Here is a 71,218-nt window from a genome sequence, read left to right on the forward strand (position 1 = left end):
TGACACAAAACTGTGGATTATGACGTGCGATCACATAAAATCACTAAAACAGAACGTTTGTGAGTTGAAACTTGAAACAAGTTTTTTTTTATATATGTTTTAACCAGGGCTGCGGAGTCGATGGATTTTCGGCGACTCCGACTCCGACTCCGGCTTTCAAAAACCAGCTCCGACTCCGACTCCGACTCCGGGCAGAATTGTCGACTCCGACCGACTCCAACTCCCGACTCTGACTCCGCAGACCTAGCAGGGCTGGCTGCGGAGTCGACAGATTTTCGGTGACCCCGACTCCGACTCCGGCTCGGGTTTCTAAAATCGACTCCGACTCCGACTCCGACTCCGATCACAACTGTCGACTCCGACCGACTCCGACTCCGACTCCGACTCCGCAGCCCTGGTTTTAACAAAAAAAAATAAGTGAGGATCTATGATCTCACTGAATCTCAAGCAAAAAATGAGACTCGGATCTGTGATCCCCATGGATCTCTCGATAAATTACAGAGCTGGATCTATGGTCCCGACGGATCCGAGATCAGGATCCGTGGGATCAGATCCCAGATCCATTTTCTCGGATCCATGCACATGTCTGGCAGCAAATAGGTATCATAATTCATTGAAGTGAAGTTACCTGACCTTGCCTAGCAAATCTGAGTAAACTCAGCCTAATCCAACCTAACCTAACTTAACCAAACTTACCCTGACCATTTTTTTTAGAATGGAGATGCTATTGCTGAGCATATTTATTAGTATGTATATAAGAAATATTTTTAAATGTAGCCTGATGCTCATCATATATTAGTTAAGTTTTAAGCGAAATAGACAAAGAGAATAATATTTCGACCACGGGTCATCATCAGATTCGAATAGGAAAATCGAGCAGCCAGCCAAAGACAACGAACCAAGATCCAGATAGCAAAAATATGCGGTGTAACGTGCCTAATCAGATGACACCCTAAAAGGAGATACACAATATAAATAACAGCAACGGTACAAATAGACATGCCAAATACGTAACTGCCTTCCGCAATGGGTAACGACGGATACAATGCATACCGCGTTGTATCATGTCGCGTACATAGTTACAAATCATACGATGACGAGTATGATAACGGGTAAAGTAGACGCCACGATGACGTGTTTTTATTCAGCAGCGGTTTTCTATTTCTAATCTCAATGGATTCTGTTATTCTAAGATTTGCTTCGTCCTTACATATGTCCAGAATAGTGATTTCAAATTGCTCATTTTTGGCTTGAATTGTCGCATGCGCCGTCAACATATGATCACCAAGGTCAGTCCCACTCCTTTTGTTTCTAGCATCACCCAAGTGTTCCATAAATCGTGTCCTTATCATGCGTCTAGTTTTTCCAATGTATGTACAATTGCAAAGTTTGCAGGTAATTTGATAGACAACGTTCTTAGTGTGACATTTACCATCCAGTCCTCCGTTACATGTATGGCATACTTTCCGGTCATATCAGGCCCCCAGGAGTTTTCTCTGACAATAACTTTTGATAGAGACAGCTAGAGCGATGAGAACACCTCAGATGTGTTAAGCTCGACGATACGGATCGACTGATATGCAACATGACATTTTCCGGTCAGGCCATGACTTTGACCTGAGGTCACATTTTCAAAATGACCTTACAAGGTTAAATTATAATTCTTTCGACGCGTCTCGACGAGGGGAACACGATGCGCTGGCAAATTAAATGTCGTCTTTTCCCTGAGTCAAAAGTTATTGCAGAAAAATGTTTTTCATAAAACCGCTATTTTTGGAGTTCTTGCCCTCTGGAGGCTAAACCGTTGACCTGAGGTCAAATCTGAGGACATTATGGCGAAATCGCGTTAAAAGAGCTATCGAATGCGCTTTTCCGAGGTCAAATCTGGGGACATTATGGCAAAATAGCATTAAAAGAGCTATCGAATGCGCTTTTCCGCGCCGCTGTAGCTCTATCGGTTCCCAAGTTAGCCGCTGGCAGTTTCCAAAATTGTTGAAATGGACAAAATGTTACCTTTGATGGCCTCTGGCGACCTGGGCCCTGTTTCGCCGGTGACGTAATGGTTTCGCGCGAGCTGACGTAATGTGATGAGGTCACACTACTGACGTTTCGTGTAATCCGTAAGCTGCGTTTGGAACAGAGTTGCTGTCTCGTTGAATGCGTTTGATAACATTTGTCTGATCGCACGGCCGTAAAGATGTTAGCAGCAATATTTGATGACATCACACAGATTGACGGCGTCATGGTTTGTTGATGTTTCCATGGAAACCCAATTTGACACGTGTGATAGCAGCGTGCTGCTATCACCGGTGAAACAGGGCCCCGAGCTTTGACCTGATCTAAAAATGACCGAAGTGTTATTTTTGGCGTTCTTTCGAATGCCGCTTACTGCGTCTCGCTACGTGGCCCAGGAGCCGAGTTAGACGGGGGGGGGGTTCAGAGTTCAGACCCCCCCCCCTCCCGGCCCGGCGTGGAAGTCGCGGAGCACCGGCCCGGCGCGGGTTAATTGACAGAATATGAAAGCTACCCATGCCGTGCTGCAGCTACTTTGCACCATTAATTGTATTGCTTAGGATAAATGCGTTGGGTATACAGTGGAATCCGACAAAATCGATGGCGCCCGGGCTTCGAGCGAATGGCCGGTGCCTTAAGTGAGTTTGCCTGCCGTGTTCTGCGACCGTGGAAGCTGTCCGAAGTCGCTGTTAGCTGCACTGTCGTATAATCTAACAAGCATTCAACGCACCCACCCGCGCACGAATATGTGATACCTACCTGGAAGACACGCAGGTCAAGTTTTTGGCATGCCTGAATAGCGTGAACCTTAGGTGCGAGGACGAAGGGACTACGATGCCTCACCCGGACGAAGTACGCCTGCATTATACACTGGTATATTTAATGTTTAACGACCAAACAAACAAACGAAGGAAGGGAATCGTAAACTAAGTATCAAACGAACAAGCAAACATTCACGAACAAAAACGCCAAACCCTGAAACAGTGTCAGGCGGTTTTAACTCGCTATTATCGTCGTTGTTCTACGCCACACAAACACCATGACGGCATCCGAAGTCAGATCTGGTTTATTTTTCTCCCCATCGACGGCGGCGGGGCGCCGAAAGGTGGCGCCAGCGGCGATCATGGGGGGGGGGGGGCCGCAGCGCCTGAGCTGCGGCCGGAGAGAGCGGCCCTGAAGCAGTTCCGCCGGTGTCTGGCGTTGGACTTGCCAGGCATACAGGACACAAAACATAGATAATACATACATAGGTACAAGACATACTCCTCACTTGAACTTTGCCAACCACTGATCGTATGTTAGATCAGGGTTGGCAACGGGACAGAAAACCTTGTTTCGGCTTGGGCCGCCCTTCCCCCGTCTGTGCCCCGTGTCCGCCGTCAGAGCGCCTTTGCACTGGCCGCAGGTGTTGGTGGGCTGCCGGCGCGTGTAGGGCCTCTTGGCGGCGGTGTCGTGGCCGGTGTCCTCGGCCGGGCGACGGCGGGTCTGCGCCTGTCCGACCGTGTCGGCAGGCAGGACGAAGTGGTGCGGTGGGCGGCGGCAGTCCACCCGCACCACCTGCACCTGCATCAGCCGCGGCGCCGGTGCTGGCAGGGCGACTGCGGCGATCGGACGGGCTGGCGGCAGCTGCACGCCCTGGAGAAGAGCTCTCCGCTCCGTCTCCTTCTGGTGCTCGTTGAACCTGGCGGCGAAACAAAAACAAAAATTGAGGGGTTTACTTTATACTGTTGATTGAAATGTTCGTTGGGGTCCTTGTATTCCAGAGCTCCTCTTTTGACGCTCCGATCTCTCAGGATGTCGACTTGCATCCCACCGCCTCATCCCAACTCGGTTCAGCGCATTTAGGGACAGAGTCTGGATGTATCCCGTCAGCATTGGCGTCCTCAGTAGGAAGACCATGCGGTAGATGCGCGCCGGTTTCCCAGTGCGAACAATTTTAATTTTCTGATACTCAGAAGCATTGTGAAACGTAATTGTTACAACACTGAATGCGTGTATTGTTCTGGCTTTAACACTCGCTGATAAATTTAGCAAAATCAGGTAATGAACGGGTCCGGCGCCCCCCCCCCCCCCCCCCCAGCAGTAAAGCCGCACACGGGCGAATATGATGGTAGTATTTTTATAACATATCTTACACCATTATTGATGAGAGGATGGACACTGGACATTCTATCAAGTCTCTGCATCTGCAGGATCGAGCGAACATATAACTCACCAGGACGTGAGCGTGTGCTGGTTCAGAGCCGCCAGGTTGACTCCAGTCCGCTGGGTGATTGCGGGACATTTGAGGAGAATGTCCCGCAGGCTGGAGTGGTGGGCCAGGATCTGCGCCCAGCGCGACTGGACCGACCCTCCGCTGCGCCTGGGGTTTCGGTACCGCTCGCAGAGCAGGCGGACGACCGTCTCAGCGAGCCGGTTCAAGTCGGGTCGTTGCGCGGGAACCGCTCCTCGCTTGAGTGAGACTCTGTCAAATAGAAATCCATCATTAAGTTCACTTTCACATGTGTTCTACGAAATTCTACGGAGCACACGTTGGACATACCTTCCAAATTGAAGGTCCCTGACAAGCAGTATGCAAGTTGTGTTTCGTGAAAATCAATAATTAAATTATGTGATGACGTGGACGCGTTTCGTATTTCTTTTTCATTACATCAGCATGTCCAGGTTGTGACTAACATGCGTACAAAATCCTACCAGCATGGACAATATCTCACTTTTATTGCCTTTTAATAAATATGACATAATTTAATAGTTCCAATAATATGCGTGCAAACCCCAATTATTCTGCCCGATGGTGTTTCATTTGAGAACAACGCTTACAATGATAGTCCTATTTTAAAATGCGGGATCCTTACCTCCGTGCGCTGTCCACGCCCGGCACGACACCAGACAGCCGACTGGTCTTCGGCTGTTTAAACCGGCCAGTCGTCAGCCGGTGCTGGTACCGCGGGGAGGCCGCCACCTTGGCTCTGTCGCCGGCGGAGAGCTGGTGCCACAGGTGGACGATGGACTCGGCCTCTTCGTCGGCGACATACCCCCGCGAGCAGTCTAGGCCGACGAGCACCTGCGCCAGGCGGTGGCACTCGGCGTACCCCGGCTGGTGGTCGGGGCCGGTCACGTCCTTAAAACATTCATGGAAAACGAGGGTGTCTGACAAGAGCATGTCACCTTCATGAACACATCAGAACATGCATTTTGTGCACTTACAGTTAAAGCAATTTGATTGTGAGATAAGTTACAACATACCTGGCGAGCCGGGTCGCGGTTCCCGAAACTTGAGGTGGTGGCGGAGCCAGCGACGGTGGGTGGCGCGGTGGCTGTGCCCGGGACGCCGGCAGGGACCGAGCCAGGGGCTCCGGCGGTAGTCGGAGGAGCCGACAGCAGCTGAACGCCGTGCTGAGAACAGACGATTTATCCTTTTATAGCAGACTGGTGTGACCGGGCCGGGATGCATTTACACTCGTGTCAGCCGATATAACTAATTTCATAATTAAGAAGAAAAAAAGATCCCGAGTGAAACAGAAAGGTCGAAGCAACTCGAAGCAGCCGCACCTCCGGAAGACCCTCGGCTGCCCAGTCTGGCGTCAGTGGGATGGCGGGCGACTGAGCGGCGGCCACTACTGCACCAGGGCCGGGTGAGCTGCGTCCCTCCAGGTCCGGCTGTGCGTCAGCTGGTGACCAGCTGGCAGCGTCGACGGCAGGAGGAGCCGGTGGAGGCTGGTTACCATGCTGAAAGTAGAACGGGCGAATTTAGCGCTCAGGGTGATTGGCATGATTAATATGTGCTTGCGCCCGGTGTATAGCTAACTGATGGACCATTCATCCGTTTGAGGTGGAACACACGGGACTATGTAAGCGAGCAATTAGCTGTCTGAATTAACGCTGATTTGCATATCGCTACTGGAAGTGTAACTATGGAAACTTTTGAGGTCGCAGGTGATCACTTCCAATCCTGGGGAGCTTAATGGTTTTATTTGATTGGACTCAAAACGGTCTGAAAGAGCTGAAAGTCCCGTCCTTAGATCAAACGAGGCTGACTACCTACCCGTGAGAGGTTGTGAGCTCTAGCGGCGGCGGGCCACGAGGCTGCAGCTGCGGCGGCTGCGGCTGCAGCGGGCCCCGGAGCAGCAGCTGTGGCGGCTGCAGCAGCAGCGGGCCCCCGAGCCGCAGCGGCAGCGGGCCCCGGAGCTGCAGCGGCAGCAGGCCGCGGGGCTGCAGCGGCAGCAGGCCGCGGGGCTGCAGCGGCAGCAGGCCGCGGGGCTGCAGCGGCAGCAGGCCGCGGGGCTGCAGCAGCAGCGGTAGCGGAGCCCGGTCCTGAAGGTGCAGCTGCGGCGGCTGCAGCAGCAGCGGGCCCCCGAGCCGCAGCGGCAGCAGGCCGCGGGGCTGCAGCGGCAGCAGGCCGCGGGGCTGCAGCAGCAGCGGTAGCGGAGCCCGGTCCTGAAGGTGCAGCTGCGGCGGCTGCAGCAGCAGCGGGCCCCGGAGCTGCGGCGGCGGCCGGGCCCGGAGCTCCAGCGACGGCGGCTGCGGCTGCAGCGGCGGCGGAGCCCGGAGCTGCAGCGGCGGCGGGACTCTGAGGTCCGGCGGCGGGATTCTGAGGCCCAGCGTCGGCGGGACTCTGAGGCCCAGCGTCGGCGGGACTCTGAGGCCCAGCGTCGGCGGGACTCTGAGGCCCAGCGTCGGCGGGACTCTGAGGCCCAGCGTCGGCGGGACTCTGAGGCCCAGCGTTGGCGGGACTCTGAGGCCCAGCGTCGGCGGGACTCTGAGGCCCAGCGTCGGCGGGACTCTGAGGCCCAGCGTCGGCGGAGCTGGGGACTCGGGCGGTAGCGGGTCCCTGAGGTCCGGCGGCGGCGAGGCTGGGGACTCCGACGGGAGCGGCCGGGAGAGGCGTCTGAAGCTGAAACACAAGCGATGTAGTCATGAGCTCAGTATGTTTCGCGATCCTAAGTTACCTGTACACCTATGAAATAAGTTATATGCTTGCTTCATTTGGGATGCAGAAAGTAATAGGGTAAATAACATCCATCAAAGGGTGCAGTATATCGCAAAATTGAAGTAGTTGCATTTAGCTTTAATTTTTAATCATATTGTTATGTTTTGGGTAGTGGGTGTGTTGATAGTCGCAGATTCGCGTTAGACAAAGATAAAAAGTGGCGCGAGCATGCCAAAACACTAGCCCTGCAGTTGGTTTTGCGTAAAAATGCGATTTGACGAGGCTCGGGCAGGTCGAAGTTACAGCGAAAAAGTCGCAGTCGACGGTGCAGCCACCTACATGCCAATAACGGGCACTATCATATCGTGATAATTGGGGTAGTTTCAAATGAGAAATGACTTCTATTTTTGTTCAAACTGCTTTAGAAGAAATAAAACAATTCGGAAACATACATTTTTCCCAAATATCGCGTTCCATTTTTTCCTGTTGAGTTGTTAGGAAAGTGGTAAATTTCAAGGTTGACGGCTAAAAAACGAAACAGGAGGAACAGAGCAGGAATCACCAAGACGTGTGCCGCGCCGATGTTGTAGCCTGTAGATAAGGGGTGAGCAACAGAACCAGCATACCTAACGATTTTGATTAGTGATAGAAATTTTTCTCTAAATGAAAGACTATTAGTAACTCAGGCAAGCCTTCTAATATAGGTATCAACAGGGTTGCGGTAAAAGGTACAATCGATGGCACATTACAATTATTCTGAGTTGGGAAACAACACTCTTCAGATACCTACCATCAACAACGTCACTATCTCCTATATGGGAGCTATATCATCTGATTCCAGCGCTCTGAAAACAAACAGGTTATCACCAAAAATATCTGTATTAGCGCCTACCGATATATGCTGAATGACGCTATCAATACCCGACATTTGTAAAAGGTGATTCGCCACACAGATCGCCGGCGTCTGAGGGGTTGAATCAGTGAGCCGGATTGCCAGCGACTCACCGCTGAACTACCGGGCATAACAAAACGGACGATGCGACATGACTCAGAGATCATCACAGACGCAACGATTAATGTAACCGAAGGCCATCTGATCTCGTGCGGAACCCTCGTTCAGATACGTAATATCGCTATCTGCCACCTCGCGGTTCCCTTGTCAAGCCGAACTCATAGGCGACGGAACGGGGAGGGCACCGTGCCCCCTTTGATTTTGGCATTTTAACATTAGCCCTATGGGCGTTGCATAGAAAGAATATGGGACCAAAAGTCGGCAGTGCCCCCCTTAATTGAAGGTATTCCGCCGCTACTGGCCGAACTGATGACACGCAATGGCCAGTCAGTCACAGCTCAGCTTCCTGCGGAACAGGAAGACACATTCAGTGAGAGTCGGTGGTCATTGACTGTGTCAATATTATTGACACGGTGACTAAAGAACGGTTATATTGCGCCAATAATGTTGCCAGTAGCAGCACCACCAATCTTTTGAACTAAAATCACTTGCTATCGGTGAAAAGAAACCTTCTAGCTATTTTTTCAAGCAATACGCGAAATAGAGGGGATTAGAAAACCGAAAACCCAAATATTAGCACTAGATTACATCGATCTAAAATTTTGGCCAACATTTTTTAAGCATACATCAGAGGAGCTGTTGGCGGCTTACCGTCGCGTCTGTGATGATCTCTGAGTCATGTCGCATCGTCCGTTTTGTTATGCCCGGTAGTTCAGCGGTGAGTCGCTGGCAATCCGGCTCACTGATTCAACCCCTCAGACGCCGGCGGTCTGTGTGGCGAATCACCTTTTACAAATGTCGGGTATTGATAGCGTCATTCAGCATATATCGGTAGGCGCTAATACAGATATTTGGTGATAACCTGTTTGTTTTCAGGGCGCTGGAATCAGATGATATAGCTCCCATATAGGAGATAGTGACGTTGTTGATGGTAGGTATCTGAAGAGTGTTGTTTCCCACCTCAGAATAATTGTAATGTGCCATCGATTGTACCTTTTACCGCAACCCTGTCGATACCTATATTAGAAGGCTTGCCTGAGTCTGAGTCTTTCATTTAGAGAAAAATATCTATCACTAATCAAAATCGTTAGGTATGCTGGTTCTGTTGCTCACCCCTTATTTACAGGCTACAGCATCGGCGCGGCACACGTCTTGGTGATTCCTGCTCTGTTCCTCCTGTTTCGTTTTTTAGCCGTCAACCTTGAAAATTACCACTTTCCTAACAACTCAACAGGAAAAAATGGAACGCGATATTTGGGAAAAATGTATGTTTCCGAATTGTTTTATTTCTTCTCAAGCAGTTTGAACAAAAATAGAAGTCATTTCTCATTTGAAACTACCCCAATTATCACGATATGATAGTGCCCGTTATTGGCAATGTAGGTGGCAGCACCGTCGACTGCGACTTTTTCGCTGTAACTTCGACCTGCACGAGCCTCGTCAAATCGCATTTTTACGCAAAACCAACTGCAGGGCTAGTGTTTTGGCATGCTCGCGCCACTTTATATCTTTGTCTAACGCGAATCTGTGAGAAAAACCCCTCTGTCGACACACCCTCCGGCACTCTTTAATTAACTTACTGGCATTTCGAGACCATCGTACGCGTCGGTCACGAAGATGTCCTCGACGTCCTCGAATCCCTCGTCGAGGTCATCGCCAACATCGTCATCCTCGCCGTGCTGCGTGTCGGGGTCACCCACCCTGTACTCGTCGAGCCTACGGCCCGTCTGTCCGTACAGGTAGGCGACCCCGACGAGCTCACCTGAATGTAAACAGAAGCATGTGTGAAACATTATGTTTCACGACTTGTGACAACTTGACACGTCTTGGTACGTAAGTTCGTTTTATGTATATAGGTATTAGGTAGTAAATAATTTTAGCTGATCGGTTGTCGCGGCAGCGGCAACCTTTTCATAAGTTCAAATTCAATGGAGGCTAGCGGACTTAACTGCATTCGATCATTGGCATTAGTTGGCAGTTTTTGTACTGTATAATTTGTGTGACTGTAGCATGCGACTTTTTACCCGTGTATCGAAGAGGCTCGCTTCTGGTGACTAGGTCCCTCTTGAGCACCCTCTGCGACAGGTCGTTGACGGCTGCCCGTATCCGGCCGTCGTAGCACCGGACCTCGCGGGCGCTGTCCTGTCCGATCGCCGCCAGGTGACGATCCGCGTTCCATCTAACCAGACCCTCGATCAGGAAGGCCTGGAAGTGGAGGTCGCTGGCTGTAGTCCCTGGAAAAGAATAGAATTAAGTATTAATGAGATACAGGATAAAGTGCTTAGCTTAACCCTATTCCAGAAGGCTTTCGACCACCCTTCAGGTTTCTATTGTGTCATTGCCAAGCGATGTTAGATAATTAGTTCATATTGTGACGTTTCGTGAATATTCATTGCGCACAATCTGGCAAAAAGGTCGCCGGGTCAGGTCAGGTAACCTTTGTTGTATCGGCTTTGTTGACTCCGCTTCAGAAAATTATGCACGCTAGAGTTCGAGGTTTTCGCGAATGGTTTTACTCTCCCAGGGGTTTAGTGGGGTATCAGTTATGTGCAATATATAACTTACAGGTCATCTTAGGAGCTAGATGTCGTTTCGAACGTTGTCGCGAAGTAGCAGTCCATGATAAGGAAATTAGATATCTGCACATGGCGCAAACCTACTCGCCTGGTCAAGATGCATCGTTTTATGTGACACGATGATATTGGTTTGACCTGACCTCAACCTGAGGTTCAATTTCAAATTGACCGGTGAAGGTCATCACGCATTTGTTTCACATTGCTCCAACGAGAGTTTATGTCTCCATGTTCTTAGTTCAAAAGTTACATCCCAAGAAAGATTCCGTGAAATAGACATCTCTTTTCATTTAGTTAACACTTTTATATATACTTACCGGGGATGAACCTCACGAGATGGCTGTGGAAGCTCTCCGTGGAGGTGGTGCCGCGAGCTGTCCGGAAACAGCTAAGCTGCACGCCGCCCTTCATCAGGGTGCCGGTGACACGGTGCAGGGGCACCCCCGGTACGTCCTGCAGGCAGGCGACGTGCCGCTTTTGCTGCTCCCAGATGGTCCAGATCCGAGACTGGTCGAGCAGCGGCAGGCCCATGCTGTCGACACCCGCCGGGCCGGACAGCAGGCGGAGCAGCTCGTCGATGGCGCGGGTGGTGACCTCCACACCACGGGTCCGGCGGCGGCAGTGGCGCTGGTGCTCCGCCTTGGTCACCGCCCGCTGGACGACCTCATCGCTGAGGTTTGTGATCCCGGTCGCCGCCAGCTCCTGCCGCTTCGCCCGGATGAGGGCCGCCAGGTCTCCTGGGTCAGTCTCGAAAATGGCGGCCGAGAGACGACTCATCAGGAGCCCGTATAGCTGGTGAGCGTCGGTGGTGACGCCCGCCGCCAGTCGCCGCATAAAATGCCAGGCGTCGAGGCGCACGGGCATGCCCTCCCAGCCGGGAAAGGCGTGCAGCGCAGGGGCCGGCGTCGTCTGGGTGGCACCGCAGCAGTCGCGGTCCACATACAGGACCCGCGGCGGCATCACTTTCGCGTCGCGGTAGCGCGCCACCAGGCCTCTGCCCATGTCCAGGAGGCCTGCGCCCTCGGTGGCGGTGAGAACGCAGTTCAGCACCAGGCCGTGCTCGTTGGTGACGTTGGTGGCCCAGCGAGCGGTATTTGCTGCAGCACCGGCGAGCTTCTTGGCCACCTGCGGAACAGGCATTTGTGAGCATATTTAAAAAAGTTTAATACTTGTAAAAGGCGGTGTGCCTCAGAACGACGGTTTATTATTCCCCACTCACACACATATTCGAGCGCTACCAGTGCTGCCAGAGGACTCCCAGACTCTCCCCTACGAGGCCCCGGCCTGTTCCCCAGATGTTCAGGGGAAGGGTTGGCGGTCTCGGCGTCCCAGCCGTTTGCCGACCGCCTAGCCTATAAGCGACACGCTAGACGCCAAGCCAATCCACCCACTACAATACTTTAACCAAACAAGTCGGTGACGTGTCTTACGGCCTTAGAATATAATACGGCAATCGTAGGGGTAGGACCAAATATGAAATAAGTGAATTAATCAAGACATGCGACATGCGTATATGTATTATATCACTTCCTATAAAAAGTTTGCAAACAATATCACTGGTCGATGTAGCTCTTCTTACTTAACCCTCGCCCGCACATGGGGGGGGGGGGGTTGCCACCCCCCCCCCCCCCCCAGGTAGTCTTTCTGCTCTGCACTCAACATTTTTAGCGCTAGAAGGCTGATTTTTCGTATAGCTGCTCCTCTATCCTTTCTTGATGTCCACTGAAAATTTCAAGTTTCTCTGATTTTTGGTTTCGGAGATATGACCTTGTTTTTCAGGTCATGTCATGACCCAAATGGCCAATTCTCAACATCTTGCGATTGCCATGGGCCTTGCGAGCTTTTGACACCCTGATTTCGGCCTTTTTTGCCAGTCTTACCTCCCACCTATCATGGAACATGTTGTTCGGCGATGTACAGGGGTCAAGGTCAGGGTCAAGGTCAACCTAGGTCATCTAAGATAATTGCGTTTTAGGCAAGCTGCATTTACTTTTTTTGAATTTTTTTTTACTGCATTTTTGGTAAAAGCTTCTCAGAGCATGATTTCATGTAATATGGACCCAAAAACAATCGGTGCACACATCAGTATACACACAGACACACACAGTCATACAAACACATATAATTGACCTTGACCTAACTTGACCTGAAATGACCTCAGCCGCAAAATTCTGGTCGTGTAGTGTGACAAAGAGGTTCTAGCTGGCCTGGCACCAGAAAACAGCATAGTCATCGGTATTTGATAAGCAGCGCACTTGATATCCAATGGTGACCCAAAACAGCAACATTTTTTAGTTTGACCTGACCTGGAAGGTCAATGACTGACCTGAGAAGGTAAAACTGGGTATCATTGGATTCGTCTCTTCCCAAAGAATCTTTTTGGTCTTTACCGCTAAGCTCTATCTCCAACAGGAACGAAATGGCGCGGGGGGTGCCAACCACCCCCCCCCCCCATGTGCGTTCTAGGATGGGAAAATGGCATGTGCGGGCGAGGGTTAAGGTTTGGCTATTAAATGCAACTGAGTGTAAGTGATCGTATGCGTACAAGTTTTTCTTGGATTGACTCACATTCGACTCCTTGCGGCCCTATGCAGTTCCATTATAATGCATCATGTGGCTTCACAGGACAAATATAATGGCGTACGCTCATACCTTGCGGGTCGAGTCCATTTTCAGGATCTCTCCGAACACGCTGGTGATTGCCGCTAGATATTCCTGATGTCTGGTGAGGGCATCTTGTAAGTATACCCGCATCAGCCAGCGCGCACTGGGTACCACCGGGTGCGGCGGCGGCGGCGCGAAGGGCAGCTCCCATCCATCAAAGGCCGCCGATCGCATGGCGCAGTCGCCCAAGTACCTCAGTGTGTGGCTGAGGTACTCCTCCCCGACCTGCTCGGCGATTTTCTTCTGGAGCTGGGCCGGGCTGTTGCCCAGTCCCCGCTCCCGAAGCAGCCGGATCACCGCTTTGTCGCACGTCAGTCTGAAACAAATCATGCATTAGTAAATTTATGCACCATTTACGATTGCCTTGCAGCGTTTCGCCTCGTGGGCAGTTCGCTAATCTGCGCATGTATTGAACGTTTGACGCAGCCGGGTAGCGATAGGCCTATAGCCAGCCCTTATCACTTTTCTGACCGGTGTTGTCCTGTCCCCTAGCGGCCAGTTGTGCACCTGTGTTTCGATTGCCACACGGGAGTGTCGCCAGAGTGGCGGCCCAACCGGCATTCGGCGGCCTTTGTGACGCTGAATTGTATGACATTGGCTCAGCGTAAGCTCTAGCAAGGACCGATTCGGAGAACAGCGCCGCTCATTTTCCGACGAAATTAGAACATCTTCAGGGGCACAGTAGTAAGGTTATTAGGTATGCACGTATTAGACATAAGGAACGCATTTTTGTACAAGTATTCATACATCGTAGTTATTCCCTTAGTATCCGTAGCATTTATACCCAGCACCAATGCTTACTTGTAGGTCAGCACAGCTGGGAACTGCCGCTGTCTGGCTAGATCCAGCTGTCTGATGAGGCGGTGGTCCCACGCAGTGTAGACCTTCTGGGGCCGGCACTGGGGACAGGTTAGGCGCTCTGTGGCCATCCAGTAGCCGAGCTCCAGGTCGACGACCTTCCTCAGGCGACTGTGCAGACCGAAGCTGTTAAGCAAAGTGCCGCACTCGGGGCACGACAGCAGCACGCCCCAGAAGCGCCGTGGCAGCCACAGAAATAGTGGTACTCCAAAGTACCGATCGGGGCCGGGCGGTGCCTGGTTGGCCACCAGCGGAGGTGGCGGCGGCCGGCACCAGAGCTCGGTCAGCCCGGCCCGCAGTTCGGCGTGAGTCCGTCCGCCGTGGGTGACGGTGCGGAACAGTCCGCCGATCCATGACTGCTCCCAGGGCGACAGGTAGCTGGCCCAGCCGTAGGGCAGAACGGGAGCGCGGGCGCCTTCATTCCCGCGTGGATGCAGCGGGTTCGATGGTGCCACCTGTGAAAGTTTTTTTTTTTCTTCAAATAATTCATGTGGTATCTATTGGACGGACCGAAATGCGTGCACGCTACCCAATCGACAATGGAATGACTAAGACCGTAGTGCACTGTCCTATCAATCACCCAAACAACATAAAGTTACTGAAGAAGAAAAAACGTTGCGCTTAAGTCATCATCAACTACGCCAGAATCCAACATTTGGTACGCATGTGCCGGCGCTTGCGACGTTTGAGAACATAATTTCTATTTTCAAAACTAAAAATGGTCTGAGTGAATCAAAGGGTCACTGGCGGATCCAAGGATGGGGGGCATTTGGGCCAAATGCCCCCCCCCCGCAGAGCCCGAAATTGACGAATATTTGCGGTTTTTGAAGGATAAAACGAAACCTAAACAACTTTCATTTGGAAAAGTGTGTTTTAAACTGCGCAGCAGTGCGCAAGGAACCGAAATCCGATGAGTTTTTGGAATTTGGATACACTTTTTTGGGGATATGCCCCCCCCCCTTCAAAAAATCAAACAGGCTGACTACATACCCGCGAGAGGTTGTGAGCTGCAGCGGCGGCGGAGCCCGGAGCTGCGGCGGCTGCGGCGGCAGCGGGCCCCGGAGCAGCAGCTGTGGCGGCTGCAGCAGCAGCGGGCCCCCGAGCCGCAGCGGCAGCGGGCCCCGGAGCTGCAGCGGCAGCAGCAGCGGTAGCGGAGCCCGGTCCTGAAGGTGCAGCTGCGGCGGCTGCAGCAGCAGCGGTAGCGGAGCCCGGTCCTGAAGGTGCAGCTGCGGCGGCTGCAGCAGCAGCGGGCCCCGGAGCTGCAGCGGTGGCGGCTGCGGCGGCAGCGGGGCTGGGAGCCCCGGCGGTGGCGGTGGCAGAGGCAGGAGTCGGCCGAGACTGAAACCAGATAACAAATCATGTGTTCAGATAACAACCAGTAAAACGCCTTTTGAGGCGACTAACGGAGCAAGCGAGAGGGTGAGGGGCACGTGTGAAATTTCGAGGGGGTACCTCCAACTGACTTGTGCACGGCGGCACCCTACTAACCGGTCTCTAGCGATGTGCCAAATTAGAGCACAATCGGCCCAGCCGTTCTCGAGATCTGGAAGCGGCACCCTGCACGTGCGCACGTGCAAAGTGGGTCCTAACTGACTTGTGCACGGCACCCTACTAACTGGTCCCTAGCCGTGTACCAAATTTGAGCGCCATCGGTCGGTCCAGCCGTTCTCAAGATCTGGAAACGACCCCTGCACGTGCGCACGTGCAGCAGCACCCCAACTCTGGCACATGGATATGCATTGCCAAGTGGGTGCCTACCTACATGCCAACTTTTAGCGCAATCGGCCGAGTAGTTACCGAGATACCGTAGTTTCGTGCAACTTTGGCCACCAAGGGCAACTTTGGCCCACGCCTGGAAAAGGGGTGACCTCTATCCAGACCATGTTGCTTAACATTGTACATAAACAGATGACTTAATTATTGAGGCTCAACGAAAAAAGTGGGCCAAAGTTGCACGAAGCTACGGTATTGCAACTATTACAAAACGGACACCTCTTCTTTTTGCACGTGGCACCTACATAAGGGATCATCCACATGCATCTAATGGCCATCTCGATTTTCGTGATTGGTTGTCTGGGATCCATGCCCATGTCTGCTTGGAAGAAGGAATGAAGCTACCCTACAAAAATTACCGCAGGTAAATCGGTCAAGTGGTTGCTGAGATATAAGCCTCGCAAAACCGTCCGCACGGCCGGCCGGCCGGCCGCTCATACCCAGAAATTTCCGTTAATCTACGAAAGACTCCGCTCGCTTCGCTCGCTCCGTAATCATGTTTTGGCAGCAAAGAACAAGGAATGCCCACACAATGAGGTACTCTAAGAGCAAACAACACAAGTGAACAGCCAGTTTGGGTAGCAATGACATATTATCTTGAATTGGAGGATCAAAAGCATGCGATAGCATGCCTTTGTATCCGGAAATTCCCATTGGTGGGTCGCTGAAAAAAAGTTCGGCTGAACCTGTTTGTCAGTGAGTGAGTATGTGAGTGAGTTTGTCCAAGCTTTTTTGGACCTGGAGTCAAAATGGGTGGACCGATCGGGACGAAAGTGGGACCGTTTGATTCGTCTCCGGCGAGGTAAACTTTTGGTGCTGGCCTCGATTCGCTCGGTGCTTCGTGGCACATGCTATTCCGCTTCAAAGTTTCGGTGACACGAAATTTTTTGTCAAGGCTTCAGGTCAACCCGAGGTCACGGGCAAAGCCATACTGGCGGGACACATCGGTAACACCTTGAACCAGTTTCCAGGGGGGTCACCGTCTACGAGGGGTGCAGGCTGCACGTGCTGGGGTCGGAAAACCGTTTTGACTTGACTTTTTGAAAACCGGTTTTTGAAGAATAAAACGAAACCTAAACAACTTTTATTTGGAAAAGTGTGTTTTAAACTGCGCAGAAGTGCGCAAGGAACCGAAATCCGATGAGTTTTTGGAATTTGGATACACTTTTTTGGGGATATGCCCCCCCCCCCTTCAAAAAATCAAACAGGCTGACTACATACCCGCGAGAGGTTGTGAGCTGCAGCGGCGGCGGAGCCCGGAGCTGCGGCGGCTGCGGCGGCTGCGGGCCCCGGAGCTGCAGCGGCAGCAGCAGCGGTAGCGGAGCCCGGTCCTGAAGGTGCAGCTGCGGCGGCTGCAGCAGCAGCGGTAGCGGAGCCCGGTCCTGAAGGTGCAGCTGCGGCGGCTGCAGCAGCAGCGGGCCCCGGAGCTGCAGCGGTGGCGGCTGCGGCGGCAGCGGGGCTGGGAGCCCCGGCGGTGGCGGTGGCAGAGGCAGGAGTCGGCCGAGACTGAAACCAGATAACAAATCATGTGTTCAGATAACAACCAGTAAAACGCCTTTTGAGGCGACTAACGGAGCAAGCGAGAGGGTGAGGGGCACGTGTGAAATTTCGAGGGGGTACCTCCAACTGACTTGTGCACGGCGGCACCCTACTAACCGGTCTCTAGCGATGTGCCAAATTAGAGCACAATCGGCCCAGCCGTTCTCGAGATCTGGAAGCGGCACCCTGCACGTGCGCACGTGCAAAATGGGTCCAAACTGACTTGTGCACGGCACCCTACTAACTGGTCCCTAGCCGTGTACCAAATTTGAGCGCCATCGGTCGGTCCAGCCGTTCTCAAGATCTGGAAACGACCCCTGCACGTGCGCACGTGCAGCAGCACCCCAACTCTGGCACATGGATATGCATTGCCAAGTGGGTGCCTACCTACATGCCAACTTTTAGCGCAATCGGCCGAGTAGTTACCGAGATACCGTAGTTTCGTGCAACTTTGGTCACCAAGGGCAACTTTGGCCCACGCCTGGAAAAGGGGTGACCTCTATCCAGACCATGTTGCTTAACATTGTTTCCGTTAATCTACGAAAGACTCTGCTCGCTTCGCTCGCTCCGTAATCATGTTTTGGCAGCAAAGAACAAGAAATGCCCACACAATGAGGTACTCTAAGAGCAAACAACACAAGTGAACAGCCAGTTTGGGTGGCAATGACATATTATGTTTATAATTACCTGGCCTGCAGCATGCCGCTCAAGCTGCAGATTGGGCTGGATGTTGGGGCGCTGCCTCAGCTCCGCCAGACGGCCGGACTCAACATATTGCCGGATCCGCTGGATCCCAGCCCTGTCATGGGGGTCCTAGAGCATGGGTTGGATGCAGCTCAGCGTACTGAATTCAGCCACCATCATGACCATCATGCTCTAAGTATGCAGCCCAAGCAAAGCATTTGCAAAACCAAGGAAATAAAAATGTCATGAAAAGCAGTGAGGTTAACAATAAATGGGATAAAACAAACTTGTGAACATAAGTTAACCAGCCACCACACCATTGCACTGTTGTGTTAGCTCGCAAGCACCAGCACTAAGCCTGGGGACCTGTGCCACAACACAGCACACCTTTAGAAGTAATAGGTACAACTCTCAGCCCAGGACACCACAGATGTACTCAAAATACTATACTGTGCTATTGTCCAAGCCATCCACCACCCAAAAAAAAAAAAACAGCAAAACAGCAAAACAGTGACATGTCCAACACCAAGCAAATAAATTAGTCAGAAATAGTGATTAGAAGCATCAAATAGGACCACCCAGTCACAGCTGACATTCTAGTGAGGATGCAAGAATGGTGCATGATGACCGGGGCTCTGAAAAAGAATGAGACCTAGTTACTCACTGAAAAATGGTGCACTGTTATGGTATGCGTATTGAGCAGGATTCTCTTAAAAAAAATAATTTAATCAAACACATGTGAACATGAGTTCATAAGGGCTTTCTCATACTCTATGGTGTATGTTTGCATCCCTGTACTAAAAAGAAGTCATTTAAAACCACAAGTATATGGGAACTAGGCATCAAGAAGTTCTCCATGAATTGTCTGCTCTTACCCTGTGCAGTCCACAGGTACAGCCTCTTTGCAGCGCAGCCACCCCCCGGAAGGTCAGCGGCTGCTGGCTGCCGCACTGCCGTGGGCATTTTTGGACCTGAAACACAAATACAATCATTTATTATGTTAATGATAATACATACCAATTACCATAGACCTCTGTATACCTCTGACTAAGAAGACTAAGATAAGAGACTAAGAAAATGTCGATTTTTCGGAAAGTTAACAATTGATGGTAGGCGATCTAAGCTCCATATGTCTCCAACTCACCTTGTTATACAGCTCAAGGAAGCTTGGCTTTCTAGGAGTAACTGAAAAGATATAAGCTACTCATCAACTCACCTTATTGTATAGCTCCAGAACATTCTTGGGCTGTCTGGGACCAGGCCTGCTGCCCAAGTCAGGCGTCCAATGCCCCTGGTCCGCAAACCTCCGCAGGCGCTGGAGCCAGATGTCTTTTCCGAAGGCCTTGTGGCTCTTGACCATTTTCACTGTCGGCAGTATTGAAGTGTTTTAGAGGGCCTTCAAATTAAATTAACATGTTTAAGGTTTAGTTTTAAGTTGAAAAACGAGATGGGTATTTCGGAAAATGTTTGCTTGAACTTGCTATACCTACTCTGTTCCATTTCAAGTTTGCAGCCGAAGCGCCCTGCTGAAAGCAGTGCGTGATTTCTGTGTATACAGCTCTTAACATTTTAAGACGCAAATTCTTGAGCGGAGGAGCGATCTGCCGAAGAAACTCCGACTGCAAGCTTGATATGGAACAGACTATAGTAGCTATAAAATCATGCTCAATATGTATGTGAACAGTGCACTGGTTTTCAGCATCAATATTCTATGTTTTTTTCAGTCTTCGGTCATACCTTACCATCATCACAATTCACAATTATGGTACACAGTATCTAATAGAATAGGTAGGTACCAACGTTGATGTGATAGAAATGAAACTGAATTGGGGCCCTTTACCCACTTCCTTCAACTTAAATATAAGTTGAAAGCATATGAACATTTAAATTGAAGGCCTCACAAAACACCCAAACCCCTACTACTACATATACATGCATACATTATCATTACCCATACGGCGAATAAATGTTCGACCTACACTGAAGTGGCGCTATACGGCCCACTCAATATACCCTGATACGGCCTTGGCGCTATACGTGCGCCAGACTCAGGTGCTTTGTTCAGCCAACAGCCTTGCCACAGCCTTGGTTCAGCCTGTTTACATTTTGCGACCTCCCGTCAGGGATCTACCGATACGATAGGAGCTAATAGATTCAGTAGAATACACATCTCCAGCATCTCCAGGACCTCCGTCTAAAGCTCCGTAGAGAAATCCCCAGTTCCACCAGACTCGAAACAAGTAGATCACTGGTTCTGCCCTCTGATTGGTCGAGAGACTGCAACGCACACTCCCCAGCATAGAAAGCTATCACCGACCACAGAGACTTCAACTGATACATCCCCATCACAAGAAGGGAACCATAGCTTTCGCGTGAAATATCTCCCGACGGAATTAACGGAGGGCGACGATATTGACTCAGTGTGCTCTTGGATGGTCTTAGTTGAGAATGAGTGGCTTATATGTAGCCGGAATGCATAGCAAAATCTTTTCTTTCTCCTTCCCTCTTCCCCTTTGGAGTTCCCCCGCCAGCAACACGAATGTTCCCCAGCTTTAGCGCAGTCGGTAGAGCATGGGACTCTTAATCCCAGGGTCGTGGGTTCGAGCCCCACGTTGGGCGATCTTTTCGGTAATTTTGCGGGATAAGTCGATGAAGTCACTCAGGCCCATGTATCCGATATATTGCTTAGATTAAAATTGTATCTACGAGAGACCTTCACGTGCCTACCGTTGTTATCATATTCTACGATACAACATGTACTAATTGTATTGAAGAATTTGCACACCACCTGAACACTCTTGAGACGAGCGATAAACTGCACCGATAAGCTCCACCTGCCCTTTGACCAGCCCGTTAGACACGTCATACTGTTATTCATGGTTTCGATTTTCCGGACGTGTTTTTATTGCTAGATTTTGAAAGCCATATTGAAAACTTGTAAGTCAATCGACCTCGGGGTCAGTTTGTTTTGTGTTCGTGCAGGGAACTGCATAAGTCAGGCCGTAGTCACTAGCATAGTAGCATACCTGTAACGTATTCGTTTTTCGTGACGTCATACTATAGTGTGAATTGTGCCCTTTTTCTGAGGAAATATCTTTAATAACTAGGGGAAGGTGGGGTAAAGCGGGGTAGTTAAGAAATGTCCTAAGTCTGCGCTTAATGTGCCGCATGGATCTCCAAGTAAATGGGCCTAGTAGAAAGGCCCTAACATTCCTGTTGATGACTTTTGTCTATGCCTGGTATAAAGTGACGGAGTTTGACCGTGAATAAGACGAGACACGTTTCTGATTTTAAAAATCATGGGGGTAACGTGAACCACTTGGTCCACTTTGCCCCATTTAGGCAGAAGAATGCAAGCCCGCCTGGACCGCTTTACCCCATTTTCAAATTTCTTGTTTGATCACGCATTGCAGACCACATGCGGCAAATAACGATTTCTGTTCTTTCTAGGTTCGTCAGACTTGAGTTTTTGAAGACTATCATCACTGGCAAGGGCATGGATGGTAGCGATTGTTAAATCTTTTGGTGAGAATATCTACCTTTATCTGAGGCAAAGTCTATGCAGTTACTTAAAGGGAGATAATGAGCTTTCTTTTTTCTTAAATAAAAATTACTCGACATCTATACTATTTCTACTGTAGTTTCTATAAAATATGAAAATTTCCTAGCACATTTTCGTATGTGAAAAAGGTTTTATTTTTGCAAAAAAGAAGCAGTACTTGCAGTACTTGTAACACCCACCGAAATGCGTTGTCCTTCTCTATAAAAAGTCGCAGTATATGGCGCTTTTGTTTCAAACAGCGACGCTTGGGTTTTGTTTATGTTATCGCCTTGTCGTTGCTTGGTTGTAAGGATTCTAATTTGAATTAGAGTTAATTCGGTTTAGAATTAATTAGATTCTAATTCGGGGGTACATAGTGCCTACTCTTCTTTGTTTCCAAGTATTATTTTGCGCCACAAATGAACGGCATGCGCCAGAAACGCAGCCAAATCTTGCGATTGCGACTACGAAATTCATTATTTTGGCGTCAGAGCCTGAAGCGAAAAATACAAGCATATTTATTTCAAAAAGACTTCAGGTTTGTCGAACGGTGTTATGAGAATTTTGATAACAGTACTGCATAAGTTTTTCAGTGATGCCGCAAAAGTGTTGTATCTATCTTCTTTCATTGTGCAGTCGGCGGGACCGATTCAAAATTGAGTCGTTGCTACTAAAATAGCAGCATATGGCGTCAGATGATGAACAGGAAAAATAGTTGCGTAAATTTAGACATAAACCACCCCCAAACCATGAATATCTTTTGAAGGCACTATAGACGACCATTAACTAACTAGATGTGATGAAGATCAAATGTAAGGAATACGCTCATTTTACAAAGTTACATGCAAGTACCAAAAAGTGATGTAAGTACTTATTCAACGGTCATTTTCAGCGCTCCCCGCTAACGTGACTTCAAGTTGAGATATTTGCGGCAAGGTACCGAATTGAGCAAAATGGTTTTAATTTACATTATAACTTGTTGTTTTGTCAGAAAATGGTCCTAACTCAGATTTTGTGGAAAAAGGTCATTATCTCCCTTTAAGTTCGTTTTTTTTTTTAGCTTGACCCTTACGGTAAACATCTTTTTGAACACAGCACGAGAATTACTGCCTGAATTACTGAGAAAAGTTAGCGCACTTTATACTGGAGATGTGAATAATGTTTTTAAAAAATTGGATCCCTCGACGCTCAAAGATCCCTTGATAAATAAGAGAGCTGGTAAATCCCTGATGACATTGGTTCCGAGCCGAGCGCTGAGCGACGACCACCAGCCGCCGCGCCGACAGACCAAGATCTGTGGGATCAGATCCGAGTCCATTTTTTTTTCTAATCCATACCAGAGGCTATGATTGATGACGAATCTTGTTTGCTATCTATTTCCGAGTAGGTACCAGTGCTTCAACTTAATAAGTCGAGCGAGTTGGGAGCTTGATTTGCGGCTTGATCATGGCTGCTTTGCGCCGACATAAGAAGTGCAAGGGAGTTTGGACTGCTTCTGGCTTATAAGGACAGCAACGTTCCATTTATTTATATCATACGTCATGCATTACCTATACAGTATACACCTATTCCACGACGAAATTTAATGTTTATAGCTCCGAGTGTTGTAAGCAGTGATGTAATGGGCGATGCGTCGATTTACAAATAACAGCAGCACGGTTCGCCGGTCGCCCAGCGTCAATGCATAATCGCCCTTGGATGCAACAAATACCTACCTGCAGCACTGGCGGATCCAGGGGGGGGGGGCCACCGGGGCCATGGCCCCCCCAAAAGCCTGAAAGGGGGGGCCAACATATCTTTTGGCCCCCCCCCCAAAACGCTTGGAGAAAAATTAATGTGAGAAGGTTGCGTAGTAGATACCTACTAGAATCAGCAGCGTGATTCAATAGCGTAGAGAAAGTCAGGGGCGCGGGAACTACTTTCAGACTGGGGGAGCACACCATAATAGAGATCAACCTAGGGTCCCCCCAAATCTAGTTTTCTCACCGGTTTTAGGCCACTTATTTTTCATCCCTTGGCTTTTTCAACAAAAAAAAGAAACAGTTGCAAAAAAGGACGGTATTCCGTTTGAAAGTTGTGGGGGCACTGGCGGATTCAAGGGGGCCACCGGGGCCATGGGCCCAAAAAGCCTGAAAGAGGGGGCCAACATATCTTTTGGCCCCCCAAAACGCTCGAAGAAAAATTAATGTGAGAAGGTTGTGTAGTAGATACTTACTAGAATCAGCAGCGTGATTCAATAGCGTAGAGAAACCCAGGGGCGCGGGAACTACTTTTAGACGGGGGGGGGGAGGTCACACCATGATAGAGATCAACCTAGGATCCCCCAAATATAGTTTTCTCGCCGGTTTTAGGCCACTTATTTTTCATCCCTTGGCTTTTTCAACAAAAAAAGAAAACATTTGCAAAAAGGAGCGGTATTCTGTCTGAAAGTTGTGGGGGCACCGCCCGCACGGCCCCAGAGTTGGGGGGGGGGGCAAGCTGCCACCACTGCCCCCTCCCCCCGGTTCCCGCGCCTATGGAGAAACTACCGGGTTTACTAGCTTCCTTCATAAAGTGTGGTCATGTCTTGTCGTCACCCGAGAAGGTCTTATTGCATAAATATCGATTGAGCTGTCAAGTTAACAAACTTGCTGTGGCAGCCTGACCTGACATGACCCGGCAACTTTTCATTCACGGAATATGCGCAATAAATTTTTTAGGAAAACTCACTGAGTTTTCGTTGAAAAAAAAACTTGTTTTGTTTCGTAATTGTACAAGAAGCATATGAGGGACCTTTTTGTCCCTTCCTGCGAAACGGTAAAAGACTTATTTCGGTCACAGCTCAGGCCAATCTCTAAGGGTCAGTCGGGTCACTTATTTCTTAAAAGGGTCCTTACGGCATCCAAGGACCAATTCCGGCTTTTGAGTGCGCCACATCAGCATTTGATGCTACGACAGATGTCGAAATCTGAATATATGTTACAGGCCGTATGAAAATTCGGTCCGTTTGCAAACGGCCTGGCCCAGTCAGGCCATATGAAACTACCTGAAAACACCGGCCGTTTGCAAACTATGACCTGAAATATCAGACCGTTTGAAAACGACCTAGTTAGTTTCGGCCAAGCGGATCCAGGGGGGCCACGGGGTCATGCCCCCAAGCCTGAAAGGGGAACAACATATATTTTTTGTCCCCAAAAACACTTAAGAAAAATGAATGTGAGAAGGGCGTAGTAGGTAGAGAGAAAATACCGTATCATTAAAAATATGTGAGCTTGATAAAAGTGTTGGTCTTGTCTTCACCCAAGAAGTTCTTATTGCACACTTTAACCATGGATGAAAGAACCTTCATCCCCTGGTTCTCCTTCATCCATGCTTTAACTCTCGATCGACGTGTGAAGTTATCGTGTAAGGTATCATGAAGCCGATCGCGACGAAACTTTAGTACCCTCATGGTGACAAAGTCTGAAAATTTCATGACCCTGACCCAAGTGAACTTTGACTTGTGGCCTATTTCTCGAGACTGTTTGGCCATGTTGGAGGCCATGTTTGGCCGGAATAGCGATTCGGCGTATGTCGGCTCACATTATCCGCGCTTTTATAGTCTTTTAGTGGTAAAACGCTCAAACATGTGATATGATGTTGCTCCCACGCATTAGGGCGGATACCAATGTCACCTTACGGTCAAGTCAGGTCATTGACCTTTGATGACCTCGGTGCACTTTTCCGAGTTTAACATGTTTCTAGGATAGTTTCGTTTAGCTGATTTTGAATTTAGCATTTTGCAGCCATTTGAACATTTACGAAGTAGTTTTGATGCCTTCGTATCATGTTACGTAGCTGCCAGTGGTAGTGGACACCTGCTATACGGACGCCCATAAGTACTCCTACTGGTTGATCTGACCTGACCTGCCCCGACGTGGTCTAAACGCATGAAGACATTATCTATGATCCAAACTAACATGAAATTTGTGATCAGCACAAAAAAACGTATTACAGCCTTACTTTAGGAGGTTCTGACAGGTCCTGATTTTCCCGTCTTTTGGGTCTGTGACCTGACCTGGGCGGTGTTTCACGGCACGCTGCCAGCCGCTGCCAGCGCTGATGGCACTTTTGGTTTCAATGGAGACATCAACAAGCCTATACCCACAACACTACCGAAGGCTGACCTTAGCTCGCGGAATGCGCTGTCAGCGGCTGTCAGCACGACCGTGAAACACCGCCCTGGAAGGTCAACCAATGACCAAGGACCTTAAAATCGGGTATCATCGGCTTCGTCTCGTCACTCACGGGCAACACGCCTGTTTTTTTTCCGCGAGCTCTAGCTTAATCAGGGGCCGAACGGCAGGGGGTCCAACCGACACCTCCCAGCCCGCGAAGGCTGCGCCACGCACCGACCCGGAGCGGGCTAATTGGTCGACAAAAGCAATTTGAAGTGTTTTCAAAGTAATATTTAGGCTCGGGTTGGGTGGGCTACCATTTCTATTTTTTTATTTTTAGTTTAAAAAAAATATCGTTTCAGGGCTGTGACGAAAAAATAAGTGGCCTAAATCCGATGAGAAAACAGGATTTGGGGGTACCCTAGGTTTGGTTACTTGCAGGAGTTGGCCCCCCCCCCCAAAACGCAAGTCTGGATCCGCCAGTGACCTGCAGAAGTCAGGAGACGTTTTGCCCGCGCAGCTGCGGTATGCCGTGCGCGCGCCCCGAGGCACCCTCTGCGCGGAGCGGGCCTGCATCGATCGCGGTCCCTCGGCCGTCGCTCCGCCGTGCCGCCTGGCAGGCTCCCAGGAGGCGCTCCCGTCTGCCAGCCCTCCGTCCCGCGCCGCCGCCGCGCCGGGCGGTGCCCTTCAGATGACCTCTATTACGCGGCGCGCGCGGTCGGCGGCGTCGCCGAGCGTACGGTGCTGCCCTCTGGCCCGCCGAGTGAGGCCACACCCACCGGTCGGTGGAGTGATGACTCCGCCCCTGTTCCCGCGCGGCGGACACCAACAAATGAACAACGGCAGATGAGATTCATTGATTGGTCATCGAGTGAGATCATAGGAGATGGCTGGGGGACGGACAAAGGGCGACCACTTTCCTTGTTTCATGCTCTGAGCAACGTGGCTCAGTTGCAGGGTCAGAGACCTGTCTTGGGCACCGAGGCGTTGGCGAGTGGTGCTTGTTTTAAAAAGACGGTGTATTATATGGCAAAAATGCACAAAGTGCCTTGAGACGCTGTTAAGAAAAGTGCCGTTCTTTTGCTGCAGCCCTATATGAGGTTGGTTGTCACTTGTCACTGTACCGTATGTTATAACTTATAGGACTAGCAAATAGCAGTTTACTTTCTGTGGTGAAATGCATGTAAGATTCTACGCACCCATATTTAACGGTGACGCAGATCATTTGGAAAGTGATTTGTATTTTGTCATGCATCTTTCATAAGTAAGCCTGCAGTGTTTGCCGTGTTACGCGTTTCATTTCGTGCTATAATAGCAGAGATTATTGTATGTCCCACTCCCCACATACACACACAAAAACGGAAGTTGTGTTTCTGTACTCTCTACGACGATAGCATGTCCGGTATTGGCACTTATCTATCAGCCAATCTCCGATAATCTCAACAATTCTGCACATACCACTGCTTATGTGTAGCATTGTTAAGTGTCCAGATCATATTTGCAAAAAGTGTAAAATAGCCATTTTCACGACGGCCATCCGGTACAAATTTGGTGCACATCTGGTGCAGATTAGCTGCAGATTTGGTCAAATTAGGTTCAGTGTGTCTCCTAGTAGCTATCAGCTAGGGTTGCACTAATTGCTTATATGCCTGCTTTGTCACATTATCAGAGAGTATCATCTATTAAAACACTGAAATGAATTCATAAAATAAAAATATTTGCTATAAAAGAGATTAGATGCAGATTTGGTCAAATTAGGTGCACTCGCCGGATAGCCCGTCGTGAAAACGGCTAATATTAAATACATATTTTGCTTTGTTATTTATTATATCAAAGTGTTTTAGACACTAACGAAGGCACCCTGAGGCCGAAACGTCTTTCTATTTAGAATATTTGCTTTTGTATTGACATCAGTTATGAATAAACATAACGATGTGTGATATGCCACACCGTTGAACTGTATAGTTGAGCCGAGGTCTTTCAAATACAGGGAATAAAAAGTAGACAAAAATATTGACAAAAGAAGGGTGGTGTAGGACGTTGCATGAGCATGTAAGCTTTTTAATTTTCGAAACCCTCTCGGATTTTTCTTCTTTATGCGTTGCCTTACAATTTATTGCTGGCTTTTCCATAAGTTAACCCTCGCCCGTGTTGGTGTTTTGCCAGCGTCTAACGTACAGGGAAGTGTCGTCTGAAGATACCCAATTTTAATTTCCTGGGTCATTGGTTGACCTTCCAGGTCAGGTCAATCACCCAAAAGTCGGGGAAATCGGGACCTGTTAGAACCTCGTAAAGTGAGGTTGCAATGTTTTTCGGGTGCTGATCACAAATTTCATGCTAGTTTTGATCACAGATGATGTCTTCATGGCATTAAGGCCAGGTCGGGTCAGGTCAGGTCAGGTCAGGTCAACCAGTAGGCGTCCTGCCGGCTATCCGATAGGCATCAACCACCTCTGACAGCTTCGTAACATGTTACGAAAACACCAAAACTTCTTCGTAACTGTTCAAATGAGTGGTACCTACATTCGAAATCAGCAAAAAAAAAAAGACTGAAATAAAACATGTAACACTCGGAAAGGTAAACTAAGGTCATCAAAGGTCTATGACCCCGACCTGACCTTTGCATGACCCTGACTCCCACATGAACACCCTCACCCACTTGATACATGAAACCAACATCACTTCACCTGTTTGAACGTTTACAACCACAAAAAGACTGGAAAAGCTCGGATAACTAGGTAAGGCGACATACGCCAAAGTGCGATTCAGACCAAACATGGTCTCGAGCAACAGGTTGCAGATTAAAGGTCATTTGGGTTAGCGCCATGAATTTCTCAGAGTGGTTGCAAAGTTGATCTTAACTGGAGGGTGCTGAAAGTTTCACTGTGATCGGCCGCTTTTGCGGTACTTATTCGCAAGAACGAGGGTGTCCGTTCGCCCCCCCCCCCCATAAGTGTGAAGGTTTTGGGCTGCTTATTTTTTACACATGAGGAATTATACGATAAGCCTTCGAAGGTCCCAAGTACCAGCTCCTTAAATTCGACACTGCTTCGTCAACACAATATATTCCACACTGTTATATTCCACTTCTCATTATATATTCCACACTGTTGAGGGCGTAGTTTTGATAACTTGAACGAATGGTACAGATAAAAGAGCCTTTAGTACGCATCGATTGAAGAGATAAAGATATGTAACGCCACACGAAACAAACTGTAATAAACGCAGTCCAGCTCGACTAAACTGGCTCGATTCAATACAGTCAGCATTCAATACTCGATTCAATTAGTCAGCAATGTAGTCAGCAATTAACGACTTCGTAATCTACATATATCAGTCATCAGCCGTTGCCATTGTCAAACTGGGTGCACCAAGACATATGTCTTGTGACTTCATTTTTTGGCGACAGCACAGCAATGCCTATAGATCAGAAGGCGAGCGCAGACTCGATCTCTGGCGTCAGTTTGTTTGTTGCTCCTGCCGTGACGACCTCATGACTGATCTGCGCGGCGGTGTATTTGGGATCGCTGGTCTCTGTTGACCCCCACCGGTTCCCACTGGTCTCGCACTGATCCCAACTGGTCCCCACTGGTCTTACACTGACCTCCATTGTAGAGTTGCAAAATTTCCCTACCGCACTACCGGCATGCCGGTAATTTTTCACTACCGCAGGTTTTTTCGTGGTATCTGGCATGTCTTGCCGGTAGCATGCCGGTATTTTTGATTTTGCACTCAAAAAAAAAATTATCAGAATATGATTAAAACTTTGGACACTAAGAGGCTATTTAATTGTAATAACAGCAATCTTAGCCACTGCAAAATACATTTTGTGGTAGAAGTTTCATTGCTAAGGGTAGGGATAACACATGAACCTCAGCATTTCACAGGTTTGGCTCTTATTAGAATTGTCAAGAATCTACTGTGGTCTATCAAAGGAAGACAAAGAATACTCCATTCATGTTGCAAAAGCACAACCAATTAGTAAGTCTAATGGTAGGTAATAGGCATAATACAAAAACTAAAATAAATAAATGTTCATGGCAACATTCCCTAGGCAAAAGGCAGAATCAAAACAACACAAAACACATTGTTTGGAAACTGGCCTTGAGTCCTGAGATGTGGTCTGAGATACTCTACAAAGAATTTGACACTGAAAATCCAGCTATGAAGGCAGGTGTTAGGTAGCCCTGAGCCTAACTTTGGTCCCAAAAATGAAATGAAAATGAATGAGTGAACTGGCATTTTGTCTTATCTTTACAAGAAAACACAACATGCAGACGAAATGAATACAAAGTGGCGCAATGTGGCGCAAAGGCAACCAAGGATTGACTTTTAAGATCCTCTGTCCCCTAAAGAAAGGATGTAAGCTGATGACGTATTATTTATTCATATGCCCTTTTGGTTGAATCACTCAAGATAAATCAATTTTCTTGTAGTGAATAACACTCACAGTGTTGATTTCATTGGTATTCAATATCGTGTTGGATGATTTTGAACAATAAAATCATTCACGAGGCAGAAGTTTGCAGTCCTGAAACTTTTTTTTTGCAGTGTTTTAATCAGCTGGTTAAAAACTGTGTTATGGCGCATCTGTTCCGAAATCCTAAGCCTTGTGTTTGTTCCCGCGTTTGAGATGGGGGAGGATTATTATATCGTTTTTATACCTATTATTTGGTGATTTCTCAGGACAAGTGAGTTATTAACACATATTTTTACATGATTCGTATCTTACTCACGAGCCAGCAAGCCATGGCGGGTAGGATGGCCTTGGCGGAAAGGAAAAAGCTGATGTTGATCTCGCTTCCTCAGTTAGGAACCTGGCCGAATCTGTAGTTTTTTATATTGTGATTTGTGACTATCTATAGTTCATTATTTGGTTGGTACCTGCAACATTTTAGGAGAATGTGGAAAATAAGAACGCTTGTGGTAAATGTGAATTGTGATTGCTGCTCACTGTGCAGTCTTCAGAAACACATTTCAGTAATTCAAGTTCTTTTTGTCCTTGCTTTTTTGATGAATGTGTTAATGCTTTTTGTAGGCAATACCTTTTTGATTACAGGTGATATTTTAACAGCTGTAGACTGGAATTGAGTTTCAAAATTGTGGTGTTTGTGCAGGGCCAACTCAGCCAACATCAGGCTGCTGGTAGTTTTGGTTGGACAATGGGTGGCTGCTGGGTGGGGCGGTTACTGAAATTGCCAAAATGTGGGCTGTGGCATCTCATGCAGGAGTAAGCCAGAATCAAGAATGCAGGTTTTTTGGTATGCCGGTAATTTGGCGGTTTTTTGCTTGGGGCGTGGTAGCATGCCGGTATCCCAGATTTTTTTTTTGTGGGGCGGGGCGGTGCCGGTAGCAGCCCATTGGGAAAACTTTGCAACTCTACTCCATTGGGTCCTACTGGTCTGCACTGACTTCCACAGGTCCCCCCGCTGGTCTCCTCTGCTCTCCATTGACCCCCAATAGTCTCCACTGGTCTCCACTGACTTCCACAAGTCCCAACTAACTATATAGTTCGGGCTATAGCCCCCGTTGGTCTCCATTGACCCTCACTGGTCTCTATTGACCCCCACTGGTCTTTGGTGGGTCCCGCTGGCCCCCTGCTGTGCCCCGCTGCAGCCTAGACGACCGGGGTTCCATTTCCTGACGGGCCGATACGGGCCGTATCGTCGGGCCGCCGGCAGCTGCAGCGCGCGCCCCGTCAGTCTCCATTTCCTGTTGTTTATGCGTCGCCGCAGCGCCGTCGGCCGTTCGCCAACCCCTCCAGGATAATTGCTGACCGCCGCTTCGGGGCGGCGCCGCCAACGCCGCAGCGCCGCTGATTGAAGCGGGCGGCGGCGGCGGCGGCGGCGGCGGCGGCGCAGCGGCGGTTTTTGTGGCGCGGCGCGGCAGCCAGCGTCGGTTGAGCGCTGAGCGACGACCGCCAGCCGCCGCGCCGACATGGTCGCCTTTCGCGGCAGAAGCCGGCGGCCGGTCGCCCTTAGCGACGTTGCGACACAGCGGTGAAAGCCGCCGCCGCCGCTGCCGCCGCGAGTGACTGACCGCCGCACCACGCCGCGCCGCGCGCTGGGGAGGGGGAGGGGTGGCCGGCGGCCCGGCGACTGGCGGCGGGACGGGGATGGGGGATGGGGCCGAGGAGGGATACATGGCCGCCATTCTGAACACATGGCCGATCGTCAGTCATGTCCGACGCCAACCAAACAAAAAGCCAGCCAAAAAGAGATGGATGTGAAGGAATGGAGGGACGACTCCAGCGATTTGCTTTCAAAGAGTGATAAATGAACTAAATTGGATAATGTAGAAAATTCCAGAAATACAAAAGCGCGGCTGGGTTTCCCCCTGCATTTCAAGAGATCGAGCTTGGTGTTGTGTCCCCAGGTTACGCATTATATTGCTTCATGTCCAATTATATGAAAACCTTGTGCTTATTTGCACAAAAGCATTGTTTCTTTTCAGACCTTAGGATATGTTTGTTACCTTCTGCCTATCTCAAGCAGCTTTTGCCAAATTGTCAGGGAATTCATATTTGTTTTTCAATAGAAAAACGCAATCCTAACGAAAAGTGTTTCAACTATTGACAACAAACCTACGGTTACCTATACCGAAATGAATTGAATTTGGAGGAACAATCATGATCAGTGTTGTTAGTGTTATCATACGATTTCAAGTGCTCGATCACTTTTCTTTGCAATCACATCAGAAAAAAAGACACAAGCCCAACATTTACTCAAACTTCGTCAGTGTCTGTATTGGCGTCGTGCGGCCTGTTCAGTTTCGCGAATATATGTCATTTCGCGACGGTTTTTATGTCGCCTGTCCCGCGGGCGGCGTCCCCAGCTGTGTCACCATGCGGGGTGGGCTCCCATTAGCTGTAGCCTATAGGGGGAGGGGTAAGGAAGAGGAGGAGCAGGAGCCTTCGTGTAAGTGGGCGCATCAGCCTGTTGGAAGGATGACGAAATAAAAAAGAGACCTTGAGTATGCACTTGTAATACCTGTGTGTTGTCGTGCTGCAAGAGTGCATGATTGACTTCTTGAACACATTTGATTCGTGATTGGATGATGCCTCATTACTTGTGATTTTAACCATCGCCGGCCAAGGCTATTTGGCGTCCTTCGGCGGCGCAAGGGGTACGACAGTTGGTTCGACCCCCCTCGCGTTTGACTGGGCGCCTAGTTGAGCTAGAGCCTCGCGGAAAAACCATCGTGTAGGTCGTCACGAGACGAAGCCAGCGGTATCCAGTTTTAAGGTCATAGGTCAAATGGTGACTTCTGAGGTCAGGTCAATGACCTGACCTCAGAAAATCGGGAAAGTCGGGAAAATCGGGACCTATTAGAATTTCGTAAAATGTTGCTGCTGTTTTTTTTTCGAGTTGCTGATCACGAATATCATGTAAATTTTGATCACAGATGTTGTCTTCATGCATTTAGGCCAGGTCGGGTCAGTTCAGGTCAGGTCAACCAGTATGGGTCCTGCCGGGTAATCGTAGTGGGTTCAACCGCCTCTGACAGCTTCGTTGCATGTTAACCCTATTAGTTAGTGGCGGGGGGGGGGGGGGTTGTTTTCATCCACCCCTCAGGTTTTTCGGGAATATCTCCGAAACCGCTGAAGCTACGATGCTGAAATTTTCTGACTTTTCCTAAAACTAAATTGGGCACATTCCCTGAAAATTTCAAGTTCATAACTTTACCAGGGGCGGCTCCAGAGCACTTGGAATTGGGGGGTCCTATTCGTGGAGCGAGTCATTTGGGCGAAGATCACGATGCTGATGTATTATAACTGTATGCACCAGTTTTACGAACCGTGAATGAAAGGTATCATGTGATAACATATACAAAGTTATTGTGCATCCTCTTTTGACACGTTTTTGCTGTAATAGGCGGATCCAGGCTTCCAAAAAGGGGGGTTATGTTTTATCTCCCAACATAGGTGCCCTGACACCGCCTATGCATGACCATTGACCAATACAATTGTAGTCGTTCTCTCATAAGAAAATTGTAACATAACAAGACCATTACCACCCTTTTTAGAAACAGTACCAACAAAAACCTTATTTACTATACTTTTTGTGTACCCCCAATCTCAATGATCTGTATCCGCCTATGATTTTTGAAAATGCATATTTTTAGGATCCATGTGAATTCCTGGTTCATTCTCTATCGATCGGCAAAAGTTGCGTTAAGATTGGTTCAGAAACCTGGCCGTGATAAACAGTCTAAAATGTATCTGCAATTTGCCCGTTTTTACCCCCCTCTACCCCCCTATTGACATTTTTTAATTTTTTATTTTTTAGAAATGTAGATCACGTTGAGCGAAATCGAATGCCGTTTGAATTTTGAAAATCGGCCCGTTAGATCTCGAGATATCAAGGGGGGTCGTAAACAGCCCCCCCTGCCACTAATAGGGGTAGCCAGGAGCCTGCCACTAATAGGGTTAAGAAGGCACCAAAACTACTTCATAAATGTTCAAATGGTTGCCAAATTCGAATTCAGCTCCAAAAACTAGCCAAGAAACATGTAAAACTCGAAAAAGTGAGCCGAGGTCATCAAAGGTCAATGACCTGATCTGACCTTCAGGTGACCTTGACACCCACCCTAATGCATGGGACCGACATCACATCTTATGTTTGAACGCTTGAAACCACGAAAAGACTGCAAACGCGCAGCTAAAGCGAGCCAATATACATACTCCGAAATCGCGATTCCAGCCAAACATGCTCTCAAAAAGTAGGTCACAGGTCAAATGTCACTTGGGTAAGGGTCATAAAATTTTCAGAGTAGGTGTCAAATCGATCAACGCGACTGTACTGAGAGTTTCGTCGCGATTCATCGCTTTTTACGCGAGTTATTTGCGAAAAACCTTAGGGGGTGCATACTAGAGTTGCAAAATTTCCCTACCGCACTACCGGCATGCCGGTAATTTTTCACTAACGCAGGTTTTTTCGTGGTATCTGGCATGTCTTGCCGGTAGCATGCCGGTATTTTTGATTTTGCACAAAAAATTATCAGCATATGATTCAAACTTTGGACACTAAGAGGCTATTGAATTGTAATAAGTTGGACAATGGGTGGCTGTTGGGTGGGGCGGTTACTGAAATTGCCAAAATGTGGCATCTCATGTAGGGGTAAGCCAGAACCAATAATGCAGGTTTTTTAATATGCCGGTAATTTGGCGGTTTTTTTTGCTTGAGGCGTGGTAGCATGCCGGTATCCCAGAAAATGTTTGTGGGGCGGGGCGGTGCCGGTAGCAGCCCATTGGGAAAACTTTGCAACTCTAGTGCATACCCTCCTCCCACCTGTGCCGGCAAAGGCTAAGGAATGGAGTTGGGCTTTAATTGAATTTGGACCGGCAATTTAATGAGCTAGGTCAACCGGTGTGTTCAGAACTCATGCCACGCTGAAACAGACCGATTAATTTCCGTCGATTGTTTTAATTGATGCTAGCTAACAGCGTAAGCTAGCTATAAAATTTAGATGACATGCGACGGATGGTCCGCTAGTGTTTTTACCTATATGTATAATTGTAGGTGTACGCATTCCCGTTGTCATACCCTGACACGCTAACAAAATGTAGTTGGAAATAAATGGCAAAGACGAATAGTGAACTTTTTGTCCTTTTATAGATTTATTAACCCGCGCCCGGCTGCACTATGGTTGGAAACGGCCTCACGGATGGCCATGGGCAATTTCGGAATATATGTATATTTGGGGTGTCATTCTGTTGGAAATTGATGAAATGTTTTGAATTGGGCAGAAAAAAATACTTAGTTGCGCATTTAGTCTTCATTATCGTGCGTGGAATCGGGAGTTTCTGATAGTGGCCTTATTGGTGCGCCGTCAAAGGTTTAAACAACCGCGCTGGCGATTGCATGTGGAGTACCTCAATGACGTTGTAAAACTGGATTATTATATATCAAAATAATCCTTGTTATGTTGGCTATCGAGTGGAGTGACTCTTTTTCCCATGTGTGTTCAAAATCAGGAACGGCATTGCATTCTGTTTGCAGTGTCACCACAGCAACATTTGCAAAATTACGTTTATGTTTCATTGGACATACAAAAAGTTCTCCATCGACCTCCATTGAGCTTTTTGGCAGAATAAGTCTCTGTTCAATTCTGTGTGAGGGGAACCTAAAAGCAAACTGCGCACTTGTGCGCAAAATCGTCCATGAAGCTTCATCTCCCGAGGCGTACCTACCCGTCGCTTCGTTAGTAGCAGGTCTGCTCGTCAGTCGTGCAATGGCTTATCCTAATAAATGATGGTAAGAAGCAGGGTTGCGAAGTCAAGGTGGCGCCAAATCCGACTCCTACTCCGACTCCGACTCCTGTCTCGTTGCCATGACTCCGGGCGACTCCGTCTCCGACTCCGGACCCCTGCCAGTGTTTCGGAGTCGTGATGGAGCTGTTCCGATTTCGACCGACTCCGACTTCCACTGCGGGCTCCTGACCGACTCCGACTCCGACTCCGACTCCTGGCTCGTTGCCACGACTCTGGGCGACCCTGACTCCGACTTTGACTCTGACTCCGACTCTGACTCCGACTCTGACTTCGACTCCGCCCCCTCGTAAGAAGTAACTGCTCGCCCCTGCACCTGGAGTATGGATATCGTGCAAACGTGTATGGATATCCTGGAGTATGGATATGGATATCCACTGACAGAACAGACATACAGACATGCTGTAAACGCCATTACACTGCCAATACCATGGTAAATCCAATGGCTATCTATGATTTTTGATCATCGTTCTAGATTTTCCAAAATCTTGAACTGAATCTTGGCAATTTCTCGTGACTACTTCACGACCATGATGCATGCATTTCTGAAATTGATCTTTTTTCAACTAACCACGTACTCGTATGATAAAATGAATGTCACCATCGTGTTCTACGCCCAAAAGTATCCATAAAACATGTGTCGTGGGCTACGAATAGGTACCAGTTTTAATTTTCGGGGTTATGTGCTTACCTGATTGACCTGACTTTGACCCTGGCCTATGTTTGACTGACCCCTACATGGATCTGACACTCTTTTAGCACTTATATGAAGGGTTGTGCACAGTTGTGACAGAGTTTATGGCGAGAGGCACCGATTGCGAGGTTCTAAAGTCCATGCTACTGAAAGCCTGATTTCAAGTGTCTGACCTGACCTTGACCCGACCGGTGACCTCGAAATTCAACTTTCAAGTATTCATCTGAATTGTCTCTTCGCGTTCTTTCGTTTGCCGCCTCGTGCGTTTCGCTGCGCCTATTGGTTCTCGAGTTATCGGCTGGGGGCGTTGAACGCCCTCCCCCCGGCAAACGGCGGGTGGGGAAATACCCCAGCAACTGCCGGGTTAATCAGACGCATTTTTTGTCATTTTGATCGTCATTTTATTTCTTACCTTTTTGTCCAATCTAAAAAAAAAAATCATTTATACTTTTTCTCCAAACTTTTGACCCTTTATGACAAATAGTAGGACACTGTGCGTCACTACGTTGATATTTCTCGCCCTAAAGCATAACAACAATATCCATTCAGTATAGCAGTATTCAAAACATGTTCAAAATGCCTCGCTATATCGATGACATTACGAAAGACCTAGGCGACTTATAACATGCTTGCAATAATGACGTCACATATGCGTGACGTGACGGGACCTTGTCGTTTCTGAGTTGCTGTATGATGCACAAAAGACACTGGTATACCTATGCAAAGTTTCATCGTAATCGGTCCACGCATTAAAAAGTTATAGGGCAAAACATTTTTCGCGTTGACCCCCGGCCATCCGTAAGGCCGTTTCCAACCATAGTGGGCTGGGGGTCCTGGATTTCCACGCCCTGCTGGGGGGTGTTTGAACACGCCAGAGCCCTTGTAACTCGGCTCCTGGGCCACGTAGCGATACGCGGAAGGCAACGTTCGAAAGAGCGTAAAAAATAATGACGAAATCACTTCGGTCAATTTTTGGGTCAGGTCAAAGTTGACGTCACCAGAGGTCATTGAAGGCAAAATTTCGCCGATTTCCAGGTCAAATGTCAAAAAATTCCAAGAAGCCAACGCATAACTCGGGAACCAATAGAGCTACAGCGCTGCGGAAAAGTGCATTCGATAGCCCTATTAACGCCCTTTCTGAGTAATTCCCTCAGATTTGACCTAACGTCAACGGTTTTGCTTGCAGGGCGCAAAAACTGCAAAAATAGCCGATTTTTTTTCGGAAAGTTTTTCTGTAATAACTTTTGACCCAAGCCTTGTACGAGCTTACTTTCACCGGCATCGTGTTCCTCTCGTCAAGACGCATCGAATGAACTATAACTTGACCTTGAAAGGTCAACTTGAAAATTTGACCTCAGGTCAAGGTCATGTCCTGACCGGAAAGGATCATGTTGCATATCAGTCGATCCGTATCGTCGAGCTGAACACATATAAGGCGTTTTCATCGCTCTAGCATGCCTCTATCAAAAGTTGTTTGCGAAAAACTGTTAGATACCATTCGTGACCTAAGATGACCTCAGGGCACAAACAAGGGTCACGGACACCATTTTCATGTTCAGTGTGTCTAAACCACTTGTAATTCGGTGTTTGGGAGTGTTTATAATGTCTTTCGTCCAAAAGAGGCGCATTTCAATTTTCTCCCATTGACTTATAATGGGGAGGTCGCAAAATTGACCTGACCTTAGGTCATCGAAATCAAAATTCTGAGATATACATTTTGTACATGCTATTGCTCTTAGCAATCGCTGAAAGTTTCAAAGCGATCAGTCACTCGGTGTAGCTATATGACAGACATTGAAACTTTTTATGAGGTGAGGTCACTTCAAGTGACCTGGTGACCTGACCTTGAATCAGGCGCGGATACAAGGGGGGGGGCCATGGGGGCCATGGCCCCCCCTTGGCCGATTTTTTTCAAAAATAAAATAAAAAGTTAAAAAGTTAAAAAGCTGAAAAGGGGGCCTCCTGAAAATAAAGTGGCCGAAATCCGATGAGTTTTTTTTTAACCTACCCACTTAGTTATTTCTTAGAAGACTAGCTGAGAAGACTTCTTTGTTAGAAGATTGGTAAAGCTTTTCATAACTTGGAGGTCTCATATACTCACAGAGATGACCACTTTTACAGGGCCTCCTAACCTGCACAGAGGGCCTCCAAGCCTGCACAGATGTTGAGATGTTGCCTGAACAGCTAGATAAGCTCAATAGACGCAGTTTTTTATTTGGGGGGGGGGGGGCCAACAAGTGGGAAGATGGGGCCTCCAACAGGTGGGATTATGGGGGGGGGGCTCCTGGTTTCTAATGGCCCCTCCCTTGGAGATTTTCTGGATCCGCCCCTGCCTTGAATGTTCTTGGTCTGAAATTTTCACATGTGTAGAATTGATGTATGATAAGGTGTACCAAAAAGATATTCGCGAAAAACCACAAGGGGGTGTTCAAACACCCCCCCCCCCCCAGCAGGGCGCGGGTTAAGTGAGAAGTTTTGTCTTTGTGAAACTTGAAACTTGCAAGTTATGAAGTTGTTCCATGATCCATCTAACATCTGGGTTGCATTTTGTCTCTAGGTATTGACAATTGACATTTAAATGTTCCAAGCCTTCTCGAAAGACAAGAGGCCGGCTATCGACAATCTGAATAGAATGCGTAAAAAATAAAACAACAGCCGAATATCAGAGAGATGTTTGTTACAGGAAATGTCAGCAATTTCACTAAAACGTGGGTATCACTATGGACTCGGAAAGGGGCGACTGTAAAATACATGAGGCATGATAATTATCAATACGTGATGTGTGTTTTCTTAGACAAACGGCGGGACTATGGTGAAAGCGGGATTAGCAAGCTTATGTAAATCCTGAAAGGAAATATTCAACAGAACTGTTGTTGATTCGGTGAAGTGAAGAAATGCTTCGATGGTTTCAATTGTATTTATGTTTTTGCCGGCGATCGTTCAAAAAGAAAAGCTACATATCAGTGTGGCTTGTAGTGAAAAGAAAGTAAGCATAGGTTGGAAACGAAACTTCCTATGAGCACGAACGTAAATCAAACGCAAGGTGAAGCGAAGCCAAGAGCGTATACCAGTCCAGCCTTGCAAGGAACTGTTCTGACATAGCTAACAGACCAATGCGCGCAAACCAATGACCAATACGTTGTGCTATTCTGCTCCCAATTGATAGTTTTTTAGGAATTATATCGCATTCAAACATCATTAAAGGGCATGACTGTTTAATGTTTATTCTGTTCATAAACACGCATCGTACAGTTATGCACCGCACTGAACAAACACTTGTGTAACTCGACTGCGACTAGTCAAATGTAATGCAGTTATGTACATACAACACAGACACAACATTTGCGATGACACCCTTTGACCATTCTTTGGGAAGACATCAATGCACGAAAAACAAACATCCATGCCACATTTGTGAGACATTTGAACTTTTGAATGTTGAACTTTGACACAACCGCCTAAGCTGACGCCTATCGGTAGCGGTTCTTAGTGGCTGTTGCGGTCGCAGAAACAGAAAGGACTGAGATCTGACGGTGAACAATGACATCAGCTCCTAAAGTAACGTCACGGAGCAGCTCTCTGATTAAGTCGATAATCAGCAATGCATCACCTTGCTTACGATACCGGCAAGCTGCATGCGACAGCATTTGCAACCACGAACAACATCACTTCCACAAGTGCATTACATGAATGGCAAGCAGTCGAAGAACATCATATCTAAGACTTCCTGACTACTTTGGTGGGATAGGAGTGAGAGTGACTGAGTGTCTTTCAGGGTCACTCTTGCCCACGGTCCTAGTGAGGTTTTCCATGTGCTGGATTGATGCCGACGTCAGTGCCGTCGGAGTTCGCAACGGAGGTGCCGTGGTGCCCGCTGTCGGAGACGCCTTCTTGGCGGAGGCCCCCATCCTAGCCTCGGACTGACGCCGAAGCAGGGAAGGGTCCGACATTGGATGGAACTCGTGACCCTTGGGCAGCGGAGGGAACATTGGATGTGTGGGGAACATGTGAGACGGCGGTCTGACCATGCCACCCTGGGCCATGGCCATGTGGGAAAGCGTCAGGAGGTTCCGAATCGCCATGTCGTAGCTCAGGCGGCTGGCCATGCTCGTGTTGACGTGAAGAGGAGATGAGTAAAAGTCGTGGGGAACCATGCCGGCAGGGAAGTGGAAGGATGCTGGGTTAGGCTCATGGAATGTGGGCTGCTGCTTTTGCTTCGGTGGCGGGATAGTCTTGGCGGGCTTGGCTGCACCGGAAGGAATGGGCGTGAGGGAGATATGCTCGGAACGTGACAAGTTTCTCACGATGGAGTGAATTGTTTGGGTTCCCTGAGCCTTTGCTGGCTTGTGCTTGCGGGCCTGTGATTTTGAGGCGGAACGTTTTGGGACCATTGATGTCGAATCAGCGGCAGTTTTGCTGGCGCGCGCAGATAGGTCCAGCGGCGAACCGGTCAGGACCCGCTTGTGGTTCTTCTCCAGGTATTTGGCAACTCCACTTGAGCTTCTGGGAACTTCCTTGAAGAAATGTTTGATATCGGCAGATGCTTTGGCATGCTTGGTTGAACCGCAACGCATGGATGAACTGTCTGGACTGTGTCCTGCGGCTTTGTTGGGTGTGGCAACTTTTGCAACCGTTTCGGTACTCTTTTGCAATTTTTCTCCCTGAGCTGGAGCATTGGGTATTCTCAGGATATTCACTGCATGCGCTTTTGTTTTGTCATAAAATGTTCCCTGTCCGGCATCAACCCCTGCTGCCTGCGTGAGCCTGCTGGCAAGCTCAGGGTGAGAAGCTGTAGAAATGTTGTTCTGAAGTGTTTTGGCTGACTTTGTAGTCGTTCCTTTCACCTCATCCCTTATGCCTCGCTCTTGTTGTGACGTCCCAGCACCTATTCGGGATGTTTGAGAAGGTTGAGTGGTTGTCTGCTTTCGACAGTCAGTGTCTTTCTGAGGCTGCACGGCATTGTTTACTCTTGAGTCAGAATATTTGTCAACTTCAGGTGTCATTGTTTGGACAGAACAATCGACTTTGGTGGGAGATGGTTTTGGAGCGCCGCCACTAACTTTATCGATGTCCTGTGTTCCACATGATACGGACGATGTGGTTCGTACAGTGCAGCTGCCACCGGGCTTATTGGGCGATGCAAAACTGTCGACGTCAGCCTTGCGGGCATCTGGAGACGGAGATGTCTCGGACTCAAAAGGAACGTGAGGCTCAGGACGCTTGGCTGGTCCGCAGAACATAGTCTGGGTGTCAGAGGTGCAGCTGGGCTCAGGATCTGGAGTTGCAGACTGTCCTTCCATGCTATCCTTTGGTTCAGCAGTGGGTGCAGCCTCAGGGAGATTAGACGTGCTTGGACATGTGTCCATACTTGTGGCTCCTTCAGCGGACTGTGGGGACCCATCCCTGCTACTCATGCAGGCATCAGTGGAAGGAAGTGGGGTGTCATCCACGGATGAACGTTCCTCTGCCTCCGCTGTATCCATTGACACTGACAAAGCCTCCTCGTCTACAACAAGGCAACACTCCGACGCTGCGTCCTCGTCGCAGTTCGAGTCGTCGTCTGGATCACTGCTCTTTGGCTCTCCCCCGCACACATCTCCAGTATCAGGCTCGGTAGTGGTGCTGATTTCAGCACCGACTGTTAACTCGGAGGATGTGCTCCCAACTGCCGCACTATCTGCACAAGACACTGCCGTTGCAGAGGCATCAATGTTATCCCCTCCATTCCCACCAAGTATTGCAGGCGCATCATTGCACAGTTCATCATTGCATCCGTCGACACTTCCAGTGCCCACAACCTCACTAGCACCAGCATGACCAACACAGCCCTCACCACCTGCTGTGCACTCGTCACCACCCGACCCAGGCTCGTCTTTCGACACGCTCGGCTCGCAGGCCATGTCACTTCCAGACGGACAGCCGTCATCGCGATCGGGCTCGCTGGAACGCTGTTCGGCCGCGGGACTTTCACAAGCCTCGGCGGAAGGACCTGGCTGAGGAGACGGATTCTGGGCGACGCTTTCGTCTCCAGCAACACCAGATCCTGCGGGTGAAGACGCGGACACGCCGTGAAGAGCCTCTTCTTCAGCATCGAGACTAGCGATGATGTCTTCCACCTCTTTCGGCGACGTCGGCTCGTCGTCGTCAGCGTCGAACAGCCGTTCGAGGACCACGACCGGCTGTCGCGGCCGATGTTCGTCGGTCCGGCGCCGCTTGGCCGGTGGCTCGGAAGTAGCCGGGGGCGATTCAGGAGCTGACTCTTTCGCAGAAGTCTCCGGGACAGATGCCTCAGACGAGATCGCTGCTGGCGTTGACACATCCGGCCCAGAAACAGCTTCTGTTGACGCTGACGTCGACGCAGGCGATGCCACCGCTTTTGACTCTGACTTCGTTTCACTATCCTGCGACACTGCCGCTGTCTCGGCGTGCGTGACCGAAGGCGCCGGTCGTTTTCTCACGAGGCGGTACTCCAGGCGGACCGGCGCGTCCTGCGAACAGGGCGGAACCAGGTGAGGTTCGGGTGGGACCGGTCGGCGGCGGCGTCTACCATCACGGCGTGGGAATCCCGGCACCCCGCCAGGGTCCACACGGCCCGCCGCTCGGCCCCGCCGCCGTCAGTTCTCACGGCGCATTGTTCGCACCCCGTCTGTTAGGACAAGGCTGGTCACTTGACGGCTGGGCTCCGCGGTACGTGTGCGGACTGCGAATGCGGTGACTGTGGGTTGAAAGGAACCGCGATAAATGTGCAGGAGGCTAGTTCCTTTGGAAGCGTGCTGATGGCTCTAGTGAAATTCCAACGCGAATGCCTTGTATTTTAATGATACTCAACTGCCATTGTATTACGCTTAGTGACTTACTTATGCATCTACTGGCCAATACAAATTCTCAAAATTAATAGGCGCAAGGATATGAATGGTATCTCCAAGCTGAGCAGACCCATTCTTAATTATGAATTGCAAAACTGTCATACATTTTCAACCTGCAATCGATCCCCAGAATTACAAATAGCACCTCATTCACATGGGCATAACAAGAAAATTTAGCATTTCTCCACACCGAGTTACGAGCCGCCAGGGGCGTAGCGCGACTCGGCGCGGCGCTGTCTTTTCGACAGCCAGTCGGCCCGGCATGAAAGGGGCCGCCCGCGGTGCCGTGACACGCGCACGGCGGCGACTGATTGCCACGCTGACTTGCAGCCGAGACGCTGGCCGCCGAGGCGATGGCCGTTCGCGCTCGAGCGCCAGTCGCCGGCGCATGACGGATGGAAGATGACCGGTCGGAATGTCCCTGGTCCGCCCTCCGAGGGGGGGGGGGGGAGAGGACGCGCGCCACGGGTGGGACACTCTGCTGAGGGGATGGAAAAGGTGGAAAGGGCATTCTTCTGTACTGACAATATGAGGAATATGAGGATTTGGAGGATGGATTCGCATGCATTGTAAGTGTGAAGGTGGTTTGGTAGTATATGTGAGTTACAATGGAATACCCAGCGCACTGTGTAAAACACCTCTCGAGGTGTGGACTAAAATGCACAAAATACACAAAACTGAATCAACATGTATTGGTGAATAAGCACTTCATTGATCAGTGTATGAATGACCCGTACCTGCGGCGGCCGGTGCAGGTAGCCGACGTCCATCAGGCTGATGTCGTCGGGCAGGACGTGACGGCCGTGAATGAGCTGCACCTGTCGACAGCGCGCCACACATCGCCGCGTCAGTCGCGCCGCATCACACACGTCCAGGATCAAAGACCGGCTGCACGCCCGGCTCGGAATGTGGCCACGGTTTGGTCCACCGTGAAATCGCTAATGATGAGCGCCGAACAAACGGCCACGCGGGTCGTGAGGAAGCCGTCGGAGATCGACAATAACCAGCGCGAAGAAGGTGAATGATTTTGTTCATGTGAAGTATTGTTTAAGTTAGGAAATAATATCGGTGTGTTGGCGACAGCTGGCATGTTTTCAGTAAAAGCTCGCGACCTTTCAAAGGGACTCACCTGAACGTTAGGTGGTAATTGAAACTTGTTGCGGATGAGCTTCTGCAGCACGGTGAGGGGTGTACCGGCCTGGCAGCGCAGGTACCGGACCGGAGGTACTCCGGAGGTACTTCGCTGCTGCTTGGCCTCTTCGTCGTCCCTGAAGAAAACGACAATATCAGTAACTGCTAAATATTCTGGCGTCCAATGCCAGTTTATTTTCGGAAATTTCATAACGTTGAGGAAAAAGAATTCGGTCGAAAAGTTGATCAGCTATCAAATAAATAGGAAATCGAGAACACCAAATGGGTGGATCTGAATTCTAGATGATATTAACAACAGCAAAAGTTTACAGAGATGGACAGTGGAAACCCTTAACAGTAGCTATTCACGGTCAGTAGCCAGGTGTAGAAGTCCACCTTGTACCGCCACACAGCACATTTTTACCGCCCCATTAGGCGAGCAGCAATCAGCCCGCTAATGCCACCCGTCTTTATTGTCGGACCGCCGCCATCGGCTTCCCAGAACTATACGGCGGTGTAATAATGACGCCATAAAGGTGGCGATCGACGAGCTCCCCCTCACCACTCCCACCGCCAATGTGACAGTTAAAAACTGATAAGCCGGACAACCTAGTATGGAGTCCATAGAGACACTACTTCGAGAATCGCGACGTACCTGCTCTCAGCGTCGAACATGGCCAGTCGCAGCTGGAGGGGCTCGTCGGGGGTGAAGACGTGCGGCACGTACGAGGAAACGTCTCCCTTGGCCCAGCTCGGCAGCTCCGGGTCTGGAAACAGATAGAACACACCTCAGTTTGGGTCGGGATCGGGACATTCGATAAACGACGCCTTGTTGGCTGCGTAGGCGTAAGTCTGGTCATTTTCTAAGGATTCCGATAAGAAGTTTTGCAGCAACATTGAGTTGGGCAGTCAACGATGGTCGAATCCCAGCCACGCCTGACCAACCCACAAGAAGCATTCATTCTGCATACGAGCGGTGGATAGGAACAGCCTCTGTACCGCCTCCCACTGCGACCAATCTCCTGGCTTCACCAGGTTGGCTGGACCACTACAGCGCGGCTGCTAGTGCTGGCCCTGGTCCCGTATCGGAGTATTGATCGGACGGCCCGGGGAGCACGGGACGACCGGTCGGTGTCACCGTCAGCCGCTGTCACAGTCGCTGTCACTGTCACCGGCTGCTACTGTCACAACTACTGTCATCGACCGGAGACGAACGGTCGCTGTCACCGTCAGCCGCTGTCACAGTGTCAGTCACCGTGTTAGAGCCACTGTCACCGGCAGGGGAGGCCAGGCGCTGTTATACTGTCACAGCCACTGTCACGGGCCCAGGGCAGGCATAGGCTCTGTCATCAACAGCCGCCTTCGCTGTCACTCACTGTCACCGCCGCCCGCCGGTCACTGTCCCCGGCATTGTTCAGGCTCTGTCATGCTGCCATGGTCACTGTCATTCGCTCGGGATAGGCTCTGTCGCTACCAGTCACTGTCAGACACCCACTGTCGTCAGCACATGTCGGCCAGCCAGGGTTGGAAAAAACCCGGGTTTTTCATTAAAACCCACTGGGTAGTGGGTTTTATTCAGGTTTTCTGTGGGCTTTTTGGGTTTTTCATGTATGTTGGGCCGTTGAGCATAATATGTGTTCGCGTCACAATATGACACCTACCGTGACAGTAAACAATGTTGTTGAATCTGCACTGCAAGTAAAGATCATCGTTCTTTCTACAACCTTTATTAACAGCCTCATTACTTCAGTACATTTTGTGATGAGAGAACAATCGTCAACAGAGAATAGATTGAGGCTGCAATGAATTAATAATCACACTTTTGCATCCATCAGATGATGTAACTTCTGAACTAGAACGAGTTTCGATTACTTCTGAACTCGTTAACTATTTAAAGCAATGGAAGCTGCTGGATTATAGTCGAGTGCTCAACGTTTGCACACTTGGCTACGCAGCACGTTTGTTCACACGTCCTTTCCCTCATCATCACCAACACCACTCCTCGTCGCTTTTTAGGAGCGAGTAGCACTTGGCCAGCACTTCGCTGCCTTTTGCACTCCCAGTCGGTTCCGTATCTTACTGTGAACGTTTCCCAGGGTAGAGAAGGACCTCTCGATGCTGGCAGAGCTGCACGGCACCGACTGGACCTGCTCCATGAGCTGAGTGAACTCCTCTGGCACCGCATCTGCACTCTCTGACTTCTTCATCCTGTTGCACAGGATTCTCCACCAGGCACCGGGCTTTACAGTTGAAGTTGACGTTTCGTTAAACAATGCCTTGGGCAGTTTGGGATCCTTCGCTTCAAACAGGAGCAGTGGACCAACGAACGCGGGGTTCCGCCCCTCCAGCCACGTGTGGACTTCATCTTCCTGCTTAGCTGACAGCTTCTCGCCCCTATACACAGGGTGTAGCTTGTAAGCTACCAGATGCACTGGTTTCAGCCATTGCTGAAACCTCTTCTGGATGGCAGGTCTGTGAGACTCCAGTTCTGAGTTGGCTAGTAGCTGCATCCACACATCCACGCCCTCAGCCGCACAGCATGCATCAGACTGCAGTCGGTTCAGTGCTGCTGCTACTGCGATCAGCTGTTTCTCCAGGTGTGTAGCTGACCGGTACACGCCACTGTTTTCAACGATCCTTTTAACTTTGTCGTCAATTTCTTCCTCGTGCTCTGTCGCGATATTCACATAGTGAGGGTAGTTGCGCACGTATGTCTTGACGCACTCTTCATGGCTCAACCAGCGCGTTTCGTTTGGCAGCTGTGGTTTCACAGATGTTGGCTTCTCAGCTAGCCAAGCCGCTGGAAGGTGATGATTCCGGAAGTACTTCTGCACTTCAACGATCTGGCCTATGAGAGGCTTGGGAGAGATTTCCTGCAGCGCGAGATTGACGTAGTGTGCTGCGCACCCAAGCGTGATGAATCCTGGTCGAAGCTCTTCCAGAATCTTCCTCACCGCTACCATCTTCGCTTCGTTGTCGCTGATGTAGCCCACCACAGTGCATCCGTACTCTTTCTCGCACCGCTTGATCTCCTCGTCAGCAAGCTGGGCGATGCACTGTGCTGTCTTCTTGTTTGTGCCTGTGTCGACGGCACCGACAAAGTACGATTTATCTCCAGTATGGAGACAGGATCCTATCACTGGCTGGTTCTGGACATTGGACCAGCCGTCTTGAACCAGAATTACGTTTTTTCCTACTATTTGCTGACGTAGCTTCCCTTCGCACTCATCCGACACTGTGTCCAGAAGATGACCTGCCAGTTCTTTACGTCCCGGTGCGACATACGCCCCTCCACGTGTCATTTCGATGAAATTTCGCATCTGAGGGTTGTCAGCCGCATTGAAAGCGATATTACCCGCATATATGCCACGGGCGTACTGCTCGACCAGTTTTTTCTTCATTGCGCCTGTCGTGCGAACCACCCATTTGTCCAGCTTGGGTGCGGTGGTGGGCTCTTCCACGTCCTGCTCATCTTCAGCGTCGTCCCTCCGCCTCTTTGAATTGCGACACTTTTCGAGATGCACTCGCACCCTCTCGATCTTCTTGCTCACCTCCGTCTCGCACTGTTTGCATCTCACTTTATTAGGGTCTTCAATCTCTTCAAACAAGTCCCATTCCTTGGCTTTGCTCCTGCCGGGTCGATACGCCGCCATGTTTCAGGATATTGCAGCTACAACACTGAAAGCGGTGAAGAAGGACACACAACACTCCTCGCGTGATGGGCTGGTCCTCAGGACTGCATCAGCTCATGGACGCCGCGCCCCAGCGCCGCGATCATCAGATGACCGGCGCCGCCATAGGACCCGTCCGGCCGCCATCGGACGCCGACTGCGCCCTGCAGTCCTGGCGCCGCTGCAATGGGTTCACAGTCCATAGATGACACTTTTGGTTTACGGTTCACTCCCTTGAAGATACACAAACCTGGTTTCTTGCGGCAGTTCAAGAACACCTTTTTTGGTAAAAAACCCGGAGTGGGTTATTTCGATGAAAAACCCATAGAAAAACCCAAAAAACCCGGGCAGTGGGTAATGGGCAGTGCCAACCCTGCGGCCAGCCGCTGTCACAGTCACGCTGTCATGGGATGACCTTCATACTGTCATAACTCATAACCAGCCACTGTCATACTGTCATAGCCACATCGCTGGCAAGGCCCACTGAGCTTCAGAGGTGCCCGACCCGTTCCACGCGATGCGTCAGCACACGGAAATCCCTACTAATTAGCTAAATGAAGAGTTCCCATTGTTGAGGCCGTGTCATACTGCTATCTGCCATCGTAACAATCTGAACCGTCTCTTGAAATACTCCGTGTTCTCTGAGATGCAATCCCTTTTAGAGATGATGTTGATCCAGTCTTTATAAAGCAAATATTGCAGAATGAAGCCGGATTTAAAAGTTTTCGTTATTATTTAATTGCATTAGTTCCGGTGCTCTGATAACAATGGAGTTATCACACTACCATGCTAGTAGTAAGTTATCGGATCAACATAATGCAAACGAGGCAATTATCAATTCTCGCGGTTTTTAGGTAGCTGACCGTACTAAAAATACTTTTCAACATAGACGCCGTCAACCTTTGGCGTAGGCAGGACATTCAACACAGACGGCAGCCCCCCGTGCAGCCTCCGGTCGCCATTCCGAGGCCTCAGTCTGTTCCGACAGCTCATAAATTGGCCATTGGTGAGATAGCCATCTGAAGGGTGTGAGTGCCAGAAGTCGTGGGTGGCCCCACCTGCCACCGATTAGCGTCAAGATAATTAACTGCAAGCAACATGCGTGCATGACTCGTCACCTGATCAAAATGATTGACACTCCCATAAAGGCCCTCTTCATCAGATATGACCTGGTGAAATCCATCGTTGGCTTTATTCGTTGACAGTGTACTTCCGAAAACAGTTCTGATACACCTGCCCAGCTATAGAACAAAGTAGCGTAGACATCGGCAAAAGTTGCGGAGAATTGCTTACCTGCATAGGGTTTCATGTCGTAGAAGTCTCTTCTCATCTTCATTTCATGACTGAAAAGGCCTGGCACCAGCTTGTAAACCATTGTTTGAAGAATGCGATCGGCCCTGAGAATGAGAAGAGACGTTGAATAAGCCAAGCGGGCAATAACGTCGTGGAACTGAACTGGACTGAGTGTATTTCTAACCGAAAGTGACCAAAGAACTTCTTAACGATCAGGTTGACTTTTAAGAAACACTGAGCGGAAACACATCGCATGACCAGCAGGCCGACCGGCAACCAGGACATAATTGACCGCTTCACTATCACCACAGCCATATCGTCAACAAAACAATTCAATACAGCGTGTCCCATGGCGTCGAGCCCGACGGCCGACGGTAGCGGCGGCGCTAGACCGCAACTGGCCAATTTGCGGCTGGAATCACCACACCGGAAAGATATAATGTGACTGCGGCGGCTCCCCGGCGGCCGGCGCGGTTTCATAACAAACAAACCGAGGCGGCGTGGCGGTTCGGGGAGGGGATTATAACACCAGGCAGGCACGGAACCTTGGTCCACGTTCACAGGCGGGGAGCCGTGGAAACCAGAGTCAGAGCTACAGCAGCGCCGAGGGCAGAGAATGGTTTAACTTTTTAACATTTTTTAGAAACTGTTTTAACTTTTATCAAATAATACGACGGCAGGTAAAGTATACGTACATAATCAATCTACTATTTCTTCGAGGCTCTTCACTAAAAACGGGCGACACGGGGCATTTCATGGCTCATGCACGTAGACAGTCTCATTTTACTTACCTGAGACTAGACGACCCCTTGGTTCTGTGGATCATGACGTCACAGATGGGACAATAGCTGCTTGCCTCCAGATGACGTAATATACACGACCGGCAAACTGAAATAAAAAGGAAATTCCGGTTAGTTAGCTCCTGCTGCAGTGCACCAAATACCCAGTTCCAGTTGAAGTAGGTACGCTGGTCCTACGGAATTTCACCACAGTAAAAACTGACTTAATTGCATTACTGAATAACTGAAAGAACAAATTTGCTTTCCCGTGACTCTTAGGTCCGTACATATATACGCACGCATCATATCAAATTCAAGCTGTCTCAAAAACAGACTGCTAGATACCATCGCAAGGCGCAAATGCGCATCGTCCTTAGTATTTAACACCATTCATTCCATTTCGCCTCTGGCATCCGTGAGGCCATTTACTTCCAATCTTAGACCCTCGGTAGTCATTATTCACCACACTAGGCCGCGCACGACCTCATCAGGACACCATCAGCTGACTACCATCAGCTGACGGCCACACCTGAGCAGTTCGGTGCTCCGGACCGTCTCCCCGCCGTCTACCGCCCTCACCGGACCATTGTCTCTGCACGCGCCCGCCGCACGTGGTCTCCTCCCTCGGTTTGCAGCGTGCGCACCGCCGCACCGATCACCATCAAAACCAATTGCGACCGTTTACATTAATGACACGTCACGTGCCGGACGGCGGCGCCACGTGCCGACACGTGCCGCGGCCGGTCACGTGCGCGCCGGCCGGGGCGCCCAGGGAGGCGCCGTTTGCCGCTGTAGGCGCGAGGGCGCCCAGTGTGGCCAATGATAACAGGCGCGGCTGGACGCGCTCGTGTGTGCGCCCACCATTACACCGGGCCTGAGAGTGCTGCTGAGGAGCGATCTGCAAACATTGCTGCAGCTGCCGCCCTATAAATCACCATTAGGATGGGGTGAGATTTTTAGCACGCGGCTGTCAGGCATCCCTCCCCACCGTTTATGTTTCACTTTTTCACCGGTGCGCAAGACAGCTAGCAGCTAACAACTTTGAAGCAAGAACACGACTAACTTCTTTGTCAGAGCCACAACAAAGCGTGACCTGACCCCAGCAGCAGGCTGTTGCAAACAATGCACACAGTGCGTCTCCTCCACACCCTCCGTACCACCGCAAACAATCTCCCTCAGCTCAGAACTTTCTCTCACTTCTCAGCGGCACGTCTGCTCCCCGCCGGCCTCTCTCTCACCCTCTCTCCCTCTCTCTCTCTGGCCGGGGTCGTTTGGGGTACCGACCGGGCCGTCGACCCAGCGGCAGTGCCCGGCCTGACCTTGAGGTCAGCGGGCACTGCGCCCATTCATTTCAGCTGGTGGGATCGATACGCCGCCGCCGCCGGCCCGGCTCGCCGAGCCGTGCCGCCGACGACCCCAGAACGACGGCAGCGACGGGACGGCAGAACGACGGGGACAGTCGCCGGCGACGGCACGACGGTGAGCGTACTGAAATGTAGGAGGGGAACGGGTGAAGACGGGGCGGAAACTGAACGGAAACTGGATGGAAACAGGATAGAAACAGAATGGAAAGGGTCGGCCCTCAGCAACGGAAATGAGATGAGAAGGAGAAAGAGATGGAAATTGTTGGATGTGAGACATGGTTTGAATTAAAAAGGGTTTTATGTTATATATGGCAAAGGCAGTCCATGCTTCAGCTTCATTTCCAGGAGTGAGGACTTTAAAAAGAAAAGACTAAAACAAGCACATTTGAAGAAGAACATCGAGGAACCGCGACTCGAAACCCAAGAATCCTTGGCAGCATCAGTACTCACATGTGTGCAGACATTCGACGATGGTGGTGGCATCGATGAAGTACCCAGCACAGAGGACACAGGTGATGTGTGACCTCAGGTCACCCAGACGGGGTCGGCCGCCCTGACCCTCCGATGACCCGAGAGCTGATGACGCCATTCCGTCCGGCTCTGCAACGAAAAGAAAACAGGTGGGATAAATACAGAGAATGAATACCTACGGAGAAAGCATGAGCACTAAGAAGCCAAACATGAAATACAGAACACTCGGACATAAATGTCTTATGTCCATCGGCACTGGCCGGCTCGCCCATAGTCTGTCAAAGCCCGCTGTTATATTGGGTGTCATTGTCGAATGCCCATTGCACAACAATTCAGCGGTCGGCGGTCAAGGGTTAGCGCTTCTGCAGCAGCACCAGCAGAAACCACAACATTCGAGTTGTCAGACACACACAGCACCAGTAGACGGGGGAGCGGGAGTGTAAAGACGCACCCTCACCGCTAGCGCACGTGCCAGCGCATGCTAACAACGATGGCCCCACAACACAGCACCATAAACTGCACGGCAGTGTTGAAAGGATGGGACGGCCTTCGTGCGGTGGGTCAGAGGATGGTGTCTGGTGATAGACTGGTGACGGGTGGTGATAGGTGGTGATGGATGGTGACGGGTGAGATGGGTGGTGACAGTTGCTGTTGCTTGGTAGAAACGAGGCGCTGCTAAGGGTTGCACCACATCACTCGAACTTCGATAAGGCAGGACGTCTACGTCAAGCCGATGTCTACGTTGTATCGCGCAGCATTCTGCATTCTCTTCCCCACGGATCAGCTAGCCCTTCTTTCATCCAACAATAATAGTCTGACCACAATCCCTCCCACGTCTTCTGTACCAAATCCTCACCCTCTCCGTCCTTAGGCGACCTTCCCAGTGGTCATCCTCGCACCGCACCCTCATCATCACCCACCTCACGTACGAATCTTTTCCACATCGCGCCGGCCATTCAGTCTTTTCCCCACGCCGTCCTCTGCTTCGTGCCGGCACTAATTAAAACCGGGCTCAGATGCTCCGCCGGCCGCGCGGGTCCGGCTGACTGGGATAGACCCGTTCAGAGGGGACCGCCGACCCGCCGCGCCGGCCGGGGTTCTGCGGTGAGGAGCCGGCACTGACGAGCACAGGCCGCTCCACAGAGACCGGTTTGCAGGCCGGATTATAGTGACGGCGCACGGCCCAGCCCGCCAATTAAGAGCCGAGCGATGGCTCAATAAGCGAGCCGTAACTATAATGGCTATGGTAATCGGCCATTGCGTGGGAGACAGACAGACCGCGCCGGCCGCAGCCGGCCGGTCCGGCCTGCAGAGCGAAACTGCCCCCGGCGCCGCGCGTCGGGAGGTCCTAAAACAATCTCGCCGCCTTGGAGGGCGAGATGGATGGCCGGGCTCGCATCTCACGCTGATTATATTAATTATCTTGTAAAGCGATCCTTAAAAGTGGTTTCAACTATGCCAACAGCGTTAAAGTTTTAATAGGGTTTCGTAGCAAAGCTGGCGGCGTGGCGTCATATGCACGCGATGCTGGCTCGATACCGTCGGCCCTGTGTCTCCCCACCTAGGATCGCCGCGCGGTCTCAGCGGGGTGGCGACGGCGCTCGCCAGCACGACGGCGCGGTCTTCCGCTCTATAATGAAGCCGTGAATAGTCGCGTCGCCGACTGATGCATGGCTCCCTGGCGGCCATCGCGGACCGGCTAAATTCCAGCGGTCAGCGAGCCAATTTAGGGCCGGCCGTCGTGCCACAAATGCACTAGAGCAGCGAGAATTAACTGCATGCAGGACACCACACCATGCCACGGCGTATATGAACAGCGGCGCTGGACCGTCCGCCTCAGGACAGCCCCTTCGTCGACCCGACGATCGATAGGAGCCACTTTAGGAGCTCGTTAGGGGCGTGCGCGCGTGTTCCCAAATCGCACCCAGGCGGGTCTGTATAACGGGCAACGGCGGGCCAGGGGGAGAGGGTCGATCCCTTTAGCCACCCTCATTAGAAGTCGTCCGTGCTAGGAGAGTGTCACGAGCGACGTGACGTGTAACGAGCGTCACGTGACGTTATTAGACCAATTAGCGCCGGGCGACACTTGGGGGGAGAAGGGGTGAAGCTTACCGGGAGGGGTAAGGCCAGGGGAAGGAGGGGGGACTGCTCCGGGGACTAGATGAGTGAAGAGAAAACCACGCTTGTCGACAACAAATTGGAGGATTGATGGAACTAGGCAGGATGGGAACGAAAACAAATGAGAGTTGGCGAGTCGTTTGATCCATATTAATGAAGGAACTATCGAACTGTTTACATACCCACCGACTGTTGCCACCCACAGGTGGCATGCCGATCATACATTGTCAGTCACTGCCGATCTTATGGCTCCCAAGGCTGGTGGGCACTATAGACCCTGGGGCACGGTCCCCCTGAACCAATAAAACTGTCGCAATGCAGTGGTCAGCGTCGACATGCGAGTCCCTTGGGACTAGACTTCCACACCTCCCTTACAACTTAGACGCTCGCGGCCGATCGACTCCACCGAGCGCCGTACCGTGTGAAGGGACTGGCACCATTTGTCTGGCACCGCCCGGGCTAATGAGCGGCCCAGCCGGCCAGCGGAACCAAGCGAGAGCCGGGCGGGCAGCAGCGGGCGGCGGAACCGAAGGCGGGCGGGCGGGCGGGCGGCGGCGGGCCGTGGAACCAAAAGCGGGTGGGCGGCGGCGGCGGCGGCGGGCGGGCGGTGGAACCAAAGGCAGACCGGGCGGCCGACGGCGGAAGCGGGTCGGCCGGGTCGGCGCCCCGTCGGCATCGATAAATAAAACATGACGGCCGCAGCGGGAGGCGCGACGTGCGTCCCTGCCAGGAATGCCGCCCCCGCCCCCGCCCGGACCCGCCCAGCCGATCAGCTGGTGGGCGGTCCGTACGTCAGGTGCATCAGTCAAGACTGAAGCCGAGATATGGCGACAATTTACATCCCATACATGGGAAATGCGGTTAGCGTTACGTGCTAGCAAACTATGGCACATGACTGGCAAGTAGAGATGGGTGGGAGGCATGCGATAATAAAGCGACAGCGAGAGGCATTGAAATGCTCTCGCATCACAACTGAATGGAGTAGTGTTCCGAAATCCGGAAGTTGGACGTTCCGCCCCTCTGCGGCGCACACCTACATCACGCTATTTCAGTGTCGACGTCATGCGCTGTTGCGCGTCGCGATAAGAAGCATACATTTTTAATTAGGCGGAAGCTGACCGACATGTTTTACTGGCTACTAATAGTCTCTTCAATCCTGTAGTCCTTCAAGTTCACGTTGACATTTCTGCTCGTGGAGGATCGCGTGGTTGTCTTATGATCCCTGCAGGTGGACGTTATGCCAGCGCGTGTTGGTTCTCACGTCAGTGGCGGTGTGCCAAGGCGGAAAATCGACATGACATGGACACCAGTTTGGAGCCCACTATCAGCGGGGACCATCACTGACCGCGGCTGCTCGCCTGCCTAGCATGGCGCCAACGCATAGACTCGCGAGGCTCACCAACCGCCATCGCCAGACCAATGTCCAACAGTCACGTCAGACTCCCGTTGCTACCACCATCGCCGCCACGACGTCCACAACCACCGCCGTCAGCCTGCACTATTTCGCCGCCACAGAGCGGGGACTAGCGTGACGACCCGAAGCGATAGCCATCGCCCGGGCGCTAATCGCCGACTTCCGACCGGTGCCACTCCCCGGCCGCCCTGCGCCGTCAGCACCCTACGTCCGCAGAACGGAGGCCTCCTCATCAATCACTAGAAGTGCCGATCCATCGGCGAACCAGTTGAGCCGGCTAGAAACGCCGAGCAAAACGAACGGGCTGCTACGACAACTCTGAGGGATGGGTGTTGAGCACCGGATTTAAAACTTCGAAGAAACAGACAGATGAGGTGGAACGCGGACATATCTAGAGCGTCGCCTTATCAGAGTAGCTATCCGGCAGAAGAGCGCACCACTGCATTGCGCTTAGCGGAGCGTTCAAGGATTGCCGTCTACTTGTGACAGGTGCCGACAAGTGTTGTTGACGGGTGACGGATGGTGGTGACTGATACTCTGTCAGCCGACCGACAGGTGACAGCCTCTGTCGCCATACTCGAGCAGTAAGGCAATCTGCCTTCGAGCGGAGGCCCGACTGAAGTAGAACTGCCACTCTTTTATCCGAAGGAAATTATGAATTTTAAATTGTGCATCGCAAGAGCGAAATTACATACTTCGAGCGAAATTGAGGGTTTCCCCTTCCGTTCAATCATCCCGACAAAAGGTAACGAGCAACATAACTTAGAAACGAACATCAGCATTGATTATATGACGCAATTAATTGTACCTATGCATAATGCAAAAATACTTAAAATTAGTGGAGGCCTTCGGCTGAAGGCTCAGTATTGCGCACATTCTGACTGAGTTAAATATAGTTAAGCGGCGCATTTTCATAGTAATGGAATTATAGTTATTTCAAGACATGGTACTACACGGAGAATGTTCTCATTTACCCGTATGTCCCCAGTCAACCCATGGCATAAGACAATAAGTAAACAGGACCAAGAAGAGTTCAATTGATAGAAAGTCGTTTCCACGCTGCAGGAAGTGTGTTGGCATCTCCCGGGTGCTGACACCTCCAGCACAAGAATCACGTCATGGAGCTGCTCAGGGTTCACTGTGTCCAGTGTTCCACCCTGCGGGTGTTCTGCTGAACACAGCGGTGTTCTGCTTGAAATGTGCATACTTCAGCTCAGAAAGGACTGTGTGGTGGGTGTGAACAGCCCCAGCCAACACACCAAGCACGCCTGACAGCCTGTTCTTACGATCCCGTGAACGTGTTGTTCGGCTCCACGGTGATAAAGTGGGATGAAGTATGACCGGGTTCCTGTCACATCCATCAACTGCCATCGTTCAATAGCTCATACCCCAGTCATCTGTTTACCTCTCGAGATGAGCAGGTGGCCGCTTTTATCATCTCTGAGGCACGCGGTACCCGTTAGGGTACTTGCTCTGGTGTATTTCACAGTGCGATGGAGGACACATCTTGTTGCGTTTTATGGATAATGTCCGTTTTCAAAGTGGGGGTTGAGTTGAGTTGAGTTGAGTTGAGTTGAAGTTGAAGTTTCATTGAACTTTTTGGAGTTGAGTTGAAGCTGTCGACTGTCGGAGTAATAGCTGTTATGGAGTTGGGGGTATCACGGTGACGGTTATTGTCCTGAAGACGTCGAAGTAAATCTGTCTGGGTATTGACTATTGAGGCTGTCCTGTTGGGGGCCTGAGGATGCCATGGTGACCATCGTGGTGCTGGAATTGCTGAAGTAATGCCTGTTTTGGCACTAAATGTGTCGCGTTTTGGCGCTGAGGGTGCATCGTGGTTTGAAGCTGCGTATGCCATGTTGTGGTTCAAGTGTGTCGTGCTTTGGAGCTGCGTGTGCCATGCTGCAGTTGTAAGTGTGCCTTGTTTTGGTGCTGAGTGTTTCGTGTTTTGGCGCTGAGTGTGTGGGACAGCCTGTTGTGTCGACCCGCCGACGTGTGGCGCCCCGGTGTGTAAAATCAGCTCCTGGATCTCCGACGAGGCCTCACTGTGGCTATTTGTGGACCGGCTGCCGCCCCAGGTGACAAGGCTATGAATAACGACCTGCCGTAACACTCGCCACACTCGCCATTCTGTACACAAAGCACCCCTTGGTAGAACATTTAACAGACCCATTCAACATTAAACAAACACAAGTAGAATGAAAGGGAACAAAAACGGCACTTAATTATGCACACACACCTCTTTCACGGAACCCCGCTGAAGAGTTGCCCCAAAACTGCGGCGGAGCCTGGCTGTGGCCGTAGCGTAGCCGCGGCCACCCCAACCCCAGCTTTCGGGCCCCTCTCACACTATCTCGCCGGCTCACCACGGGAACTCCCGGGGGAGAGACACTTTCGGCGCGGAGGCGGCGATGGCGGCGCACCGAATGGCGTGCGGGTAATAGGCTTAAAGCGATAAATCAAATTAGCCACGGGGTGATGAAACGGAACAACGGGATTCCTTCGTTATCACGGTAACCGAGTTGCGCCGTGCCGGGGGACGGCCGGCGCGGGGATCGATCCAGCGCCCGGCCGGGACTGCACGGCTGCACGGCTGCACGGCTGCACGGCTGCGCGGGACTGCACGGGACTGGGCTGCACACACGGACCGGGACTGGACACAGGTGCTCACCGGCCGCACCTGTAAAATCACCGGGCTCGTCGATATAAGTGCAATTTCCAATACGGAGAGGCTTGTTCTTTGGGCAAAACAAGCTCGAATACGTATGTCGGACAGTAGAATGGTGTTTTGCGCGGAACACTTTCCCGAAGGTAAATATAGGAATCACATAAAAAACGCCCAAAACAATTCATCAACAAGAGCCGAGACTGCAGGAGGCCCGGGCCAGTCCGGGCAGGACCGGGTGACGGGCCGTGGACCCGTGTTACCTCCTCCTCACAATTGAACCAATCGGCCCCTCTGATGAGCCGAATTGTTCAGATTGCCAACCCGAGGCAGACAGACTCAGTAGACCGAACGGAGCAGCTGAGGCATTCCATTGCGGCGCGTGGAATGTGTGAGCGTTTGTTCGACTGAGGAAGATAATGAGGAAAATATTTAATAATTATGGACCACTGGTCCGTAGCATTTGCCTCCCCATGTGACTCAAAATCAGGCCTGCCGTTATAAGGTCAGTGGAAAATTCAACTCCAATATAGCTTCTTCGTATTTATTTTACTGGAGTAATGCCAATATCCAATGCATTTCAGAATGCACCGAGCTTACACCCCCATTGCATCTCATAACTGACTATCTAAGCCCATTCTCGTTACAACTATTATAGCGAGAACCACACGCAACCGCGGACAGAGCCTTCCAACGTTTTTGTTCGCCACATCATTTCGCGACCTTCGCTCGGACATCGCATTACAGTATAAATTCCACCGACATACGCTCATAGTAATCTTCTGTAATGATACAGTCCCTCTGACATTACCGCCGCCAAACACGCACGGCCGGGTCTTGGGCGGAACTGGCCCCTCCTTAGAGACCTCCCCCCCTTTCCACCAGGGCCACCCACATCCCTCAGCCCTGGGGGAGGGATGTCGGGACCCAGGTCCCATCCCTGGCTCGTCAGCCGGCCAACGGAGGATCGCATTCCAATCAAAATGGGAAGGCCGCGCGCCGCAGATCACACGGACCGGATCAAACGGACCGCCTCCGATGATCACGGGGATCAAAGGAGCCGCGTTCGGTGGTCACGGCTATCGACAGCTACTGGCGGCCAAAGAGGAGACGATGAAGACATCAACCAAGATGGCAGCTAGATGTCTACTTCAGCAATGAAAAGGGAGACAGTTTCGTCTCGGCATCACCTCTGCGTACTTCTGCTGGCTGCTCGAAGGGGAGGAAATTGGGGACTTCCGGTGACGGTGTATAGGACTGTGGGGAGGCACCTCTGACATAGCTGTCTACGTCACGGGCTGGGCTAGTCCTTTGTCCCCTCATGGCGCCATGAGAAGGGGAAGAAGGGGAACACCTTTGGTCGACTCACGCTTCCGCTGAATGAGGTGTGTCTCACACGGAGGGAACAGCCGCAGGCAGTCCCCCAGGATGGAGGAGTTACCGGCACGAAATGTCAGGCAACTGATACGCCCCCTTCCTCTCCCAGAGACACCCCGGCATGTTGGAATGTTGAAGTGGAATGTGGTGTTGTCCGAACAGCGGTATTCGTCGTCCCCAAGACAGTACCTCATCTCAGGATTATTACGACAAGAGAGGAAGTTGGCAGCGTCGGAGTGACTTTCGGCTGGAGATAGACTAGACTCAAGACTCGACTAGGGACCTTCAACGAGGGTTTCTCTGTCGGTCTGAGTCTGCCGTTGGATCGTGGTCCTTGGAACAGCGATGCGCTGGAATGCCACGGAGCGGTGCGAGGCCGGCAATTACGCCAATTGAGACATCTGGCCGCAGCCGGAGCAGACAGGGAACCGACCCCCTGTCGAGGTGACGGGCTGCAGCCGGGCGGGGAAGTGGATTGGTGCAGGATTCAGTGCGTTCATATGATCGGAGGGCAAGTATGATAGTGCAATGCTTCCGTTCATGACGCATACTACAGTCAACAAACCAGAATGGAAAGTTTGCTTTGATTGAATCACCGACCACCGACGTCGGTCTGCTCGCATGATTGGTAAACTTAAGTTCCGATGCTGGGACAAACACAAGTCAGGCCCTTGGTGGTAACTAACCCTCAGGCTATCCCTGCTGACCACAGCCCCCGCTGTGCCATCACTGTCTGCAGCGGGAGTCACCCGCGGTCGCGGTCATCTGCGAAAATTGGATGTCCCGGCACGTGTGTTTACACTGTGGCTCAGGGAAGGGCCGGACTGGGAATTAACAACGCCACCATGTTTGTCCAGTGGTACTTACCAAGGCCCGTCAGAAGGGGGCCGTCCCGTGACTCCTTCGTATTCCAGGACCTAGCTCAGTTGGTGGTCACAAAAGGGGAATTGGAATGGAAAATACTGGGGAATTTTTATCGTATCAGCGATTGAGGTGAATCGAATATGCGGTAGATTGGCGGACCGGACTGCACACATGACGCATGAAAGGCAGGGTTGGGCAGCTTGCCTCAGCTGCCAGCGTTGCCGCCCTGGTGCGCATTATGGATTGCCGGCACCGCCAGCCTGACGGGCCTGATGGATTGACTGGCTGGGGTAGGCGGGCGGCGGATGGTACCGTAGGGAGCCAGCATAGCGTACGATACAGCTGGGAGTCCTGCGCATTGGAATATAGGTACCGCTGGGAGCACTGCATAGCGTACGATACAGCTGGGAGCCTCCCAGCATAGTAGAATACATCGGTGGGAACCCGGCACAGTGGATTATTCCGGAGGCAGCAAAGGATAGCGGAATATATCCCTCAGAGCCTCAGAGCCTGGCACAACAAAATAAACCGCTGGGAGCGCGTTACAGTGAACCGTAGCCATGGGAATACAGTCATAAGAACAGCACCACTGGAATCCTGCAGTCCCTGACTCGCCACTGGAATCTTGCAACGAGAGAAAAACTCGTCCATCTTCGGTCTACTTCATCTTTCAACTTTATGGAGTACGAAATACACGAGCTATCAAAATCGAAGCATAGCTTATTCGATCACAGTCTTGGTCTCAATTAAGTCTAGTTTCAGAGAAATGTTTTGATATGGTTCAATTCACTTTCTCGCGGCTCACCGTCGCCTTTTTCCGTTTCAGATGACGTCTGTATACGACTGACTGTTCGGCGGACGAGTGCCGAACTTGGGGACTGTGGTCTGCCGTTTTACCGCCCTGTCTCTCCGGGGAAGGCCGTAAAGTCGGCCGAGCGGCGCTGGCGGGACGTGCTCGGCCGTACTGGGGCGTGCTCGGACGCGCCCGGCCGTGCTCGGACGCGCTCGGACGTGCTCGGCTGTGAGATACTCCGGTCCACAAACTAAATTGAGAGATGGACTGTGAGCTGTGTTGTGAGTTGTGTTGTGAGTTGTGAGCTATGCTGTGAGCTGTACTATAAGCTGTACTATGAGATGTGCTGTGAGCTATGCCACAAGCCGTGTTGTGCTGTGAGTTGTGCTATAAACCATGCTGTGCTATGAGATTTCCTGCAGCCATCCTGCCGAGCTGCGCAACCCTCGGCAGCTATCGGGCCGGCCAGCCGGCCCGGTCGATCGCTCGATGGCCCGTCCGACAGATTTTATAGCACCGACCGCGGTCGGTCGAACCGGGCCGCCGAAAGTGGCTCCGAAATTAGATCGGAAGGACCTCCAGTGCCGCTGTGGTAGAGGCTATAAACTGAGGGTAATAATGGAGAGGTTAGACTGACCGTGTGCCAGAGGGACTCGCCAGTCGCCTTAGCCCATGACGTTTCCATGTTCTACGAAAAGAGGTAAAAGACAGTGGGCTGGATTGAATGAGCATGACAGTGCCTTATGTGACTGCGTTAGGTATTTTTATTGTTTGCGTTTGTCAGGCAATCAGTGTCTTTTAAGACAACCTGCTGTTGAATGAGCGGACGCAGACTGCAGCCCCGCTGACAGGTCGTGTCGATCCCTCGGTCCCTGCCGCAGCCGTCGGATCATGTGACACGGGGTGCACGATCAAAGGCCTTGGCGCGGCACTGTCATCAGGATTAGCCGTGTTACGTGTCGAAGAGCCGCCGCTCCCAAGGCTGTGCGAAACCCGTTCCAATCCGGCCGCCGCGCGCCGCTCCCCTGCCGAATTGCCGGCACTTTGAGAACTTCCCCTGTGCCGACAATAATGGACGGCGCTGCCTGAAACCCACTGAGCCATTCTATCCGCGCGGCGTCGCCTTTTTAATCAGCCGCCCCTTCGTTCCGTGAGAAAACTCGCCTCAGAACTGATCAATAAATCCCCAGAAGTGCCTGGCTTCTGTCAGCCGAGCGCCCCATACCCTCTCAGGGTGGCCAAGGGCGGGAACCGCCGCCATTGGCAAGCCGACTCCCCCCTCCCTCCCTCCCTCCCCATCCCTCTCCTCCCCACAGCGGCCCGACCCGCCGAGTTCGCTGGCGGCGTCGGAGGCAGCCAGCTGACAGCCACCCTGTGCAGAGCGCCGCGGCTACCCTGTGCTGGAGTTACGTCACAGCTCCGGCAATGACGTCAGCGGGCTGTTGTAGGGCGCGTGCCGCCGCACCGCCGCGCTGTCCGCTACCGTGTTTTGCCGACGAGTACGCGGGGGCGGGGGGCGGGGGAGGCGGATGTCGTGGGACGGACCGGACGGGCGGCTACGATGGAACACTTCCCGGTGTGACCGAAATAGACTGATAAACAGTCGCCATGCTTGGAGTGTAATTTCATCCGTAAAGAAAGATTGAAAGCGAAATAGCATTGCAAAGTTGGGGCAAGACTTTACAAGACTTTGCAAAGTTGGAGAAATGTCAATTTAATGGCAACAGCAATACAATAAAGCTTGATTTTTTGTCAAGTATGCGATAAATCCAGCAGTGTTTCATGACAAGGAGGCAAGCGTGGCCTCCTTGCCACTTATTGTCAGCTTTAAACTATTTTTTCCGGCAATTGTCTCGGGTTTAGCCATGGACATGTGACAATAACAAGCGACCTGACAAAAACCGGCGTCGCGTTGCGCGTCGTGGGGTTTCAACGAGTCACTGGATTCGTACAAATTAGTGAGCCCGGACGGCGCACGCCATTTCGGCGGCGACAAAATGCGACGCTGAAACACGAGCCGACCGGTGACGTCATGGGGGGGGTTAGTGACGTCATGGGAAGCCGGACTCCACAAATTGCGCCTCGATTTAATCCGCAGGGCGCTGACGGACCAATGTTGTATCGGACCACGCATAATTCCTGGGGATGCTGTTACTTCAGCGGATCTCAAGCCATAAGGGATATGCTGATTCCCAAGAGTCTGAGCTTTAGGGGAAGTTGGGGGAACGCCGAATACTTTTTTTCTGACGCCCGTAGCACGCAAGGTAGACAACATAAGCTATTCTTGTTGGCGTCATTCGAGAGGCCAGTCTTTTGTCTTTCAAACATACCAGGCGCATTTGATGAATTCGCATACCGTTAAGCGAAAAAACTAAAAATATCAAAGAACTGACTTTTTCGGCGTTGCCCCGGACTGCCGGGAAAGCCGAAAATGGGATAAATGATCTACGAGGAATGCCGACATTGATGTTTTGCCAATTTATCTCAAACTTTATCCAAAATTCATTAAAGCTGACACGCGTTTTAAGAGCTTGAGGACGCTTGGTGCACACTGGAAGTTATAATTGTGTGATATAATAAGAAAATGCCAGGTAAATCATTCCTTATAGGTAGCAGGCCGTTGTGCCGGCTGAAAGTGTAATTTGTTTGACTAAAAATACGCGTTGCTATTCTACAGCAGTAAAGTCCACGTAGCGTGCTTTAACGTGCGTAATTGCACGTTTTCGGCATTACCCCAGCCAGCCATGCTTTCATTTGCAGGCCCATAACTTTTAAACGTGCTGTATAAATTTCAAATAGGCAACACACTTATGCAAAGACATGCTGAAGATTACTTGACCGAATTGGCCAGACAAACGGTAGCATAATGAGTAAGAAATGCAGCTTCAAAGGCGTATATAGTACAAGGGAAACGTACCTTGAAAACGCTTTTGGCGCCCTCACAGCCGAAGTATTCCAAATGACGACTCGTAACAAACAAGCGATAATTGTAGTCACTTAAGCTTCAGAGCATCACTGAGACGTGGCATCCATGTCGTACAGTTTAACCCGGCGGCCGCTGGGCCTCCGCGCCACCCGCCGGCCGCTGGGGGGGGGGGGGGGGCATATAGTTGCCCCCCCTTTACTTCTGCGACGATATCGTCTAAACGCGAAGAGATAGCGAAACGAAACTTTGCACACATCTTTCTGAATACCTAGCCGAGGTTGTGTCCAAATTTGGTGTCGATCTCATTTGAAATGACGTCACAGTGACGTCATAAGTGAAATTATAGATTTGCGACTCTCATATTCCTCACGATACATCAGATATATGGGACCGAATATAAAGGGCCGATTATTGGTCAGAAACAAGATGGAAGTGTAGTTAGATGTTTTAGGATGACAGCAGGTGCTGTCTAGTTCATTTACAGTCGAGTTTCATGCTCAGCGTCATCAGAAACGGTCTATATCGGAAAACGACAAAACTTTATGACGTCACTGTGACGTCATCTTAGGTGCTACAACCACAAAACTTTCCTCAAACATTGCCTAGGTATTCATTTGAAGCTATGCCAAGTTTCACGTTCGAAACTTATCAGCTTTCGGAGATATTTCACAAAACGTAAAGGGGGGGGCAACTTAATGCCCCCCCCCCCCAGCGGCTCGTGGGTTAAGAAATATCTCGAATTTCGGCTTTGCCCCAACTCCGGCATTGCCCCAACTTCCCCTATGGAAAGTACTGCTTTTTTAACGTTGAAAAGAGCCAACTTATCTGTTTTTTAGAAAGAGGAAGTAGGTATATTCGAAGGTTTGACAAGTTACAGCGCAAGTTATGTCACGATGTCATCATATAAATACCTACTTTTCATTATAAAAGAAAAACACCGCAATTGAAACTTCTTGATGATCGCTTTACAATGCCACGTTCCTCTATGAAGAACGATGAAGCTCGTAACAAGACCACTTTCCATCTGGTGAAACGAGGTCCAGCCCTCGACCTCCGTCATCCATTCACCGATGACACTGGGAAGAGTGTGGAGCACCGAGGACTGAGGAGAGAGGAGAGGAGTGGACCTCGCCTGCCGGTCATTCCACTGGGTAGTGCGTGCCGACCGAGGACGAGGCCAGTCATTGTGCGTGACGGTCTCCACCCACGCACGCGCCGCCGTCGCTGGCGGCGAGGGACCGCTGGGCGGCGGCGGCGGCGGCGGCGGCGGTGAGGAACCGCTGGGCGGCGGCAAGGGAGGTGGCGGCGGCGGTGACGGTAGTGGCGTTGCTATAAAAAAGTTTTCTCGGCGACATAGCTTGCGAGCTTTGAAGGCAGTGTTGGAAATCCTAGCATACCATGAATGTTATACGAAGGAGGGAGAAGGGGAGGGTATGGTATCTCTACTCGGGGATGTGGTCAGGTTTCCCAAGGGCGCACCCATGTGCTGGCGGGGGAGATAAGGAAATATACGGCCAGAGGAAGAGAGGAAGGGAAGGACGTAATGACAGGATGCGATGATACGGATAGGAGAGAGGAAATGAACAGGAAGGCGAAGTGGCAGAGCCACGGTGGTGCTGTGGTGGTGCACCGCCGTCTTCACGTGATGCGCGAGTCTGTTTTCCGTTTATCTACAGCGGGTCCAAGGCATACGGGCTAAAAGGGTGAGGTTCGTAAGAAGTTCATTTAAACTGCGTAAGAACAGTTTCGGAAACGAAATCTCTCTTCATAGTTTTGTTCGTGCACCCAGTCTGCAATAGAGACCGTGCGAGGCCGTGCGCTGCAGAGAGGCAGTGTGCGGCTCGGGTACGGCTGGCAGCCCGGTACGGCTCGTTTGCAGCCAGCGGCAGTGTGCGGCTCGGGTAAAATCGGCGGTGGAACGGGAACGGCTCAGCTACGACCGACCGCGGCAGACCGGGTACGGCTCAAATACGGCCGACGGCGGAGCGGGCACGGCTCGTCTTCATCCACAGCTCAGCTAGCGACAGACCGAGCACAGCTCAGCTACGGCAGACACGGGCGGAGTGGGAACGGCTCAGCTACGGACCGGGCATGGCCCGTCTACGGCTGGCGACGGAGCAGCACGGCACGACTACGACCGGCAGCGGACCGAGCACGGTCCGGCTACGACCAGCGGCGTGCCGGGCTCGGCGCGTCACTCGATAGTAGCGAACGTGACACGCCGACAGACTGCAAGGTCGTGCCAGTGTCGAGACCGCTCCGTACGTGCCGACAAACACAGTTCGATGGGGAGGTGGTGTTACCGGTGCAGACTGCAGCCGCACGGCAAAAAAAAAAAACGTTTCGATGTGTGGACAAGTGTGAGGGCTGATGCAAGCTGTTCAGTGCGATGGTAGACATGTTTCGGGTCTTTGGATGCTTCCAATTGCTCAACTGGACTGCGGCTAACTAGTTGTAGCTATAACTAGTTGCATGTTGTGCGTGTGTGTCATCCATGTGGTCTTAGCATCGTTAGAAGACGTTGTTATTTAGTCCAGAATAGCCAGTGTATGTCTTATAATGTAGCGGTATTTCCATGTTGTATGTTCCTGCAACCTTTTATCTTTTTCCTTTGACATGTAATGGTTGACCACAGTTCGCGATAACGTCTAAAAATGGCGATGTTCAAAGTCAACGCTTTACCGCGAAGGCAAACAGATGTTCAATGTCTAAGCAGGTGTTCAGTAGACGGTATTTCAAAACAGCATTGTTCACTTCAACTTTAAGCACTGCGTTACAGTGAAGCAATGTACAAACTGGCCGCTGTTCGTCAGATAACACAGCTTAGCGGGCTGCTAATGGTCACAATCTCATGGATTTGTCTCTGTCTGTCACATGGTCTTTCGTCTTTGGCTTTATTTTTACTAGCTGCTGCTGCCGGTTCTTTCTCGTCCCTCTGAATTCACGTCACATGAACATTGCACAACGCACACTGAACAGTCAACACGACTCTTCAGTCTTCATTTTACCCTGTGCCGTCCGAGTGAAGCCAACGGCAGGAAACAGGATGTCTTCTTTTTATCTACCCCTTATCTTCTCCCACCCACTGCCTCTTGACGAACACTGCTCGTTGTTTCTCGCTGCTTTGCGCTGGCAAAATACTGACCTGTAAGTAGTCTTCACCATAAACTCACCCTTTAGACTGATTTGGAAGCATTATGCTGCAGAGTGCAGCTATACTTTCCTGTAACAATTCCGCTGCAGATACTGGACCTGTAAGCATTCGGCAGCAGATACTGACCTGTAAGTATTCGGCACCGTGTATTAGCCTGTAAGAATTCCGCTGCAGATACTGAACTGTAAGCACTCGGCTGCGGATACTGACCTGTAAGTATTCGGCTCCATATACTGGCCTGTAAGAATTCCGCTACAGATACTGACCTGTAAGCATTCGGCAGCAGATACTGACCTCTTACCACGGTGACGTCACTGTAGACCGTACTCACCCGTCTGGGGGCGGCTGGAATCGATGACCGGTCGGCAGGACCGCTGTCGGCTGAGAGACCGAGCCGGCCGACGGAAGTGGCTCCCTGGTGTCGTCCACGTGTCGAGAGAGACGCCCGGTCGGAGAGACGGTACGGAGACGGTACAGAGACGGGAGACGCTCCTCCGGCTGCGTGCACTCACACCGGGCACTCACGGGGCACCAGCAGACACTCTGACACCGTGTCACTAACACAACGACACGGCTTGACACGTTGTGTCACCACCACGGGCTCGACTGGTGCACCGCCCGTATCACTGGCACTCACAGCAGGGACTGGTGGCTGGAGAGCCACTCGCTGCCTGCTGACAGCTGCACACACACTGTGACACACGAGCACACGTTGGTATTTTCCACTGGTTGGGTCGAAATCCTTCGTCTCTTGAGAGCGATCACCGCCGTGACGCTATTAATTTACTCAAACCACTCCACCGCTCCTCCAATACTCTTCCGTTGCAGCCGAGCAAATGCTGTGCAGCGTCCCGGGTGCAGCACGGACCCGTCCTCCTCGTGCCGCCGCCGGCAGTCGACTGAGCCCGCCGGCCGCCGCCACCGCCGCGCGCTGCCGCCGCCGCCGCCGCCGCTCGCTCCCGCCAGTCGCCACCGCCGCCAGCCGCCCGCCAGCCGCCAGCCGCGGCCGGTGCGCTGGGACGCGTCACGTCCATGTTTCTTGCGGCACGACGCGACGCGGCCTTCCCATGGACCTGCATGAGGTCGTCCACAGTACCACGTCACTCCGCATTCCACCGCGTCACGCGAGGGGTCTCGAGCCTCATTAGGAGCTAAATAAACAAGGCTAATGACAGAATTCACCTTTGAAGTCGTAGTGACGTCAACTAAGTACGATGTCACAATTAAGGATAAGTTCGATGTGTTACATGGGATTTGTTGTAGCATTGCAGTGCACATTCTGCAAGGATATTGTTCGGCAAGGTTTTACGATAACGAGTGTCGTGCCGCGGTCCGGTCCTCGGCCGGCGGCGGCCGGCTCTCCTCCGATTGCATGAGTGGTCGGCGTTCTATCGCGGCCGCCGGTCTTGATTACACGGCCGCCGGTCCTGATTTATGGACCGCCTATTCAGCGCGGCCCAGAAGGCCAGCCAGCACCGGCGGCCGCGAGCGCCCGGCGGCCGGCGCCGGGTCCGGTCCGGTGCTGGGTGCCTGCGCGGCGGCCGGCCGGGGCAGGTGGCGGCCCTCCCTGCCAGGGTGCGTCCCTCCCTCCGCCATTTTCCTAATGAGACGGGAGCCGGCGGCGGGCCGCGGCTCAGGGGAGGGAGGGGCCGTCAATGCCCGGTCGATATTGAGCCATAATGACGCTGGGGACAGCCGAGCGGCTAGGCCTAATGGAAGTTTGGACTATAATATTCGTGGCATACATCATCACGAAATGATCATTTGATAACCACGCAATGTCTATCATTCACTAAACCGTATGGATATTGGATAGTGTATCACTTTCCCTGCCCTTGAACCAACTATGTACCTTAGGTATTCAATGATAAAAATTGTGTTGGTGCGAAAGCCGATCCATGTTAAAGACTGCAGATTTAGAATTCCAAGTGGTGCTTAGCTTAAAGTACAAATTGTAATAAGCTGCAATGACTCGTTATGCCTCCTTGTCGATTTAAACTGCATTTAACTCCTGTCACCTTACAAGGCCAGGTTCTAGTAGAATTGTTCTACTACAATTCTACAATCTCGGGTAAAACGAATCGCAACTTAGTTATTTCCCTGCGATATGAATGAAGCAGGGATCAATTATCACGCATTAATGCAATGCGAGGTATTTAGCTGTTTCCCTTTTAAAACAACTGAGATTTCGACGAATTCCCAAACTAAGGGAGACTTAGCAAAAATGTAATAGGGGAATGTAATAGAGGCGGACCTTTTATCGTCTAAATAGCGAACTTTATCAGATTGAGCCCAGGGCTCAATCTTATAAATGCCGTGAACTGGATACGGCAGCACTGGCAGACGTTCAGCTGCAGAAAACAGCTAACAATTGCAAAATGATTTTCACGCATTTTAGTCCATCATATCATCATCATCATCATATTTATTTGACATCCTTTGAGGACAAAACAAGGAGAACATGTCTTCATAACATAACCGTGACACATGAAGATACAAACACAGTACGGCACAACAAAGTCACGTTTGCAAAGCACGGGCAGCTTTTTACATCAGGCGGACTAGGAGAATCAGTTTAGATGTATTGTTACAAGCAGCCTTACTAGCTGCCATGACTCGGCGCTGTTGTTGTCCATCAACCAGCTGAGCGAGTCCGCAAGGCCACACTCGGGCCTGGGCGTGTGCACCCAGTCTCCGTGTATATGACCGCTGGCAGCCTCCAGTACCCTCATGAAGTTTCCCCCACATAGCGACATCAGATGGCACACAATAGAAGCAGATGTTTCCGCGAATCTCGCATTGGTCGCCAACTGGGCCAGGCTACTCACCAGCACACAACGGAGGCGGTGCTGGCCACGAAAAGCGTTTTGAGTAGCGCGTAGTTCCCACTTTCCGTCGTCGCCGTCGCTGGCCGGAAGCCAGGTCGGCGCGTCGGTGCCGTCGAGGCACGCGACGGCGCGGCGCGCAAACGCGCGCCGGCGCGCGCTGCGCCAAGATTGGCGCCGATTGCTGTCAGCGCGGCGAGTGGTGGCGCGTCTGTCCGCGCGCCGCCGTGGCACCGGAATGGGCCCGACGCGCGGCCTCCTGCCACCCCGAGGACAATGGATGGTGTTTGCGCGGGCTGGGCGGTCGGGAGGAATCCGGGGAGCGATGACGGACAAACGCCTCCCGCCCGCCGACCGCGGTCACCGGGTGAACGGTCAATGATGGTGCAGTAGAGCGAAAACCAGGGCTGCGGAGTCGATGGATTTTCGGCGACTCCGACTCCGACTCCGACTCCGGCTTTCAAAAACCAGCTCCGACTCCGACTCCGACTCCGGGCAGAATTGTCGACTCCGACCGACTCCAACTCCCGACTCCGACTCTGCGGACCTAGCAGGGCTGCGGAGTCGACAGATTTTCGGTGACTCCGACTCCGACTCCGGCTCGGGTTTCTAAATTCGACTCCGACTCCGACTCCAACTCCGGTCACAACTGTCGACTCCGACCGACTCCGACTCCGACTCCGAATCCGACTCCGCAGCCCTGGCGAAAACTAACTGAAAACTACGGGTGTCTTTTCATAATCGCAATGGTGCGGGCGGTGAACACCTGCTAGGATTTCAGGAATTTTTAGTTGATAAAAAGTATCAATTTTAGTAGTCT

The 71,218-nt window shown here is 50.9% G+C and overlaps 2 protein-coding genes and 1 non-coding gene across 4 annotated transcripts; 1 reads left to right on the forward strand and 2 right to left on the reverse strand.

The window, feature by feature from the left end:
• Positions 1 to 3,279: 3,279 nt before the first annotated feature.
• Positions 3,280 to 20,592, reverse strand: LOC122363513. The gene is made up of 15 exons (XM_043332894.1): positions 20,026 to 20,592; positions 19,263 to 19,411; positions 18,922 to 19,017; positions 18,050 to 18,175; positions 17,045 to 17,329; positions 13,994 to 14,505; positions 13,181 to 13,508; positions 10,846 to 11,653; positions 9,980 to 10,189; positions 9,536 to 9,717; positions 6,302 to 6,907; positions 5,566 to 5,742; positions 4,869 to 5,134; positions 4,229 to 4,477; positions 3,280 to 3,694 (listed from the first exon to the last, which is right to left on the reverse strand). The coding sequence occupies exons 2-15, from the start codon at positions 19,404 to 19,406 to the stop codon at positions 3,280 to 3,282; spliced, it is 4,404 nt and encodes a 1,467-aa protein (XP_043188829.1). The 5' UTR covers positions 19,407 to 19,411; positions 20,026 to 20,592.
• On the forward strand, positions 20,591 to 20,665 carry Trnak-cuu. Its single transcript has one exon. It is a non-coding gene; the product is annotated as a tRNA-Lys (tRNA).
• Positions 20,666 to 39,885: 19,220 nt separating this feature from the next.
• Positions 39,886 to 68,506, reverse strand: LOC122363520 (flocculation protein FLO11-like). Of its 2 annotated transcripts, XM_043332909.1 has the most exons (8): positions 67,905 to 68,506; positions 52,242 to 52,391; positions 50,440 to 50,536; positions 49,649 to 49,752; positions 45,340 to 45,451; positions 44,683 to 44,821; positions 44,291 to 44,371; positions 39,886 to 43,175 (listed from the first exon to the last, which is right to left on the reverse strand). In XM_043332909.1, exons 2-8 carry the CDS (start codon positions 52,378 to 52,380, stop codon positions 40,419 to 40,421), a joined length of 3,429 nt encoding a protein of 1,142 aa, XP_043188844.1. In that variant the 5' UTR covers positions 52,381 to 52,391; positions 67,905 to 68,506; the 3' UTR covers positions 39,886 to 40,418. The 2 variants fall into 2 exon arrangements, with proteins under 2 accessions (XP_043188844.1, XP_043188845.1); XM_043332910.1 differs by lacking the exons at positions 52,242 to 52,391; positions 67,905 to 68,506 and adding an exon at positions 51,012 to 51,099 and having other exon boundaries at positions 39,919 to 43,175.
• Positions 68,507 to 71,218: the final 2,712 nt, after the last annotated feature.

The sequence above is a fragment of the Amphibalanus amphitrite genome, unplaced genomic scaffold, assembly GCF_019059575.1.
Source record: "Amphibalanus amphitrite isolate SeventyFive unplaced genomic scaffold, NRLGWU_Aamphi_draft 000625F_arrow, whole genome shotgun sequence".
Lineage (NCBI taxonomy): Eukaryota > Metazoa > Arthropoda > Thecostraca > Balanomorpha > Balanidae > Amphibalanus > Amphibalanus amphitrite.

What these genes read in the sequence shown, in the direction of transcription:
- LOC122363513 (XM_043332894.1), bottom strand. Translation starts at nt 19,406, where the DNA reads ATGGTCAAGAGCCACAAGGCCTTCGGAAAAGACATCTGGCTCCAGCGC. An exon ending in TCTCGTGAGGTTCATCCCCG is followed by an intron (nt 10,190 to 10,845) that starts GTAAGTATATAT and finishes ATTCTTTTCCAG; the next exon opens with GGACTACAGCCAGCGACCTC. An exon ending in CGAGCCTCTTCGATACACGG is followed by an intron (nt 9,718 to 9,979) that starts GTAAAAAGTCGC and finishes GTTTACATTCAG; the next exon opens with GTGAGCTCGTCGGGGTCGCC.
- LOC122363520 (XM_043332909.1), bottom strand. Translation starts at nt 52,380, where the DNA reads ATGGCGTCATCAGCTCTCGGGTCATCGGAGGGTCAGGGCGGCCGACCC. An exon ending in CGTCGAATGTCTGCACACAT is followed by an intron (nt 50,537 to 52,241) that starts GTGAGTACTGAT and finishes TTTTTATTTCAG; the next exon opens with TTTGCCGGTCGTGTATATTA. An exon ending in CGACATGAAACCCTATGCAG is followed by an intron (nt 45,452 to 49,648) that starts GTAAGCAATTCT and finishes ATCTGTTTCCAG; the next exon opens with ACCCGGAGCTGCCGAGCTGG.